The 64484-nt window shown below is 35.7% G+C and overlaps 2 protein-coding genes and 2 pseudogenes across 6 annotated transcripts; 2 read left to right on the top strand and 2 right to left on the bottom strand.

The window, feature by feature from the left end:
• Positions 1–8562: 8562 nt before the first annotated feature.
• On the top strand, positions 8563–10958 carry LOC145565247 (PKS-NRPS hybrid synthetase cheA-like). The gene is made up of 2 exons (XM_081625312.1): positions 8563–10117; positions 10345–10958. The coding sequence occupies exons 1-2, from the start codon at positions 8563–8565 to the stop codon at positions 10956–10958; spliced, it is 2169 nt and encodes a 722-aa protein (XP_081481438.1).
• Positions 10959–15243: 4285 nt separating this feature from the next.
• Positions 15244–32480, top strand: LOC145562465 (uncharacterized). The gene is made up of 15 exons (XM_081622757.1): positions 15244–15499; positions 17506–17600; positions 17705–17818; positions 19971–20075; positions 20369–20440; positions 26963–27075; positions 28328–28495; positions 29659–29727; positions 30070–30151; positions 30241–30312; positions 30537–30637; positions 30842–30959; positions 31100–31159; positions 31255–31365; positions 32044–32480. The coding sequence occupies exons 1-15, from the start codon at positions 15406–15408 to the stop codon at positions 32158–32160; spliced, it is 1491 nt and encodes a 496-aa protein (XP_081478883.1). The 5' UTR covers positions 15244–15405; the 3' UTR covers positions 32161–32480.
• Positions 32481–32543: 63 nt separating this feature from the next.
• Positions 32544–37583, bottom strand: LOC145562463 (LRR receptor-like serine/threonine-protein kinase RPK2 pseudogene; annotated as a pseudogene). 4 transcript variants are annotated; one of them, XR_014094383.1, is made up of 5 exons: positions 34157–37583; positions 33716–33886; positions 33427–33563; positions 33241–33300; positions 32544–32919 (listed from the first exon to the last, which is right to left on the bottom strand). The product of XR_014094383.1 is annotated as an LRR receptor-like serine/threonine-protein kinase RPK2 pseudogene, transcript variant X1 (transcript). The 4 variants fall into 4 exon arrangements; XR_014094384.1 differs by having other exon boundaries at positions 33245–33300; XR_014094385.1 differs by having other exon boundaries at positions 33463–33563.
• A 5676-nt stretch (positions 37584–43259) lies between these two features.
• Positions 43260–58413, bottom strand: LOC145565246 (uncharacterized; annotated as a pseudogene).
• Between the last annotated feature and the right edge of the window lie 6071 nt (positions 58414–64484).

The following is a 64484-nucleotide window of genomic DNA, read 5'->3' as shown; positions in this document are numbered from 1 at the left end:
GATTATTTTAGTAACAAAATTATTTTAATTGGTTTTAAAGTACAATTTTAGATTATTGAAATTATTTAAACTATCAGATTTTGATATGATTTTAAGTTAAGGTTTTAATTTATGATTTTTAGGGTTCTAACATCAATTAATTTGGAGGTTTTATATGTTTCTTGTTTCTAACTATAATTGGGCCTCATAAAAGTGTGTTTGATATAATGGAGTTTTAAAGGGATTTTTGATTAGTTTATAATGCTGAAAATTGGCTCTAAGTATTGGTTTTGATGATAATATAAAAAGGGTGTAATTACCCACTAAAGAGGGGTTTTAAAATAATTTTTAGATTATTATAAGTTGTTTAAAGTAAGTTTAAGTTGTTGAAAATTGTGTATACAAGGGTAATTGATTTAGTTTTATTGTCCCTCTATGTAGGATTCCTTGTTCGGGAAATGTTCCAGTATTTATGGCCACTTAGAGGCGTTTTTGAGGTACGTACATGTACTCGAAATTTATTTAGCATGTAGAATCATGATAGGATTTATTTTAATTGATTTTGAGTTAGTATCATGCCAGGAATTAGTTGGAATCGGTGAATTAAATTGTATTGTGGAATTGAAATCCATTTGGTGAATTATTTATGAAAAATGATTGGTTGGAATGATTTATTTATTGGAATTGTATTGTTGTTGAACCATACTTTTATTATTAGCATGATTAAGAGCATAATTAATTAAACTAAATGTTTAATTGAGTTTGGAATATTGAAAGGGAATTTTATTGTGGTTCATACAATTTTTATTGATGTAATCATGCAGAATTGAGCTCTTAAGTGCCTTAGTACACAGGGATAAATTATATTGCGCTGCCTACATGCACTTAAGGTGTTTATACACCTAGGGATAGGATTTGCGGTGCTTTATATATGCACTTAAGGTTTATATTACACCGAGATAATTTAAAAAGGGTTCAACATTAAATTAAATGAGGTCACTAATTATTCAAGAATTAAATTGGAATGTTTGATTACTTGAATGATTCATGTTAGTTGATTGTGTTGTTGGTTGAGAGTCATCACCAAGTCTAAAATATGTAGCCAACGTAAAGTGAAAGAGGTTATGCACCAAAACTCTTGGAACGTATATACCTTGAGTATGAACATATGGAGGGAGTTATTCGACTAAATATTTGACCATAACTCCTAATGGGGTTACAGGACGTTGTTGTAATACCCCGTATTTTTATGTATTTTTATAAAGTATTTAAGTATTAATAAAATGTATTGTTAAGGGCTCAAGTATTTTAATTAAATATTTTAAAGGGTTAAAGTATTTTAAATATAAGGTTTTATAAAAGTAAAATATATTTTGGGCCAAACGTTTATTAACTATTGGGCAATGTAAATTATTCCTACATACTCTTATTGGAATAACCCATTTCAAAACCCATAACTTAAGCCCACATCTTTATAAACCCAAATTTAACCCTACACTCTCTACTCTATAAATACACTATGAATCCCTAAAAATTTCCCACACAAAAAGGAGGCTTGATTCGGGAATTGTTGTAGTGTAATCGGCTACTTTAAGGGCTTATTTGAGGTACGTTCGCGTATTTAGCATAATTATGTTGATGTAGTAGCATGCTAAATGTGTTTGATTGATTACAAGTAATATCATGCTAGGTTTGGAATGGAAATTTTGATTTGGATGTTATTGGTGATTGGATTATGAAGCATGATTTATTTGTGATGGTTTATTGAATGGAAAATAATAGCTTAGAATATTATTTATGAACCACATATTTATTTATGGCATGATAGAGAGCATGTTTAATTAAACTAAATGTTTAATTTGGTTTGGAATATTGAAAAGGAATTTTATTATGGTTCATATAATTTTTATTGATGCTATAAGCATGAGGAAAGGAGCTATATAAGTGTCTATGTACACGAGGAATAAATTGTATGTTGGTGCCTTAGTGCACTTAAGGTGTTTTAACACCGAGGGATAGGATTTGTGGCGCTTCATGCGTTTAAGGTGTCTTTGACACCGAGATAGAATTAAAAAGGGTTCAACATTTAATATTATATGGTCACTAATTATTCAAGAATTAAATTGGTATATTGCATTGTTTGATTAATTATTGTTGATTGAATGATTATGGTTTGAAAGTCATCACTGAGTTTAATAATCTGTAAATAACGTAAAGTGAAAGAGATTACGCACCAAAACTCTTGGAACGTATATACCTTGAGTATGAACTTATGGGGGAATTTATGGGGTTTTATATTTAACCATAACTTCTACTGGAGTACAGGACGTTGTACATTCCTTTTATTATTGTTATGCACAGGAATTCTGCCACTTACGAGTGGTTTTTGATGCTGGCACGGTTAGCTCCCGTGTCAGTAACCTCAATTTATTGGGGGAGGTTAGTGGGAAACTCGTTCGATGCGTAATCAATGCTAAATAAATTATTTAGTGTCTAGTGAGAACTTTTATTGAATGTTGTATGCTTGAAAAACAGGTGCAACAAGGTAAGTCGTGTGTTGATAGGGAATTGTATGCTAGTGTGTTTATTACGCTTATGTACTCAGCTTTGCTGATTGTGTGTTTTGTATGTTTGTTGGCCTTGTCTTTATCTTGGCCCTTTGATGACCCATTTTTAATGGAGAGTAGTGGAAATAGGTAGAGATAAGTTTTTCAGGTGATGAAGCATTTTCATGAATGGGCATGAGTGAAGAGCGAATCATGCTAGTTTCTATAAGTATATGATGTGTTTATTGCTTTATTTATTTATGACTTGATTATTATGCGTGACTAACGAAAAGAGTTTTGAGTTCAGTTTTGGTTTTAATAAGGGCTTATAATGGTTCCAAGTTGTAGGTTGATTTTATTTTACTTCTTTTGACTTTGGTTTGACTTTACTTTCGTTGCTTGACTTTTCAAGTTGACTTGTTTCGAAAGGTTTTGAAATTAGTATTCCGTTGTGTGTCTTTGATAGTTGCCTTAGCTGTTTTCACGGTGGCGGTAATGTCTTAGATATTCCTATTTAAAGTTTTATACAGGGCAAAATAGGTATTTTAAAATAAAGGAATTTCTAGGGTGTTACAGTTGTACTTTCCTTTTTACTATGTACAGGACGTCCATCACTTTCGTGTGACATTTATGCCTACCCGGTTAGCTCCCAGAGTAGTTTACCCCAATTCTTTGGGGCAGAGATTTAGTTGGAAACTCGTTCGATGCGTAATCAAAGTAAATAAAGTAATAAGTCCATGTAGTGTCTATTGTTTGTAGGTTGAACTCTGGGAAAAGGTAAGCTTTGTTGTTATTGTTAGGATGTTATCATGTTAGTGTGTTTCATTTTACACTTATGTACTCAACATTGCTGGTTGTTGTGTTTTGTGTTTATATTGGCCTTGTCTTTATCTTGGTCCTACGACGACCCATTCATGATGGTGAGTAGTAAGGACAGTTAAAGAGAAGCTTTTCAGTTGATGTGGTATATTCATGCTGGGGTTTGAGTGAAAAGCGAATCTTGTTCTAATGCTATTTCGAATATGTGATTATTATTGTTTATGGGGTTTATTATTATTTATTGATGATACTAATGCATTGATTTTAAATATCTTTGGTTTTGAAAAGAGCCTACAATGGTTCTAAATTGTAGGTTTGACTTTGTTTGACTTTGACTTTGACTTTACTTTTGTTTGGTTGAACTGTTGGACTTTGGCTTTGTTTTGAAAGGTTTTGAAAAAAGTCTTCCACTGTGTCTCTTTGATAAATTTCTTAGCCGTTATCATAGTGGCGGTAATGTCTTAGATTTTTCCTATATCGCATTTTAAAAAGGGCAAAATAGGCATTTTGAAGGAAGAATTTCTTAGGTGTTACATATAAGCTTGCTTGGAAAATAAATATAGGAGATTTAACATCAAACTATACATGATCAAATATAAGTAAGATATTATTTTATGAAAATAGGAAAATATAGGAATCTAATTTATATATTTAAGGTAAGATAATTATTTTATTTAAATAAAATAAAATCATGCTTATAAAATCCATAATTCTATTTATTTCCAAAATACATTATTTATTTTTCTAAAATTCAGATAAATAATTAGGTTTTATATTTTAAAAATCCAAAAATCACTTACTAATATTTAGCTTATTGAAAGTAATTAAATTAGGAAATTTGATAAAATTCGAACAAATATATAATACTAAAAATAAAAATTTTATATTCTTTAAAATATCTGACTATATATATACTTTAAATACATAATATTGGGTTTTTAAATTAATTAAATGGATAATTGTTTTTATCCAAAATCTAAAATAATAATTAAGATTGAAAATCTATTGGGTGCAATCTTTTGGGTTCCAAAATTCAGTAAATAATTAAATTATCAAAATACCCTTTTTACAAAATAATTATTAATTAATTATTTAAAATTATACTTTTAAAAAATACGGGATATTACATCATATGTTAAATTTACATACATTAATTTTCCAAATTAAAAGAAGTACAATGCTGATAAAGGTAAGGATAATTGAAACTATATTTATTTAATATGTATTGGTAGTTTTGCATGAGTTCATATAAATTTCTTTTAGCATATCCATATTCAAAAGGTAAGGAAAAATTAAAATTGTATAAATTAAAGTAGCATATAATGTTAGAGGGGAAAGTTACATACACTTTTTAAAAATCTTATACTCGATTACATTTAACATATGATGGTGTTGTCTAACACCTACAAATAGTGCATATATTTTTGGGGAGGAAATTATTAAAATATTACAAAAAAGGTTAAGTAAAAATAATTAAATCTTAATATACTGAAAAGTGTTCCAAAGACAATAATTCACAACAAAAAGAAGAACGTTGTCAATGTTTTTGTTGTAGTTTTATTTTTTGATCATTGAATGAATATTGTTTAGGGTAAAAATACCCTTGATATGTGGACCAATGTCACAGTGACACGTGTTCCTAAACTCAGCACTCAATAAGTCAATTAGAGCATGACACGTGTCACTCGATGATAGAAGGGTAAAAATAGGCTTTAAGCCCATAACCCTAGAAACCATAAAACGGTGGGAAGCCAATCTACTTAGGTTAAATAACCTAAAAGGCACATGTCCCAATGCACTATAAATACTGATCATTTACATCAGTTTGAATACAATGGATATCCTCTAAGGGCAATGACTCCCAAAATTACTCTCCCTTCTCTGTACTTTCTCTCTCTAAAATACCTTCTTTCGGTCACTAACTTGATCGTCGGAGGCGAACCTCCGGCACACCGGAGGTTCGTTGTTTTTCAGGTGATCAGGCCGTTCGAGTGTTGCATTGCGGATCTATCTCCCGCGGGACGTACACACCCTCTTCTCGACCCCAAAACAAATATATTATTTATAATTATTCAAAAAGACTACAAATAAGATTAATTAAAATGAATGACCTTTGATAATACATTTATCCGTTGATTTGTTTCAAAAATAAAATGATTTCAATGGCACTTAAGGTTACTTAGGAAAATGGCTGAAAAAAATAAGATTAGCAATAGTATGATTACCATTTTAAACAATAATATTGAAATTTGAAATAAATTTAATAGTATGATTACCAATTTAAACGATATTATAGTAATTTTAAACAATAGGAAATAATTAGATTCTAGCCATATATAATAGAAACTTTGTTAGAAAATGGCTAAAATGAAGGTATAAAGAAAAAAAAATAAAGGGAAAAATTTGCACTACGAATTGATACATGTCTATTTTAGTATTATTTTGTCAAAAATAAGCTAATCTTTGTCCGCTTTTCTCAAAATAAGCAAACCTATTGATTAACTCAAAAGAATTGCTTGTTCTGATTTACTGAATTAAGCTGAAAATATTTTATGAGAGAAGGAAATTAGAAATTAAACTGAACTGAAATTAAGCCGAAGGGAAATGGCTTAGCTTTAAGTTAACTTGTTGTGTTGGTTGATAATGCCACTTGTTACAAAATGGTTGGTTCATTTTAAAATTATAATCAATATTATTTATTCAATTAATTAAAAAAAAAAAAACAAAACAAAACCCTAATCCCCCAAGTGCTCCTACGAGGCCGCCACCACCATCTCTCCTTCTCCTTCCCCCAACAACAGCCTATCACCACCATCAACAGTAGCCCACTAATATCAACCTTTGCTCCTCAAATCCATAACTGACTGCCTTTTCACTCCACAACAAACAATAGCCCTTAAATCGCCACCAATGCCCAGCCTACGCTGCAGCAACACCGACAACAACCAAAACTACCCACAACGGTGCCTAATTATATTATAGTCCATCAGTCCACAAATCACACCTTTCCATCGTGCGGTCGTGCCTAACACCGAGCCACCAACCTCCATTGTCAATTGCATAACCAACAACAGCCATTCCTCTAATCGCCACCTCTAAACCGTTGGAATCAATTAAATCACACTCCTACTATCGACAATAACACCGATTAGACAACAATAGAAACAAAACGCCTCAATTTCAACCACAATTTGAAACCCAATTAGGCGTGGGCAAGTGGTTCAGGCAAGTGCGTTGGGGGAAGGGGGCGACGGTGGGGGGGGGGGGGCTTCGGGGTAGTGGACGGTGGCTGGTGTGCAGTGGTCGTGTGGTGGTGTTGTAGCTGGCACACTGGTAGGGCCACCGTAGGGGATGGGGGTAGGAGTGGCGAGGGCACATCTGCGGTGGGGGTAGGGTTTTGTTTATGTTTTTTTAATTAATTGAAATAATAATATTTTTTGAAAATTAAAAGTGACATGCTAAGAAGATTGTAGGTTATGTAACCTATTTAAAGAAAACACCCCTTAAAAGTTAGAATGATTTGTCAAATTAGTGCTAAAAAATAAAGAAATTACTAAAATAGTGTTCACTTTAAAATATTTTTCAAAGTAGTGTTCACGTAATATTGGAAAATTCTAAATCTAATTTTTATCGCTTTGTATTTAAAGTCTAAATAAAAAAAATCATTGGAGTCTCAATATTATTCTCTAAGGGTTTTAATTCTCCATATTTTTTTTACAAACTATAATTCACCATTGTTCTAAACATTGATGTTTCATGTTAAATATTTTTTTTTGAGAATTTATGTCCATAACAAATATGCTACAAATGGATTGCAGCAATCAATTCACTTATTTGAAGCAGGGGAAGCATGAAATGTCTAGCTTTGGTCATATAATTGTTAGAGACATCCTTAATCTAGCTGCTTTGTGCTTCTTTATTGATTACTCACAAGTCAGCAATATGGGAATGTGGCTACCTACAAACTTGCTCAAAATAGTAGAAACTATGAGGATTTGAGAGTTTGGGTGGAAGACTATCCTTTCTTGTATTAGCTCTGCTATTTTGCTAGATATTTCTAGTTTAGCTTAATAAAATTCTTGGTTACTAGCTCTGCTATTTTGCTAGATATTTCTAGCTTAGCTTAATAATATTCTTGGTTACTTGCTGTCAAAGAAAAAGTGAACTGCTAAACAACGCCCACATTTTTATCGAAATCGCCCACATTTTTATGTAAACTTCCAACATTACCCTTTTCTTCCTCTCTCTCCTAACACAACCACCACCGCCCGTCACCACCATTGCACCGTCGCCACCAGCGCCAACATGACGGAAAGTGATAGCGGCAGGCCGTGTACTCCGCCGGATCCACTTCGCGAGGTAATTTATTTTCGCCGGAACTCAAACCGCCCAAAAAAAACGGTCCACCGTGGTCAAACCGGGCGGTTAAACCGTGGTAAAACCGTGCAATCCGGGCGGTTCAACCACGGTCAAACCGCCTGGACTACACGGTTTGACCGTGGTTGAACCACTCGGATTGCACGGTTTTACCACGGTTTAACCGCCCGGTTTGCTCGGTTTGTTTTTTTTTTAATTAATATTGTTTTTATTATTATTATTTAATTGTTATTATTATTATTATTATTGTTATTATTATTCTTGTTGTTATTATTATTACTATAACTATGATTATGATTATTATTGTTGTTATGATTATGATTATTATTATTTTGATTATTATTTAAAAAATATTTTATTGGGATGTTTAATAGGCATCACTACCGGATTATGGTGGCGATGACATCGACTACAGTTCATATTTTATAACGTCAATGATCTTCCCGACTTTTGAAGAAGCATTTGAATGGGCACAAAACATTTCCATACGTTATGGCTTTTTCCTTACAAAGTCTTCGTATAAGAAACAACGAGATGGTCGCCCGGTCAAGTATCTTAAGTGCGATCGTGGCCATAGAAACACAGCCGAAGATAGAGATATGGAGAATGTTGTACGGAAAAACACGAAAGAAAGGGTGTTAAGTGTCCATTTCGTATCAAGGTCACATGTATGGTGGACGATCAAGGGTGGAAAATCATTCCTTCATCAGGTTTGCATGGCTTGCATAACCACCCAATGATGGTATATCGAGAGGGTCATCGGCAAGTGAGTGATCTAAGTCCGGCTGCGAAGCAATTGGTTAGTCAAATGAGTTCAGCATGTGCTAAACCTAGTCACATAATGGCGGCAGTGAAAGATGCGTTTCCCACTGAGAACCCTAACATGAGACACATCTACAATTTCAGAAGTCGTGTTAGGGTTGATGCTAGTGAAGGGAGAGATGTTGTCAACCAGTTCCTTCACTTGGCCAATGAGCGCAAATACGTTAGTTGGGTAGCTGCTGACCCCGACACACGTGTTGTCACCCACGCCTTTATGGCACATCCAGAGATGGCGAATACGTTACGAACATATCCACATGTCATAGGGATGGATTCCACTTACAAGACAAACAGATACAACATGCCGTTTTTCGAGATTGTTGGGATCACACCGACAAATCAAAACTTTTTGATCGCGTATGCTTTAATGAAGACAGAGTCCTATGAGAGTTACAAGTGGGTCTTGGAGAAATTGAAGTTGTATATAGGTTTTGAAGTGACTCCTAAGGTAATACTAACTGATCGAGAGTTGGGACTTATGAAGGCGGTGAAAGAGATATTCCCAAACACAGCTCACTTGCTATGTAGGTGGCACATCAACAAAGATGTGTTGGCCAAGGTATACCATTTGTGTAAGAAAGACATGGTGACTGCCGAGAAATTTAGGAATGGGAGGTGGTCAAAAATCATGAATGCGACAACTGAGGATGAATATGAATTTGAGTTGCAACAAATGAAGGATACTTGGGGAAGGTTAAGGCATACCATTGTGGATTATGTGAAAAAAACTTGGCTTATGCACAAGAACAAGTTTATTCCGGCTTGGACAAATAAGGTGCTGCACTTTGGCAACGTGAACACGTGTAGAGTGGAGAGTCAACATTCTGTGCTTAAACAGTGGCTCGGAAGCTCCAAAGGGTCAATGGATTCTATCTTCAACCGTGTACACCGCGCCACTGAGGGTTTGCTTATTCAAATTCGTCATCATTTGGAGGACTCCAGACGACGAATTGGAGTGGAGTACAGGGGAATGCCCTTGCACAATCTCAGTGGCTATGTTTCCTTCCATGCTCTCAAAATTCTTAAGCAGGAGGTGAACAGGATGAGAGAGTTATCTGATGATGTGTACGAGCATTGTGGTTGTGCGATGTTGATGACACACGGACTCCCATGCGCTTGTACTATACACACCTCGATTCAGGGTGGTACGGGGTTGTATTTGGATCAGGTCCATCCTTTTTGGAAAACCCTAGTCATTGGAGACGGTGTTGACATTCCTATCTTTGAGGATGAGTTGGAACAGGACACGACGCAGTTTAGATCCCTGGTTGATGAGGTACTACTTCGTGATGCCAGTTTTGTGCGAAGTGTGAACCGAGTGTTTTTTGCGGAGCTTTACCCTGAAGATGTAGATTATGAAGAGCCCGAGATAAATGAGACAACCAGGGGTCGACCACAAGGCCAACAGTGGTCCTCATCTACCAGGCGTGATCCAAGTGGCTTCGAGCATATTCCGGGCGGCCGTAGTCGTGGTCGTGGGCGAGGTCGCGGCCGAAGTAGGGGTCGTGCTACTTCTACATCTAGCTCCGGATGTGATCGATCACAATCATCTGTAAACATGGAAACGCCTTCTGGTATATGCTTTATTATTATTATTATTATTGTTATTATTATTATTATTATTATTATTATTATTATTATTATTGTTACTTGCTATTATTATTATTATTATTATTATTGTTGTTGTTGTAGTTGTTGTTGTTAATATGTTTTACATTTAATTAATTCTTTTGGGATTTAATTAGTGCGGATGTTGTCGGGTTTTTATAATGCTAAAATACTTTCCTGGTGATTATTACAGGTAGTCAGATGAACATCGATGATTTTTTATACGTCAATCATTTTCCGATCTTCATGTTGCCGTTTTTGGAAGGTTGGCTTGACCCGATAGGTGACGGAAATTGCGGATTTCGATGTATTGCAGATTTCTTTTTGGATGACCAGGAGCAGTGGATGTTGGCCAGGACTATGGTTGCAAACGAGGTTGCCGCGCATCCTAACATTTACTCTCAAATTTATGCTGATCAACTGGAGAACGAGGTTCGTCGTATTAGATGGACTGGTGGGAGATGCACAAGTGAACATTGGATGGTAGTGTTTCAAGACTTGTTTTCGATCGCTAACCTATTCAACACTGCCATTATGCTTTTCGGTGCTGGCGTAAATGGAATAGGTGTGTATCCATGCATCACTGTGCTACCATGGAGTGCCCCGTCCACTGCCACGGGCCCATATAGGGAGTTTGCACTCCTCACAGTGGCAAACTATCACTATGTTCGATTGGACATGTCACCTAATTTTCCAATCCCTCCTGTAGCAGGTTTTTGGTACGACGTGCGCGATTTTAGTGTGCAAGACTGGGATCAACGATATGTAGGTTGGATAGCAACATGGCATACTTTAGCTACAAATTAGTGATAGAACTTTGCAATGTTTAGTTGTAGAACTTTGCATAGTTGTAGAATTAAGCAATGTATTATGCAAATTTAAATTCAAATAATAAATTTAAAAAATTTTACAACATAACCTAAACAAATGAAGTTAGTTTCTAAATAAGAAAATGAAATCAACTACATCCTCATCATTGCGTCCTACGCCGCAATAAGGTCCTGGGCCTCAACCACTGTCTGGGTAACCTCACCGCCGCTTTCAGCAATGAATCGTCGTATAACATGCATGGAGCGACCCATCCACTGTGAAAAATACAAAAAATAATCAGTACCAATATTAAGTTACACAGTAATCTATGGAAAACAAGTAACAAATACTTACGTAATCAGTGTTCGTCCTCCCTGGAATTGGTGGGGGGGCAAGAACCGCGGTATCACTGATAAGCCGAGGATGGGAGTACGTGTAAAACCAGGCCAAGTAGTCAGGTGTGCATGTGGGCTGTCCATCCAATAGAGGTGGATGGAACGACAGGCCGAAACAGCAGCTCGCAGGACCAAACTTATCCCATAACCCCTGACCTCGAAAAGTAACGCTATACGACCGGACATTAGCAGGTCTGTACGCGCTGTCAGGCCTAAAACCGGGCCGCGGTATCCCCTGCACATGACCAAGTTGCCGTAAAACCCTGTCTGGGTTATACGGCTCGACGATGTCCCGAAACTGTATACATCCCATGTACGTGGTTCTCGGGACGTCCTGTGCGGGGGTAAGTGTATAGGGCCGCCAGTTAACCTGCACACGCAATCATAAGAAGAATGTTACATTAGTTTTGAAGACGTTAAATAATAATTTAATATACGCAAGCTAAGTTCACATACTACCTCAGCATCAGTCATCTGATCAAGTCGGGTACGGAAAGATATAAGTCGCTGGTGATCCGTCGACTCTGAGCGTGGATCCCACATTGAGGCCCCTGCCTCACCTGGCTGTACCACTAAAGCTCCCTGACAAGGCCAAAAACATGGGAAGTACTCGTATATCCACGCCTGCAGCAGCGTGAGACAACCTCCGATAGCCTTACACTCAATACGGGAGGCGATACCCAACTGCCGATACAGGAAAGCAAGTGTAGCTGACCCCCAAGAATATCGGTGAAGATCGTCATAAGACTTCTTCACCTCTAAAATGCAGGAGGGAAGAAGGCGGTGACCACTCTTGTCAACGAACAAGGTGCTACCAAGTAGTGTGACAAAGAAACCCATGAACTCAACGTCTGGGACCCGATCCAACAACTTGCACCGTTCATTGATGCTAGTCACCGCTACAACACCGTTCTCCCAAATAGCTTTCGGCTTCACCAGAAGCTCATCCCTACTCAGCCCCAACAACTCCCGAAAGTCAACCTGGAGAGATGCACTGTCGCTAACCATGTCAACCAAGTCACCCTCGGGGATCCCCAGAATATAAGCGACGTCGTGTAGCATGATCGTCATCTCACCAAAGGGGAGATGAAAAGTGTTCGTATCCGGCTGCCACCGTTCAACGAACGCAGAGATCAGAGGCCAATCAATGTGCAAATGCATGATAGACGGCAAGTGTTGTAGTCCAGTGACACTAAGGCGTGCACGTAAATCCGCACTCAGCTCTGTCTCCCATTCCTGCAACGACCTACACCACTGAATCCTACTATGGCACCTCAACGGATCACGATCATCCCCGACCCAAACACGAGAAGCAACGTGAGCTGCATAGCTAGGGATAAGACTGCCATCAGCTGGACCACCTGGCATCGCCTCGTGAACAAGCCAAGACATATCTGAGTCTCGAGAACCACGAGACCTACGAGTACGGCCGGTGCTCGAAGTCGTAGTCGTAGAACCCACAAACCTCCCTCCTCTACCTTTCCTCACGAAAATCCCAGACGACGACTCCCCGTGCTCGAATCCTCCTCGCCCACTCTCGGAAGTCGTGGCATCCTCTGTGTCATGATGATCAGAATCATAATCATCCATGACCTGATCTAGCTCGTGCTGAGCATCCGAAGGCCAACCCAGGACATCATCCGCCGTGCGAGAAGCTGCCCTCTCCCTCCTAACAGAAGCATCAACACCACAAGATCGAGTATGTCGAGGACCCGATCCTTCGACACGTGTGAACTCGATATTTAGCCTTCTAACGGTCTGTGGCTATTATTTAATAAAAAAATGTAATACAAATAATTAATACTCAATTCTATAAATCTAATTAATATTCACTAATAATAAAAAATTACATTATTTTATTTTCCTAAACATAAATCTAATTTATAATCACTTAAAATAAACAATTACATTATTTTATTTTCCTAAACATAAATCTAACTAATATTCACTACCAATAAACAATTACATTATTTTATTTTCCTAAACATAAATCTAATTAATATTCACTAATAATAAATAATTACGTAATTTTATTTCCTACAAATAAATCTAATTAATATTCACTTAAAATAAACAATTATATTACTTAATTTCTTAAACATATTTCTAATTAACATTCACTTAAAATAAACAATTACATAATTTTATTTCCTAAACATATTTCTAATTAATATGCACTTAAAATAAACAAATATATAATTTTATTAATATGCAAAATAAATATATAATTAAATTAATTTTTTTTTAATTACGTAAACCGCCCAAGTAAGACGGTTTGACCGTGGTCAAACCGCCCAGGCAATACGGTTTTACCGTAGACAAACCGCCCAAAAAATACGGTTTGACCGTGGTCAAACCGCCCAAACTACACGATTGAACCATGGTCAAACCGTATACCCTGGGCGTTTTGACCATGGTCAAATCGTCTAACTTGGGCGGTTGTACCACGGTTGAATCGCACAGACAGGGCGGTTTGAGTACTTTTCCGGCGAAAAAAATATACCCGCTCCGCCTGGGCTGCGTCGTCCTCCCTCGCGCGTGCTGCGTTCCTCGACCGTGGCATTCTCGAAGTTATGGGCGGTGGTGGTGGTGATATTGAAGTGGTGGACCTTGTGGTGGTGGTTGCAATGTACGGTGGTGGTGGTGATTTAAAGTGGTGAATGTTGTTTTGCGGCGGTAGCGGCGGCAATGGTGGTGTTGGTTGGTGGTGGTGGTGATTTAAGTTTTCTTGAGAGGTTTTAAGCGAGGAGAGAGAAAGAGGTGATGTTAGAGAGTGAAAGAGAGAAAGAGTTTAGGATTTTAAGTAGGGGTAAGAACGTAAATTCATCCCTAATTTGTGGGCGATTTTGATAAAAATGTGGGCGTTATTTAACAACCCCCAAGAAAAAAAATACTAGAAAATTTTTAAACATTTATATTACTACATCATATACATACTCCATAGTGCTTATATCCATTTTTACAATTAATAAAATACAAAAGCATTAATGATGAGGCTCAATGCTAAATAAAATTAAGATATCGTAAACATTATTTAAGATAAACAATTTGATGTTTGACTTGATAAAGATATATCTTATATACATAATTGACAGTTTGGCTTGAAGAAATCCTACCTACTGTAATCTATGATGTTCTCCTTGATAGATTTGAGTAACTAATAGAAAAAAAACCCTGTTTTGGTAAAAAAAAAAATTAAAAAAATAATAATAATTTGATGGTATACATATTTATTAGGATTTTATTAGAAAAAAGTTATGTCAATGATTTTTTAACCATAACCTAGGTTCGTAATTTTCAAACCTAAATGAACACTAAATTGAAAAATATTTTTAGGTGAACATTATTCTAGTAATTTCTTTATTTTTCAACACCACATTGGCAAATCACTTATTTTGATTTAATCAAAAGATTTGTTTATTTTTGACAAATTTTCCAAAAAAAATTATAGAAATGAGACAAGTAATAAACTACTGCCGCGAAAGAAAATAGAGAAGTACATAGTATAAAAAGAATTACAATGGGAGTAAATGAGGTATCAAAACCACACCTGATCCAATCTGATCGAAAACCGACTTAAAAAATTCTAATTTAGATTTTGACTCGCGTGAACATAATAATTTAACATAACTCAACTATAAAAATCGACCCAACCCAATCTGACCCGAGCTAATCAGATTTTTTCGTGAAATAAATTACTGAAAGACAATAGTTTTAAAATGTCATTGTAGGAAGACAAACAAATTAAGAAGGTGGGGCCAAAAAAAATGACTTCATTTTCCATGTGCAAAATTCTGGAATATTGTAAGAGACCACAATCGACCGTAACTGCCAAAATTGGTTTCATCGATTTTTTTTTATCTCATCTTTGTTTCATTCCCGATTTCCCATCACTCAATATCACTCCACGTCTCTCACTCTCTTGTATATATATATATTTTATTAAATTTTTTTTCATTTAATTTCTCAACCAATTACAAATTAATAATTGTGGTTTTGGGTTTTGTTTACTGCACAATTTTGGTTCATTGACTTGTGTGTTTGAAGCAATGAAGAAGAAGAAGGAATTTATTCGATTAGACCGTGAGTCTGTAATTCCCATTTTTAAGCCCAAGTTAATTCATTGTTTAACCCAACTCATTGGTAATGTTTTCTTTCTCTCAATTCTTTTGGTTTTTTGCAATTTCTTTTTAGCTCGATTTCATTTTAATATATTTCACTAAAAAGTTGAATTATGTTTTGTGTATTGTTTACTAGCAATTAGTTTTGGGAACTAGTAGCTACTTGTTAGCTGTGTTAGTTGTTTGTAGTGGTTACATTTAAAGTTTCGGCGTTAATTTGCTACAATTAAAACTAACTTACGGAGTCAATTTGGCCATTACTCCCGTGAGACTAAATTGCAGGGCTAATTTAGTTGTAATTATTCTCGAAAATTATTAATAATACCCTTATATTTTGTCTTAAGCCTGTTCACTTCACCTTACAAAAAATACTCCATCTGTTTCATAATGTTAGACCTATATACTATTTTGGGCGTTTCAAAAAGATATACCCATATTGAATATATTTCATTTATAACTTGATTTTTTTTGGAATTAATAAGTTGTGAATTGATGACATGACTCTAAGTATGGAAATTTTTACCTTAAATTATACAATTATGACTTGTGCTTTCTTAATAAAAAATTTAAAAAGTTAAATAAGGTAAACTAATTATGAATTATGTTGTACTTTAATGTTAGATTTCAAATATATTTCTTTTCTTATTTTATGTGATTGATTCCATATGGGACTAACATTTTGAAACGGAGGGAGTAGTATTAAGTAAAAAATTTCAGTTCAATAAAAATAAGTTAGTTCAGTAAAATTAATTTCACTTCAGTAAAAATAAGTTCAATTCAGTAAAATTCAGATAATTTAAAGAAGAATTATAATCGAAAGTCAGTAAAAATAATTTCAGTTTGACAAAAATAATTTCAATTTAGTAAAATTAATTTAATTCAGTAAAATTAATTTAAATTCAGCAAATATAATTTTTTTCAGTAAAAATAATTTCAATTCAGCAAAAATAAGGTGAAGTGAACGGGTCCTTACTTGTCTTAGTGAGCAATACGTTAATACAAGTCACCTTGTTAGAGGTGTCAATTCGGGTCATTAGGTCGGGTTTTGGTCTAATTAGAATTTGAGTATCATTCAGGTTTGAGTCATGTTGAAGTTGAACCATTGTGCCCATGAAGGTTGAATTTTGGATTGGTTCGCTTTCGGGTTAAGTTAGTCTGTTCAAGTTAGTTTTTGACACTTCTGAATACAACAATAAATTTATTTAAATTTATGCAAAACTTCTTTTATCGTTATTTCCATGGCGAATTCAGCTTTCTCTCTATTACTTTTAGAGAAGATTTTCGGATGGATTCATGAATATCATGAGAAAATTAGGAATTGAACCAGCTGTTGAGGTTAGCAAGCGGAGAAGATGAGGAGAGATAAAATATAATTTGAGTTTAATGTAATATCAAGAACGTGTACACTAATTACTCCGTAACACTTGAATACTTGATTAAACAGGTTGATTTTTTTATTTTTTTATTCACGAGATTATTATAACAGTAAAGCCAAAAATTGAGATACTATGCGTAAGTGTGTAACGAATACGAGTAATATAATTGAGAAAAGTCATTAATATTTCGTACAGGCTTGTTAGTTTCTGTTGTATAAATGTAGATAATTAGGATGCAAGAAAATAAAAGGTTATCATGTGATACTGATGGGTTTCTGCTGTATAGATTTAGATAAATATGAAGTATGAAAAGTTTTATTTAGGAAAGTTTTTGCTTCCTTTGGTTTTTATTTTTTTTTTCACATTCGTTTTTAGAATCTCACAGTTATTTTATCATGTGATAGCTATGTGAGGTATTGTTTGATTCATCTTACATAATTAGAGATATTAATGGTAAAATCTGTCACAAATGAACAATGTCAAAATAGGAATGTAAAAAAGAAACAAGGTGGTATTTATTTTTTAGTACAAGTATTTAGGATAGAGTGTCTAGCCATTTAGGATTGCTAAAAGCCTAAGATGGGGTTTTAGAGGCCACAGGAGGTTTGTGAAAAGTTGAAAAAATGATTCATTTTTTTGTTATTTTTGGCAGAAAGTGAGTCAGAGAGGGCAGAATTCTCAACATTTTGTAATAGAGTTGACTACACGATTCGAGCTTGGTATCTTATACAATTTGAAGAACTGATGGTAATTTTTATGGCGTAATTTGCTCAATTAAGGTGTAGATTATGCTTTGTATGATAATTTTGATTAACAGCTGGATGAATCTGTCTTGATTTATGTGATGATAGCAATTATTCAAACTTTTTGAACCGGTTGCTGGAGCTCGCAAATTGGAAGAGTGCAATTTTCCTGAAGATAAAATTGAATTAGTCGAGGAGAAGTTTCTTGCTCTACTATTTAAGGTATTACCTTGCTGATTTCAACTCAATACTTTCTTTACCAAATTAATTAAAATACATGCACTTGTTTTGTGATGATGAGTGATGAGTCTATTAACATGTCAACTGAAACAGGTAATGCAATCATAGAAAGGCAGAAATATTAATGCATAATTTTAAATAAGAATAGGAAAGCTGTGGTATGTAGGTAGAAATGTGAAAGCATGATTTCCAATAGGAATAGGAAACTTAGAATCATAGAACAGTAACCCAATTCTATTGCTTAGAAATATTTAACTCTTGTGTTGTAATGAACAATTTTATAAATGAAATAATATAAGAGTTTGTTTGGGTCTACCTGAAGGTGGTTATTTTTACCAAGGGAAAAAAAAGATGGATTTTAAAAGTTAATCTAACCTTCCCTTGATGTTTTTTTTTTATTTTTTTATTTTGAAGAAATCCAAGATAATAATATTAATTTATGGACAATGATGTGATTCATTTATTTGTTTATATTTGGAGTTTCGTAGTCTCTAACCAAGAAAAAGTGACCTAAGTGACCTTCAATGGACTTGCATGGATTGTAGTGTGTTTGAGATCAAGTTCATGACATAATTTGGAAAAAATAGAAGGGGAAAAGTAAGAGATTTTTTTCCTCTATTCTTTCAAAAAAAAAACATATTTTGACATTAGCAAACTTCATCCCTCCCTCCCTTTCCCTTCGGTCCATAAATTATAACAAAACTTGTTATAGACGTTTCTTTGGTATCACTGGCTGGCCTCTGAAAGGATTAGCCTCTGAATTTCATTATCAGGTCTAGTCAACATTGCCTTTACTTATCTTCTACCATTGGCATTGATCACCTACATTTTCGAAGCCCCTTATAATCTTGTAAACTTGATCTTTTTTATTAAATTTTTATTACTATGTATTATTCTGTAATGGTTATTGAGATGAAGGTGATGGGAAAGTGTTATTATACTCTATGACTGCTTGAGCTCAACTACAAATCTACAATATACCGTCCACAGTCTACTACTTTTATAACCTTTAAAGATCTCCATCCATTGCTCCTATGAAGGGAAATTAATTATAGTATTCTCTGTGTCGTGTATCATTTTGTGCACTAATTTTTTTGGCTGTAAAAAATAAATGTACACTTTCCTTTTCAAGAAGCTTTCTTTCATATTTTTTCTTTATGACTCGGCACTTTCCTTTTTTTGTTATATCGCCATCCAATATTGTTAGTTATAATGTCAAATGTAATATGCAATACAATGTAATACGTAGGGAGTTCTATACAGTTTAACCATGCACATTTGTAAAGTTCTTACGCCCTTTATTTTGTCGGGTTAATTATTGGCTACGACAGTTATTGTTTTAAACAAGCTAATTGGTCATGCTTTAAAAAAAAAAAAATCATTAAATATGACGAGTCTTAAATAACTTTTGTTGTCATTTTGCAACATTATGTTATCTTATTTTGGATAGTTTGACAATAGTTAGAGTAATTTTGGAAAAAAAAAAAAAAAACTATATAACTTTATTGAAACAAACAAAAATGTTTTGTGATGCATGTGCATTTATCTCACTATCTTTGGCAGAATTTCAATTTAAAAGTTCCAAATTGATCAAACTGCCTTTTCCTTATTCACACTAAATATGTTGAATTATTTTTATTGAGCCATAGCTTAAGTGACTACATACAATTCTTAATTTCTCAGTATGACTCTGATGAATTAACTAGTAACTAAAGTGTAATTAATTCAGGCAAAGACATTTCAAGTCATTTTAGATCCTTTTTGCAACAAAGCCCAAATAGATATAGCATATAATTATTATATGTCAACTAGTTCAATGGGTTGTGTTGACAAAGAAATTGATAGTTATTATATGTCAATTTGTTCAATAGTTGTAAAAAATAGAATATAAAATTACCATCATTTGGTAACTTAATAGGTTTAGTTATATATTTTATAATTTTTTTATCTTTTCTAGTAGTTGTTGCAGGAGAAAGGGCCAATAAAAAGTGGTGTGTCCATAGGGACCGGGTTTGTAATTCGATATATTAGGATCGATGTAGCTTATATCACATAAAGACTACTTGTTTTTTCTTGAAGTAAAAAATAAGATTACAATCCTTTCCTGACAAGTATTTCCACTTTGTCTTTCAAGATGTTGGAAAAAAGCAATTTCAAGATGGTAACAAATGAGGAGTTTGAAGTTGCTGCATCTGAGAGTTATTGTCTAAATCTTCCAATCAAAGTTGATGAAGCTAAGGTTTGTTTTAGTCAATGCTCTCATTAATATTCACAAGTGCTTTGTAATAGATTAGGTACCTAGACATTGCATAATATATTAAATCTTCCATGTCATTTTGTGACTAAATTCAAAAGAAATATAGGTGTCTTTCATGTTGTAGTTGCATATGAGCAAAACTATTTAATTGAACTATGATCTTTGGTTGTCAGTTATCTTCTTTTGCTATTCATATATTCTATTTGGTTCGGTTTATCTTATCTTTGTGTTTATTTTTCCTAACCACTGGATCTTTACATTTGTTCATTCTGTAGCTAGACACAACACTTTTGAAGAGGTTTTTTGCGAAGCATCCCCAAGATAACCTTCCCCACTTTGCTAACCAGGTACATAGCAAAAATATCTTTCTTTTTTCACTCCTTCACACATACTATGATACTAATAGAATTAAGCTCTTTAAAAGTTTATGTTGCTGGCTATTGTTTATCAAACAAACAATTCTGTTAGTAAATTGCGTCATTAATTTTGCGGTCATTTGGTGTAGAGGATGGCCGAGCTTATGTGTTGGTTTGTTACAATTAATTAGTTAATTGAAAGGTGAACTCCTTACTTTCCAATTTACGTACAATGCATCAATCAATCAAAGCCTTCATCCCATAAGTGGGGTCGGCTACATGAACCAAAAGTGATTATTCCGTATAGTCATCCACAAATATCTTCGGTCTCCATCCCTTACGATCAAATACCTCATTTTCATGCAAATCCATGTGCTTCATATCCTTCCTAATTCCTTCCAACCAAGTCATCTTCGATCTCCCTCTAGCTCGTTTAACCTATCCATGATCTCACTTCTTCCACTCCACCTCCATCTTACATGCTCGAACCAACGTAGACGATTTTCCCTTAATTTATCTGCAATTATTGCGACACCCACTTTTCTACGAACAACTTCATTTCTGATTCCATCTCTTAGAGTGTTCCCGTACGTCCATCTTAACATCCGCATTTTCAAAACCTCCATCTTTTTAATGTGCTCCTTTTTGGAAGCCCGACATTTTGTACCATAGAGATACACTGGTCTTATGATGGTAGTATAGAATTTCTTCTTCAATTGTAAGGAATGCTTTAGTCACATAACACTTCCATGACCGCTCTCCATTTAAGCCACCCTTACTTAATTTTGTGGGGCACGTCTTGATTAATGTCAGCATTCTTCTGAATGATCGACCCAAGATATTTAAAACACCTCAGTCATTGTAAAATCTTATCCGTCCAAACTCACTACATCATCGCTTGTTCCCCTTTGTGTACTAAAGCGGCATACCAAATATTCAGTCTTACTCCTACTTAGCTTAAACCCTCTAGGTTCTAACCTTTGCCTCCATAGCTCTAATTTGACAATAACCCCATATTTAGTTAAATCCACCAAAATGATATCATCTGCAAACAACATACACCATGGAACCTCATCTTGAATTGACTTGGTTATTTCATCTAGAATCGTTGCAAAAAGAAAAGGGCTTAACGCACACCATTGATGCAATCCAATTGTAATAAGGAAATCTTTTGTCAACCCTCCATATGTCCTCACATTTGTTTACACGTCCTAATATATATCTTTATCTATGTCTACATACCTTCATGGAATACCTTTCTTTAACATCGCCCACCAAATTACCTCTTGTGACACCTTGTCATATGCCTTCTCTAAATCAATAAAAACCATGAGGTCCTTCTTTTTTACCCTATAAAACTCCATCATTTGTTTTATCAAATGGATTTCTTCCATAATAGATCTCCCAAGCATAAAACCAAATTGGTTATCCGAAATGCTTGTGCATGCCCTCAACCTATGTTCAATTTCCCTTTCCCATAACTTCGTAGTGTGAATCATAAGCTTGATCCCTGGATATTTAGAGAACAATCTTGAGCGTCTCCTTTGTTTTTATAGGCCGGGGTACTCTTCCTCCAATCTTGCTGGATCCTTGTAGCCCTCCATATCTTGTTAAACAGGTTTGTTAACCAATCAATACCAATCTTACCTTAGCACCTCTACACCTCTACCAGTATACCATCAAGACTAACCGCTTTCATAGGCTTCATCTTCTTCGGTGCAATCTCCACTTCTTCTCTTCTAATCCTTCGCACATACTCCATGTTGATTTCTTCATCACTCACAAAGGTATCTCCTATCACAACTCCTTGACTTCCATTAAACAATTCATCGAAGACTTTACAATGCATCTCCATCAAAAATTAATTGTCACTTATACTTTTGTAAGAGGTATGAAAAAATATGGTTGTATGTTTGAAATAGCTAACGTATAATGCTTTTAGTTTTGTATATATATTTTTTATGCCCTTGAATGTGATTAAATGAGGGACAAAGGCTTAGGGGGTTTCAGCTTGGTGGGTTGTTAAACATGATGGGTTGGAATGATTCTAAGATAGTTTATCAACATAGGGAGTAAGTTATATTGGACTTAGTTTCATTTATCTCTATACTTCTCACTTCTCATTTACGAGTGATCATATTTTTGGGAAAATGTAACATTGCCTCCTGCAAAACTTGCATACAATGCATCTTCATGGGAACTCATTGACGACTTTGAGAATGATGAAGGGCTTAGAATGGGTCTTTTATGTTAGTTTGAAATTTTGTATGTCTTTGATTAGGAAGTAAGTTGGTTAAATTCCCCTGCCGTATCCAAATACATACACACTTGCATAAAAGAATAGTAGTTTAAAATTTAAGATTCATTGTTTCCATGATGTCTATGTATATGTCTAAAATTGCAAAGAATGGAGAGTTTGTAGTCCTCTTGAGTTTACCTTCATAGAAAATACCCAATAGTTTGGCATCCTACTCTTTATTTAAAAAAAAAAAAATAATAAATAATAAATAAATAAAAGTTCAAGATGTAGATTGATTTATGGTAGTTAGTTTGAAAAAGGTGTATAAAGTAAGAGAGATGGAGTAAAAGGTAGGTGGTGGGTGTAAAAAAAAATGGATAAAGAGAGAGAGAGAGAGAGAGAAAAGGTGCAAGTAGTATAGGGCAAGTTATTAAAAGGGGTTTGCCAAAAATATAATAAAGTACAAGTGAATCAAACATTTTGAAACATTTCCAATTAGAAAGTGAGTCGAACTTTTGAAATAGAGGGAGTACATTGTTTTGCTCCTTTGAAATATTCCAAATCATAGCTAAATCAATAGATTCTTTTGTCACTCTCAATCTTTCAAATTTGTACTAAAGATTGCTATGGAACTTGCAAGTTCCAATAAGTAAAACATATCACGGAAATGACAATGTTCCTAATACGAGTCTTAGCTATCCGAAGATTGGCCTTTTTGGATGATTAAAAAGGCTGCGTGAAAGAAAACATCAAACCATCAATTTTTGCATCTATAATTTGAAAGAATAAAAGAGGTGAAGACAAACTTTTAAATAAATCGGATGTAAAATAAAATATTGTATATCCGTTATAAAATTACCCTAAAATGAGCAAAAGTTACCCTAATATGAATAAAAGTTACGTTGACATAAATAAAAGTTACGAAGTATTTATGCTTTCTTGATAAAAGTTACCCAAAAAATTGTAAAAGTGACCCTGAATTTGATAAAAGTGACCCCCGATGTACAGTAATATACCGGATGTATACAAAAGTTACTCAGAGGTGAAATAGATATTAACATTCAATATTGATTTATCCCACCAAAATTCTGTTAAAGGTATTTATAAAAAAAATAAAAAAAAAATAAAAAAAATAAAAAAAAAGCAACTTTGGAATTGGAATTTCCTGACATTCTTACCATGAAGGTATTGTTATTTAAACAATAGAGTTATGTGGGGAGAAGGGCTACTAACAGAGATAAGTGTGACTTGCTCTAAAGAACTAATGGTCTATTATAGTACAAGATTCTGGGTCACTTACTCAGCATACTATTGTTTATGAGATTCAGTTCTCTCTAACTGTACTACTGAATGTTACCTTATCTTGCACATATTTTAGTGACAAAGTGATTTTGTTGGGGATAGACAAATATTAGAAGCGGCTTTGTTGGCTCTTGTCTTGGTGGATGTTTGTTGTAGGGGTGTGCAATTTAAGCTTGATTTTTGAGTAAGTTGATAAAATTTCTTGAATGCTTTTTGTCCTAGGTGGAGTACATGAGTTTGGGGGTGTCTTTCTTTTGTGTGTTTTAGCTTAGTTAAAAGGGAGGCTTAGGAGGTGGTTCTGGGCTTTCTCATCATTACATCTTTTGTGTTTTTGGTGTAGATGTCTTGTGTAGGATGCTTTAAGGGGAAGTAGGAGCAGCAGCAGTAGTAGCAGCTGAAAAGGTTTCTGTCTAATATTCTACACAGATAAGAGCAATCAATCAATCAATCAATCAATCAAAGCCTTAATCCCAAAAGTGGGGTCGGCTAACATGAACCAAATTTGATTATTCCGTGTAGTCATCAACATAAATCTTTCTCCTCCATCCCTTACGATCCAAAACTTCATCCTCACGTAAATCCATGCACTTCATATCCTTCCTCACTCCTTCCAACCAAGTCATCTTTGGTCTCCCTCTTCCTCGTTTAATCCCTCCATGGTCCCACTCTTCCACTCTTCGCACCGGTGCACCCTCGGGTCTCCGTCTTACATGTCCAAACCAACGCAGACGATTTTCCCTTAATTTATCTACAATGCCCGCCACACCTACTTTCTTGCGAATAACCTCATTTCTGATTCTATCTCTTAAAGTGTTTCCACACATCCACCTTAACATGCGCATTTCCGTAACCTCCATCTTTTTAATATGCTCTTTCTTAGAAGCCCAACATTCTGTACCATAGAGCAACACTGGTCTTATGGCAGTCCTGTAGAATTTTCCCTTCAACTTTAAGGGAATGCTGCGGTCGCATAGCACTCCCGTGGCCGCTCTCCATTTAAGCCACCCTGACTTAATCCTGTGGGTCACGTCTTGATCAATGTCACCATTCTTCTGGATGATCGACCCTAGGTACTTAAAACATTCACTCATGGTCAAATCCTTTCCATCCAAACTCACCACTTCATTGCTTGTCCCCCTCTGAGTGCCAAAACGACATACCAAATATTCAGTCTTACTCCGATTTAGCTTAAACCCTCTAGATTCCAACCTTTGCCTCCATTGCTCCAACTTGACATTAACCCCATCCTTAGTCTCATCCACCAAAACGATATCATCTGCGAACAGCATACACCATGGAACCTCATCTTGAATTGGTCTAGTTAATTCGTCTAGAACCGTTGCAAAAAGAAAAGGGCTTAATGCAGACCCTTGATGCAATCCGATTGTAATAGGGAAATCTTTTGTCAACCCTCCGCATGTCCTCACATTTGTTGACACATCCCGATACATATCCTTAACTAGGTCTACATACCTTCGTGGGATACCTTTCTTCAACATTGCCCACCAAAGTATCTCTCTTGGCACCTTGTCATATGCCTTCTCTAAATCAATAAAGACCATATGAAGATCTTTCTTCTTTACCCTATAAAACTCCATCATTTGTCTTATCAAATGGATTGCCTCCATAGTAGATCTCCCAGGCATAAAACCAAATTGGTTATCTGAAATGCTTGTGCATGCCCTCAACCTTTGTTCAATCACCCTTTCCCACAACTTCATAGTATGGCTCATAAGCTTAATTCCTCGATAGTTAGAACAATCTTGAGCGTCTCCTTTGTTTTTATAAACCGGGACCAAGGTGCTCTTCCTCCAATCTTGTGGGATCCTTGTAGCCGTCCATATCTTGTTGAAAAGGTTTGTTAACCAATCAATACCAATCTTACCCAAACACCTCCACACCTCTATCGGTACCCCATCAGGGCCAACCGCCTTCTTAGGTTTCATCTTCCTCAGTGCAATCTCCACCTCTACTCTCCTAATCCTTCGCACATACTCCATGTTGATTTCTTCATCACTCATAGAGGTATCTCCTATCACAACTCCATTACTTCCATTAAATAATTCATCGAAGTACCCCTTCCACCTTGAGCAGAATGTCAAAAAAGTTCAAAGTTGGAAATCATTTCAGCTCAAGGCAGATTATAATGCTATGCAGCTCTTATCCATGTAGAATTTTTGACCAGAGACCTTCATGAACCTTGAGAATTGTGAAATCTATGGAGAATGCATATATATCTAATGAGAAGATATAGGAGTTTGCCAAAAAAATTTCCATCCCCAACTCTCTTAGTTTGATTCCCTTTCTCAGGCCGTTCTTTTTCTCAAAATATATCACCTTGCTTAAGACATTAACAAAAAGGGTCAGAAAATGATAACGGGTTACCTTGTTTTTGTTAGTTCTATTTCTTTTCAAAAGTGAGATCAGCAATATTTAACCTATTTCTTTTGTTTGAGAAATACCATTGTAAAGATGTCTTTTTAATTGTGTGTGTTATTTCCCAGAATGAGTGTGGAGTTAGTCTGATTGTGTTATAAAATACGAAGTACAAAGTAATACATTTTTTTTTTTTTTTTTAAATTAACAATGTCATTTGACATTTATATTTCATCAGTGATTTGATATAATCCTGCTTCGATTAGAAGGGCAAAAGTTACTCTACACTTTTCAAAATCTTTCATAAAACTATCTTTGATCATTTTACTAACAAATGATGATAGAAACTTTATTTGAAGTAAAAAGTTCAAAGGTCAAATGTGGTATATCATGTTGTAATAGATGAATATATAACTGAAGAGCCATGTTTTGGTATGGTTGATACTTGATAGTATTTTGTTCAATTACGTAAATGTGAGTGGTTCATATGAAGGAAATGTAATACACATTTTTTCCTTTTAAAATGCCTATGGGGTTTATTAAGTGTATTTCTTGTTTCCTTTTAGATATTCATCTAGCTAATTAACTCTTTGCAGTACATAATTTTTCGGCGTGGTTTTGGAATGGATCGAAAGACTGGTTACTTTGTTCAATGGAAAATCGATGCTCTTATTTCACGAATTGCACAAGGCTTCTTGAGATTGACTGGGTAAGTCAAGTAAATAAATAAACTGCAATGTTGTTGATTTTGTTTTCTTCTCTCATTCCAACTTAAGGGTCTAAATTCTATCAAGCGGGTCATTAATGAGCTTACTCTAAAAAAAAAAATATATATATATAATCGAAAATTTCTGATTCAATGTCAGTCACTCAATTCACTTCTCATTGATGTTCTTATCTGAGAATAATATTGTGCTGGTACCTCTTATAATTGAACATCTAATACCAAGCTAATACTGCTACACTTGAATGTCCAAACTGTTGCTGTTAAAAAGAAATTTTTGGCAATTGTAAAAGAACTTTAAAATGTGTCATGAAAGTTGGTTATTAAGAGCTCTAAGTGTATGGATTCATTATTGACTTCTCACACATATGTCAAACTTTATCTGAGGTGGTTACCAATTTAAAAAGCAATTCTTATTTTTATGTTGTTATCTGTGGCTTGGTATGACCCAAGATTGGTGATGGAAGGAATAAAATGAAAAGATTATAGTACAATGTCTTTTTATGTCAGAAGTAGACATGATGTGCACTCATGCTGTATCAGCTAGAGTTCATTTTTCCTACAGCCAACATTTTCCTTTGCCATGTTCTCAATGTGAAAGTGCACCCTATTGGTCGATTTTGCCTTGGGGTTGGCCAAACTTTTCTTCGCCATATTCTCAATGACAATGCTCAGTAATGCACTTTATTGGATGGCTTTGCCCTAAAGTTCAAGTGAAGTTTATTTTTCAACTTTTTCAAGACGTTACTCCAGTAGTTTAATGCTCTTATAATGATTCTGTGGTAATTTTTGAAGGAACCACTTTGAGTGCTGATTTGCTGTGGGATAGGGCTTCTTAGTGAGCTAAGGCAGTGGGGCGAGTTTAGTTACTTATTTGGGGATATTTGGCGTGTAATCTGCTTTTTTAAGTTACAAGGACATCTTGTCCTCTGTTCCTGTACTTTCTACTAGTTGCTGAAATTAGTAAAAAAAGAAAGAAAGAAAGAAAGAGCAGAACGGCTACTATATGGTTATGGTAGATTTGATTGACTTGTAAGTAAACGTTGCAGCTACATGTATCACAATAAGGCAGAATAGTTCTGTTCTCCTTTCTTTTATATATATATATTTTATAATTCCCATTAGGTTCTTCCCCTGCTATTCACTTGGTTTTATTATAATTATTTGGAGCAGATTACTAGTTGAAATAATATCCTTACTTTAAAACCTGTTATTTTTGGATGTGTTATTGGTGCAGTCTGAGTAAGTTATTCTCAAGAAAGAGAAGAAAACAACATGTGAAAAATGAAGAACTGCATGAAGTTTTAGTCACAGAAAATGATGAAATGGATGAGGGTGATGGTGGTGGTGGTGATGAGCACAGCTTATTAATTGAAAGGATTCGTATTCAGAACATGAATCTCAGGTTTGAATGAGACTCGTATTCCTCTTTTGCTGATAGGGCACTAGTGAATACAAGTATTATTTTACTTTTTTCACTAAATCTACTGAAGTTCTCTGGCATTAGAATATATGAAAATCCATGCCTTTTCAATCGTTATTTACATGCTTAGGAGTTTTTCATCCTACATTAAAGTCATTAATGGAAGCAATTTTTACTTGAGAGAAACATCAAAGCTAAACCTGCTTGTTTCCATACTTACCAGATCTCAACTTAAAATTTGAATGAGTTACATTAAAAAACTTGGTAAAACTATTGGTTTATTATCTATATGCATTGTTACTTAAGTTACGTAAGGTCTATAAAACCAAGCACATGTTGCTGGTCACAAAATCAAATGACAGATTAATAGTAAATTTGTAAATGCTGATAGAGAGGCTGAGATGGTGAATTACTCCCTTATGGACTTTTGATACTATTTATAGAAGTATAAAACTCACTTTGACCATGTTTTGTTCTTATACATTGAAAAACATACTTCCTCCGTTTCTTTATAATACCAACATACCATTTTGTACGAGGTTTGGGAAAGGTAAACGGACAAATTAATTAGAATAATTTTAACATCAATACAAAAAATAGTGTTAAGTTGTGATGATTTAAATAATTTAGATTAATATGTTCGTTGATAATCTTCTCTAATCCCTTCCTCAAATAGCATGCCAAGAAGGTGTGTTGCAGCTATAAAGAAACGGATAAAGTATATATTATCATGTAAAATGTTTTCGATTTTGTCTCAATGAATTTTTTCATTTTTTTTAATTTTTTTCTTTTTTACTTTTTCACTTGAGATAATTATAGATATTGGCGGTTAAAGTTGTGTTGGCACACGTGCAAGTCAAACTGGAATGACTTTAGATTAAAACTAGAGAGCATATATATTTTAATAACATAGATTACTGATACTTCTTTAGTCTAGACTTGGTAGAGACCAAGCTTGCATGTTGTGGGATATTTTTGCTGCAGCCTGCAGTTGGTATTGTTGCGATATAAGGTCCTTAAGATAGTGTCTACCTTTGCCTGTTGGCCTAAGGCTAACCTGGTTGCTAAATAGAGTGACAGATAATTGCATCTATTTCACATATCTGTTGCGTTGACTTTTTTTTTGACATTCTGCTTTTACTCAGTCCTGGCAACCTACTCAGTAAAACAACAATCCAAGAGCCAACCTTCGAGAAGATTATTATTATATACAGGTAATTTTTCTTCAGAATCCTGTGTTTGATTTTGCCAACATTTGAGGGGATGCTTTTTTTGGAGGCAATGAATGAGAGGGAGTATGTGTTTGGTTCAGCTATAGTGAAGTGTATTGAGGTCAAATTCTAATAAATCTTTTAATTTGAAGGATGGAATGTGTTTGAAACAGGGTTTGGAATAAAATAAAATGAATTATCATCTGTTGAAGAATCCTCTTTAGCTGTGATTCTTGAGAATATGAAAACACAAGTGATACATATCTTCTTGAAGACTGAAAACCTGCTTTCTTATAACCTGCAGAGAATATTTCTTATAATTTCTAACGTGTAGAAAACCTGCAGATTGAAATCAACTGAAGACGGAAGAGCAATTTATGTAAAGCACTTCAAACACATACCCATGGCTGACATGGAAATTGTTCTTGTATGTTCAAACACTTCTTTTTGTTGTTTTGAGCCATATAAATTATGTTGTATGCCTTCTTACAATATCACTGTTATTTTTTTTTGAAGCCCGAAAAGAAGAGTCCAGGATTAACTTCATATGATTGGTTTAAACTCCTTGTCTCAGCTACCATTGGACTGGTAACTTCTTCCTTTTTATAAGTAATATGCCATATTTGAATTTGATGGTTTAAGTTGTATATTTTAAGTGTTTAATCATTACTTTGTGTCTTTCAAAATGTGGATACATCATTGCCAGATTTTCCTTAAGTAATTTAAAAGATGATTGTTTTAAAATAGTGATCTATCGTGCACTTGTTAGCTTTGTAGATTGCTCAACCAAACAAAATGTGCTGTATTATCAGGTGACGGTTATAACCCAGCTCTGCCAGACTACAGCTAATCTGAAAGTGTTGGCTACTGTCGGCTCCGCGGTGGTTTGTTATTGTGCTAAGATATATTTCACGTTAAGTACTTCCTCTGAATCTCTTAATGTATTTATTCTATTCAATAAGCACCAAGTGCTTGCGATTTTTAACCCTATTAATAAATTAATACTTGTATTATTTTTTTACTCTCGAGGAAATAATCTTCCTTATCTAAAAAATTCTTCAACATGTGGATTTCTTTTACTCTTGTTTAACATTCATTTCTGGTTTAATGCTCTCAGGTTTCAGGCAAATTTGAGTGACTATCATAGTTTAATCATCCAGTCCATGTATGACAAACAACTAGACAGTGGAAGAGGCACTCTACTTCATCTATGTGATAATGTTCTGAAACAAGAAGTAAGTTGTGGACTCGAATTACAGATAGGCTTTCTGTGGTTGATTATATAACTCGTATCGATACAAATTATTGCTTTCTGTTGTCGATTATTTAACTCCATATAGATATTCCCAGATTTTAAAGGTTTCTGTTTGTACAGGTTAAAGAGGTTATTATTGCATTCTTCGTGTTGATGAAGTATGGGAATTTTACCTGTGAAGTAAGAATCATTAATGCTTATAATTTTGTAGAATCATTTGTACAAATTTATGACCTTGTTGGTTAATTCAACTTGAATATGGAATGTTGAAACAGGACCTTGACCGGAAATGTGAGGAGTTGATATTAGAGCAATTTAACGAACAATGTGACTTTGATGTAAATGATGCTATTGACAAGTTAGAGAAACTAGGTATTGTTTATAAGGTAAGAAATCCATTTAATATCCTTTTGTTTTATTTTATATATATATACCAACTAGCCTTAAAAATTAAAATTTGAACAAATTCACAAACTCAAAAACGTTATTAAGAACAAATTTACGATTGTACGATTACAAAGTTATACAAGATAGTTTTCAAATATAACTCTTAATTGTAATTGTTTTTTTGAACATCGAAAAAAACCACAATATAATAGTCTTAATTCTATTAGCAAACAAATATACGGAGTAGATTTTAAAAATTCTAATTTGCTAATATGATGTGATACACTTAAGCCAATATATTTTACGGATTTTCATAATTGCATGTTGGATTAATGAATTAGTATGTGCAACAGAGATCGATAAATCACAGAGATTGTTATATACACCCATGAGTATTTTGTTTTCATTTTAATGACTGTTTTTCATACAATCATCAAATGAAAAGCAAAAACTAACCTTGGGTTAGTTGGGTGTACGGTGCACCCGGGTGTATATAACAAATTCTAATAAATCATATTGAAGGTATATTCTGAGCTAATTTTATGTCGTATCTATGTATAAAATAAACAAAATATAGACACGAGAGAGTGAATGACTAAACCACGTGGCACTGCTTTTCAAAATCGTCTTATTAGATACGAAAACAGTGATTATATATCAATCTATCTTTAACGCAGGATCAATCTGACCGGTACTCATCTGTTGATGTTAAGAAGGCTAATGATGTCATTGGCACCACCACAGAGGAAATTGTTAAAAAAGCAAGTCGGGGTGATGAGTGGGGTGATGACTGAAGGCAATGTTGCAAGCTTGCAGAGAGATAGGCACCAAATGCAGGGATGTTTATTATTGAAGAGACTCAATAAGTACATGCATTGGGGGGAACTGTATTGGTCGGCTTGCAGCTTAATGATATAATCCAAATGAAACATATTTCTGTATGCATTTATATGAGAGTTCTTATCTGATAGTCTTTTGCTTTTCTAATCTTTTGTACATAAGTCAGCTTACAACTTGAGTAAATGCAATTGGCTACAGCATAATGGTCACGCTGGAATTCTCAACTGATTTCTTAGCCTGAAAACACGAAATTAAACAGCATATACACAGATAAGTCTGATAAACCATCACATGTCATTTTAACATTGATGGTCTGATGGCAGAAACACATCTGTGCAAAACTCTGTTCATCAGGCTACAAAAATGATACTTGGTAATTTAGTAGTAGACAAAGCTCTTTGACGGTCACGAGTCAAGTTTTCCTTTACATATAAACCGCAAACAAATTACAACCATACAGGGTGTAACAGGGGAACTAGCTGGAAACCTGTCTACCATACATAAAACTGCAGACTTCAGATTCTCTGCCAGCTAGAGAAAACATAAAAGCTTTAGATTGCAGGCCATTTATTTAAAATTTATACTGCAGGTAACAGGTCCTCTTCAATGTGCTGGTCTTATTATCACCATGCAACACAATGGCTCTCCTGGAAGTTTGGTGGTCGTAGACTCATAGCTTTTATCCAAGGGATTAATCATGGAATCAGTTTCACCTACAGATATCAAAAGAGTCAATTTGACGCAAACAAATACAAGCTCCAACCCCCTCATCAATATACTTCACAGATGGAAAAAAAAGTATTGATGAGGGAAAAAAAAAATACTATGTATCATTTAGATTTTACTTGGTAACATATACTTGAAATGGAAATGCTAAGTTTATTTTAAGACAACCCAGAAAGAAATATGTGAAGCTTTTCAAGGGCACAAAGGGAGTAATTTCTAACAAGTATTAATGTCTAACAGCTGAGGCAAACTAAAATGCTTAGTAGATGTGAAGTTAATGCATCATGACATTGACGAGGAGAGATTACCTACTGTCCATGATCATTTTCATCAAAAGCTGACAGCACATTGCCTCTCATTCTCCTCAACTGAAAAATAGGACAATTTTAGCTGTTAGACAATTTACCAATTAACGGATACAATATACACAAAGAAAGCATTGCTTTCTTATATATTCCACGACTAACAAATTCAATGTACTAGGGGCATCTAACCATATTGCATCCAAGAATTCTCATGCTGTTTCACACCTTTGACTTGCAATTCTCATAAGATTATATATTCGATGACCACGCTCCGCTGCTGTATGTGGGTCGCCATCTCATGCTGAATAGATAAACAGGGATTGTCCCTGAAAAAAGGCATGAGAGAAATTGAACATCAACTCATCTCCATACATGTAAACATCTGCAATAGTATATTGAATGACCCCAGTGAAATCACAAGATCTTAAATTTAACAAAAGCAAAGGTAGCCTGTAGAAAGTTACGAATGGCCAACTACCTGGCAGGGATGAGTACAAAATCCCACACCATTAAGTGACCAAAATTGTCAGATACATCTCAGCATGGTGGAAGAAATAGAGGTCTATTTTAGAGAGCCAAAGTACTCTAACTGAAAAACTTGGTCTCCTGCCTGACTTCTGATATTGCCATTGCCTCCAGCTGAACATGTCTACAATTCAGTGCAGAAAAAAACAACTTAGAGCTAGGACTTGCAGCAGAGTATTAAACTATTGATAAATAATAATAACTAAGCTCCTCCTAGCATAGCATAAAACAAGATTCCTCGTAAAAACATAAAAAAAGGAGAAACAAAAGTGCCCCTACAGGTTTTGTCCCATGCACTATGCATCATAGATGGAGAACCCTTCACATTAAAACAGCGTAGCAACTGGAAAGTAATTTAAGAACATATTTTATTACAAATGAAAAGATGTTATACCTTGACTTCAAGAATATGTTTTTGACAAGTGGATCTATCACAAGGTACACCAAGATGCTTTTGATTGAACATCACATTGTGCCATCAGGAAGTCAGTTGTTTCAATTTCTCAAGAACCTGTTTCATTGATGGCCTAATAGAAAGCGACTCCACAGTACATGACAGCGCAAGCTGCAACATCTTCAACAAGTTCTCTTCAGGCCCTGCTTCCCATAATTCCGAGTAGAAGAACTCAGAACACCGTCCCTCGTCCATCAGTAACATGGCCCATCCAACGATATTGAACCCATTACCATACTCAGAAAATGATGGATCAAGAGTTTTCTTCCCTGACATCAATTCTAAAAGCACAACACCAAAGCTGTAAACATCAGCCTTGTCCGAAACCCTACATGTGGTTGCATACTCTGGTGCCACATAACCAAATGTGCCCGCAACATCAGTTGTGGCATGAGTCTGAGAAACTTCAAGCAGCCGAGCTAACCCAAAGTCAGAGAGATAGGCATTAAGCTCCTCATCTAGCAAAATATTGCTTGGCTTGATATCCCTATGAACTATTCGAGGAACACATGAATAGTGAAGGTAGGCAAGGGCATGAGCTACATCATCTGTTATCTTGTAAATTTCTGGCCATTTGACATTGTTTGCTGATCTGTCATGTATGAACGTCTCGAGGTTTCCCCCCGAAAGATAATTGTAAATCAAAAACATTTCAGTATCTCCTACATAGTATCCAATTAGGGTTACAAGATTCTTATGTCTAACTCTCCCTAACGTCTTAATCTCTGCCTCAAATTGTTGGATCCCTTGGAATCTGCCTATGGACAACCTTTTAACAGCTACAAGATAACCTGGGACAAGTTCAGCCTTGTAAGTTGAACCAAACCCACCAGTACCAATCAAGTTCCGAATGCTGAAATTCCCAGTTGCACTAACCACATTATCATAAGTCAATTCTACTGGGGTATTAGCAAAAGTCACAACTACTTTTCTTCTCAGGCAAGTGAGTCTACCCAGCTTCTTTTTGCCAAAAACAAGCCCAAGCACTATCACTAGGATAACAGCAATTACAACTGAGACAGAAGTCGCTGCTGCAATTATTAAGGATTTCATTTTCCTTCGATGGTGTACTTTCTCAACTTCAAGGGGAACTGGCAGACTAGCTGGTGGTACCGAATAAGGATCAGGACATGAATGCAGAAATCTATTACCCTTGAAGCTTGCACAATCACTTATATTTTGTAGGTGCGGAATATGACCCGTGAGATTGTTAAATGAAACATCCAACTCCACAAGATGGGACAAGGATGAGAATGACCAAGGAATGTCATCTGTAAGCACATTGTGATCCAACAAAAGTACTTTTAGATTGCTTGCATTTGCCAATGCACTAGGAATTGGTCCTTTGAGATTGTTTTCGGACAGATCCATATCCTCAAGGTTAGTCAATTGACCAAGTTGTGGAGGAATCTCCCCAGTGAAGTTATTCCTACCAAGAAGTAGTGATTTCAGAGATTTCAAGTCTCCCAACTGCTTAGGTATAGGCCCAGATAACTGGTTTTCTCTTAAATCAAGATTAGTAAGCATATTCAACTTACTGATATCTGATGAAATTGACCCCCACATCTGATTCTGGGCTACTTCAAAACTTTTTAGCTCCAAACAATCCTGAAGTACCGTTGGATATATCTCCCCAGATATCTTATTAGCAGTCAGATTCACATAAACACCACGAACATTTTGACAACCAGATAACAACTTGACAGGAAGAGACCCATTGAAGCCATTTTCATTCAGCAAAAGCTCATGTGATACATTACCATTGAGAACAAACAATCCAGCAGACAAAGAAAATAAAGGCAATGAACCTGTGAATTTGTTCCTCCCAAAATCATGTTTTATCACCAGAATATCATCTGACATTACACCATATTGGACATTCGATTCAGGATCCCACATGTTAACACGAAAGTAAACATTTTCAATATCTTCTTCATCTAGATAATACAAATCATCCCTCTTCAAGTTCACTCCTCCACCACAATTGTGATTATTGGATGGCAGAAGAAGACCCGAAAGTGAGTTCCAACTAACATTCAAATACACCATGCATGAGACTTGAAGCTGCAAAGGGAAGTTTCCAGAAAGACCATTTGAACTTAAATCCAAAAAAGTCAAATTTCTACACATTGCAATACCCTCCGGTATAATACCATCAATATAATTCTGACCCAAATTCAGAGCTCTTAACGAACAATATTTAGTCCAATTCCAAGGCAAGCGACCGCCAATATTCGCTCTAGGCGCCCATAAAACCTGCAAAGCAGGAATCATAAATACCTCTTCAGGAACACCTCCCACAAATGCATTATACTCGCCCCTAAAAATATCCAAAGATCTATCATCACTATACTCAACCAAATTGGTCAGCACAAGAACAGCCAACTTCCGGCAATCACTAAGCTCCCTCGGAATCGTATCCGTAAGACTATTTCTAGAAACATCCAAGACCCTAAGTTCCGACAAACGGCCAATCTCAGGAGGTATACTACCTTCCAAAATATTCCCATCAAGTAACAATGTCCTCAAATTCACACATTTCCCAATCTCAGCAGGAACATTACCAACAAGAAAATTATTTGAAAGCTTCAAATGAGTAAGATACCAACAATCATGACCCACATTAATCTTACCAGACAACTGATTATCAGACAAATCAAGAACCCTAATTTTCCCAGACCCAATTAAACTACCCGGAACTTTCCCAGTAAGCATATTAAACGACAAATTAAGCAAACGAAGCGAAAACGAAGTAAGATTGCTTATCTCATTCGGGATCCTCCCGGAGAAATTATTCCCCTGAAGTTCAACCACCTCTAAACGCCGTAAAGATCCAATTTCCGCCGGAATCTCGCCGGAAAACCCGTTATTAGCAATCGACAAAACCCTAAGCTCCGTCAAGTTTCCGACGGAAGAAGCTAGGGTTCCGGCGAGAACAGAAGAGCCACCATTTTCACCCAACAACGTAAGATTAACAGAAACCACTCTACCATTAGAAGAATCACAAGAAACACCACGCCACTCACAGTAGTGAGTCTTAGCAGTCCAGTTCGAAAGTACCCCAGAAGGGTCCCTAGAAATAGCGGATTTGACGGAAAGAAGCGCGGATAAATCTCCGTCAATGGCGACAGCAGTGAAGAAGAAGAAAGAGGAGAGAGAAAGAAGGAAGAGAAGAGCTAGACTCGGCATTTTAATGGCGGATTAAGGAGAGAGAAAAAGAGGGTTGTTTCAGAGGTAAGAGAAGAATAATGTAGGCGACGGCAATGGAGTTTCCGACAACGGCGAGAATGTCGCCGGTGAGATAAGCGGCATTCGCCGGAAAGAGGAGAGAGAAAAAAAGGAGAGAGTAAATGAGTGAATGAAAGGATAAAATTGGAAATGTAATGATATGAATGTTTTAATGTGTTAAAAGGGTGGAAATGTTGGACGCATGTTGGACTTGTGAGGAGGGAGCTGACTAATTGACTGGTAAGCGGAATTCGGATTCAAACCCACAAATATATCCAACTTCATACAAATGAATTGGTTTTTAGCTTTCTTTGTTTTTTGAAAAATTTGACATTTGCAACCAGCAAAAGGATCCCGTTTCACATTTACTACCGCTTTAATTTTTTATTTTATTTTACTACCACCTAAATTAGAGTTTGTTAAAAATCACTACCACTTGTCATACACCGTTAGTATTTCCGTTACCACCACCCAACCACCGTCCAGCCACCACTCCTTCCCACCCACTAGCTGCCAATACACCGCCACTATTCATCATCAAACCCACCTCAACCACCACTCACCGTCCAGCCACCAGTCCTTCCCCACCCACCAGCTGCCCAAGCCACCGCCACCGTCGCCCGAGCCTAATCCCCTGCCCGCGACTCCAACCACCCAGTCTGTCAGCGCCGGCGTCGCGTTCCTAGCCCCCTCGAAAACCCGATCCCGCGACCAGCAATCTCAGCCCCTCTCTCCCCTCGAAAACCTCCTCGATCCTAGCCCATCTCCCCTCGAAAACCCCCTCGATCCTAGCCCCTCCTCGTCCCCCGTTCCCTTTTCTGGTCGCGTCGCAATTCATGCCGCGCGAATGAGTTCCCTACCACCCAAAACCACCCTAAGCAAAACCCTAAAACTCGTTTAGGGTGGTTTCGGGCAGGTGGTATAGGGTTAGGATTGTCGGTTTTGGGTGGGGAAGGGGAGGGGTTCGATTCCGACCCAAATTGCCGGCGCCGGCCGCAGCTTTGGGCGCCGGCCGTCGGCAGGGGGAGGGGGGAGGGTGGCTGACGGGGAGAGGCTAGGGTTTTTTGTTTTTTTTTTTTTTTTTAATTTTTAGTTTTTTAATTTTTTTTTTAATAAACTAACGGATTCCATTAAGTGGTAGTGATTTTTAACAAACTCTGATTTAGGTGGTAGCAAAGTAAAATAAAAAATTAAAGCGGTAGTAAATGTGAAGCAGGGTCCTTTTCCTGGTAGCAAATGTCAAATTTTCCTTGTTTTTTTGAATTGGTTTTTTCTAAGTTTCAAATGTTCGAGATGTTTAAAGGGGTGGATTTGTCTTTTTGGTTAACTAAGGGTTCAATCGCTCTGGTTTTTTGTTTTTTAAAATCATATGATTTATGACATGTAATGAATAAAAAATTAGTAAACCTTATAAATATCCTGATAATTTTGAAAACTGACAACAGAAAAGTGGAAACACCTCTTTCTTATTTTCTGTTTTTGGTTTTTTGTTTTAAAAAAAACAAAAATCTAAACAATAAACGATGTCAAACAAGCCCTAATTTTTCAAGTTTTGGTTTTTACAAAATCCTACATTTGTTTCCTTTGTAGGAAAAAAGATACGATTTTTTCACTGAATACCCATGTTTTATCACATTATTCACCATATACTCTTTAACATTTTGAAATTCGCAATTAGATTCTTTACATAGTTGCTACATCTTAATAGGGATGAAAGTAATTTGGATTAAAACTGAACCGAACCGAAAATCAAACTGAATTAAATTTTCATTAGAACGGATTTGATCGGTTTGGAAAAAAAAATTTAAAAAATATGGATTGCGGTTTGGATTCGGTTTGGTGTTTAAAAAAACCAAAAATCGAATTACAAACTGAAATTTTGACCCATTATATTAACCCCATTTTCTTTTATGAAGTATCCGAACCCCTTTCCCCTTTCATATATAAACCAAAATAATTTCTCAAAATCTCACTCTATCACAAAGAACATATTTAACAAGAAAAGGTTGAATAATTGCATGAATTTTTTGGGTGAAGTTTAGGTTTTCGGGTCTGAATGTTGCGAAAGAAGGGGACAAATTAAGGTTTGGATTGGGTTCTAATTAGAAAAACCGAACGAATTCGGTTTGGTTTGGATTAGACCGAATCTTAATTCGGTTTGAATTCAGTTTTGGCTATAATCCAAAATCGAATTGATTTGGCTATAATCCGAATCTTAATTCGGTTTGGATTTAGTTTTGGCTATAATCCAATCTGCAAACTGAACTGGATTCAGTTTTGGATTGGATTCAGTTTTGGTTGTAATCCAAAATCTAATTGATTTGAATTGGATTCAATTTTGGCTATAATCCAATATGCAACCGAACTTTCACCCCTACATCTTAGTAATCCAACATGTAAAGTTTCGTTCGGTATTACTGTAATTTTCAGTTTTTTAGTTTTGTTATATTCTATAGGTCGTATAAAGAATAAAATTGACACAATAATAGAGTGAAAGCTACTTTTTTCTAGTCTCCCATGTTTTGGTTTTTTAAAAAAAAATTAGAAAACTAGAAACAAAAAACAATAATTCTAAGCCGTTTGTTTTGAATCTTACCTAGAGCATTATTTCTTTTAAGGAATTTTTTGTATAAGGGTGTTTAGAATATTTAGAATCTCCTAGACTAAATAGTAAACACCATACATAGAGGTATTACTATACAATCAATCAGTAATCTATACACTAAAAGACACACCAACAAGGCAACAATGACACATGTCATTTTCTGGTGTGTCACTTAGATTTTTTTTTTTTTTTAAAAAAAAATAATCTATAGCAAACAAATCTTATACATAAATAAAAAGATAGCAAAATAATACATAAATAAAAGATTTGATATTTTTTCCATAATATATACGTTAACAACTATATAAACGTTGTTTGAGTTTGATGTAGCTGGAGACATTCTTAATTCAGTAACGTATATTGTAGTCTTATCTGGAGGTTTTTTGAGTTTGATGTAGCTAGAGACATTCTTAGTACTCCCATCCAGCAGGAACAGGGAAATGATGAAGAGGTTTGGGCTAATGGAATGACAGGGGAATACTCTACCAAGTCTGGCTATGAATGGCTGATGAAGAACAGTGAGCTGCATGTACCATGGCCAAGTAACTAATGGACAAAGCTTTGGAAAGCTAATGTACCAGAAAGGTGGAAGATACTGGTTTGGAAAATTCTACATCATTGTACGAGCTCCAAAGCAAATCTAAAGAAAAGAGGGATCAATGTGGATACCATGTGTGTTGTATGCAAAGCAAATCTGAAGAAAAGAGGGATCAATGTGGATACCCTGTGTGCTGTATGCAATATGACTGAAGAAACGGATGATCATCTATTCAGAGACTGTCCTATCATCCAAAGAGTTTGGGCATGTGGCCAATTAGGAATCCAAGTGGGGGAGACAGCTCCACCTCTACATGCTTGGACATATAATATACTGAGATATGTACTCAGACAAAGCAGTGAGCAGGAAAGTGTACTCTTGGAAACAATATGGGCAATTTAGTTGCACAGAAATGAAGTGACATTTGGGGAGGCTGCCCCGAACCCTCGGAGGGTCATAGCACTGCTAGAAGAGTCTATTTCCAGACTCAAGGACACAAAGGACTGCACAAGTAGACAGGATGCTAACCACAGAGATGGTTCCCTATCATGGTGTGCAAGGAACCCTGTACTTGTGCCATCCATCACTGTTCTCACAGATGGAGCGTGGAAGAAGGATAAAAAGGGAAGAGTGATGGTAGGAATTGGTTGGGCGATATCTTCAGCTGATAGAGAACTTATTAAGGGAGGAAGCAATACTAACGCACAATCACCACTACATGTAGAACTGCTAGCCATCAGGGAGGGACTTTTACAAGCACAGAAAATTGATAATTCGATCCAGATTTTTACAGACAGTTTGGAGGCGGTAAGGCTTATCCAACATCCGAATAAAGCACCTTGGGAGGTTCAAATATTAGCACAAGATATCCTTTGTATAAGTAGAACTTTTTCTTATATTTATTGCAATAAAGTACCGAGGAATGTAGTTGCCAAAGCACACCAACTAGCACAACGTGCTAGGAAGGAAAGGTGGGCTTAGGCACACACACTTGGTTGTCTTGTTTGCTCTTTGTCAAAAAAAAAAAAAAAAAAAAAAGAAGCTATATAAACTTACGTTAAAAGAATAAATAGTAAATCAAATTTTTAACAAAAATTGTGCCAGAATGTTATGTACTACTTATTACGGAGTACAATAATAATTTTTTTTATTTATATGTTAAAAAGCTCCAAGAAAGTAATTTGAATTTCAAAATTTAAGAAATAGTTAAAATAAAATATTTGATGTATCCTTCTATAAATAAATATTAACAATTATAAATTTAAGGGGAAAAAATAACAGGTTCTTAACATGATTTGTGACATACATACGGACTACAGAGTGTGATGTACAACATGAACTTCATTTAGTTAGCACCAAGAAAGTTGTACCAATTTGTTAATGAAATAAAATATATAAAAATATACATATTGTGAAATGCGTTTTTAAAATAGCTATTTGGCTAATAGACTCTTTTATAATAACTAAATGCATTACGGGCTCTTTTATAATAAATTCATTACTCTGCATAATATTTTAGGAAAAATTCATTGTTAATTTAAAAATAGTTATTTAAAATGGTTCAAGGCCTTACCTAGTACTAAATTATTCAAAACTACATTCCTTAATATTTGTATTGACACAAAATAGTATTCTACTCTATGTTCCTCAATATTACTATTGACTATTATAGATTTATAGCTTATTTGCATGTATATGATGACTTGATACTTTATTTATAATTGTAAATAAATTTACTACATTCCTTAACATTTGTAACAGTGGCATAAAATATTTCCAAAACCACATTTATTAGTGTTTGTATCGACTATTATTGCAATATTGCGCATAGATGATGACTTAATACTTTATTTGTAATGTAAAAAAAAATTACTATTTTTAAGTGAAAATAAAGCTATACTAGGCCATAATCTCTCATAGGCCAATTCAACTTGTGTTAGCTGCTGAACTATCGAGAGGGGGAGGGGACTGTAAAGGAATCTCTAGTACAAAGTGCCTCAGTTGGGGTTTAATCTCACAACCTCTTAGTTGTGAGATGCTTATTCACTATAACAATTAAGCATTGCTTGCAGTAAAGATACTCAATTTTATTACTCCATTATATATTGGAGCAAAAAGATTCTAGAAAGCTTTTTTTTTTTTTTTTTTTTTTTTTTTGACGAGAATAGAAAGCTTCTTCATTAAAGCTTATTAAATAATGTTTTTTTTTTATTTTATATATATATATATAATATATATATACACTTATTATTAAATGTAATCAAGCTTTATTAATAGAATTCCCTATGATTGCAAGTTACAAGTTGGAAAATACCTACAATTAGGCCAAATATAATTATCATTTTGTAATCTTAGTCATCAATTTTTCCAGAATTGCCTACCTAGATTGTATATATAATTCAAGAGGTCAGTTATCACTTTACTTTGTGAGCATATAAGTATATACATGGCTTCCTAACTAACAAAGGAGAAAATATGCCGCAAGTTGAATAAATTTACTAAAGAATGACATGCTTCAGGCATAGGTTGAATAATCCACAAACAAAATCAACTAGGCATGACAATCATACTATAAATGACAAAGTTAAGAGCCATCTTCCATTCCCTAAGTCCCTGTATAAAATTAACTCATATATCAACCGACCTAAAGAAACTCTTATAAAGAACAAAAATTATACGGTATCTGAGGATGTGTTGGCCTTGCGAGATCTCTTCCTCTTTCGAGGCCTGCTTCTCTTCGTATCACTATCAGTCTTGTCAGCCTGCATTACATTCATGTATCAGTGAGAGATAATAGCTTCAATAGCCATGTTAGCAGATAAGTTTGGTCCATGGGTAGCACAAAGGCCAATGGAGGAATTTGAACCTATGACCTTAGTCTTTATCATTAAGCCAAAACCTCATTGGCAGGCGTGCTATACAAATTATTGTGCACTGGCGTTTAATGCTCTATAGAACATGTATGAGCCTGATTGAATGACTAACACATCCTACTGCTTTAATAAGAAGCTAAACCATAATAAACGAAGCCTGCTTCCACATGCCAACTGATGCAAAGAGCATAGAACAATATTGTGGAAAAAAAAAACCCTGAAATTTCTTCATTAGATTAAGCATCTAATGCACATTTCATGGCTTGAGGTAGCAAGGAGTCTAATAAATATGGTATAAACAACTTAATAATGAAAGAAAGTTGGGGAAGAGAACCGCAAGTCAACACCAGTAATCCTAGAAGACTGCTTACGAGTACGGTAATCAATCTGTCACTATTTTTACCTTAAAATCTAGTCAATACCCAGAAAGGTCATACTTTACAGACACATATTTGCCAGACTTGTACCTAATATGACTGAAACATGACACCCCATTGGCAAGATAGGTAATGTTAGATCTTGAGAAATAGGACTATGAAACATATATATAAACAAGATCCTTAAAGCACTTGCTAACTGTTTCATTTTTGTTCTAATAACAGAGCAAGCAAAACAGTTAACATCTTTTCTTCAAGACTTAACTTAGCTTAAACCAATAGCTTTATAAATGTTTGACAAAATGTGAAACATTAATTAAAACTTCAAAAGAACTCAACAACCCCCAACCCATCCAAAGTCCTCTTGACCCTTCTTCCCTCCACAATCCACACCCCTAAAAACAGGAAAAAGAGAAAATAACATAGCCATCTCCATAACTATACCATTACCAGAATTTCATAGCATTCATTAGTAATTTATCAATAGCAAATGCAAAATCTGAACTGCATTGCTGCACCAAGATGTTTGCAAATTCATCAACGTAATAGATAAAAGATAGCTTGAAAGGCTTACCTTCCCAGCACTAGGACCCAAACTGCTAATAGTTTTCTTCTTTTTACATGACAGCGGGTTTGGACCCTGTAAGGTTGGGCGGAACAATGAAAGCCTATGAGTTAGATGACCACATAAAACAAAATGATAAAAATATAAATGATGAAACATGAAGAAATACATCATTATTAAGTGTATTAGCACCTTTAAAATAGCCTTAATCACGAGGGCAAAAAATAATAGATATTAGGTATATTCCATTACTCATAAGTCCAACATCAGTGATGGATACAGGTACATTCAGATTATGTCCTTGATTGAACAGAGCAAGAGCTCTTGTAATTCAAACCCTAGATCTGAAATAATTTCACTAAAGCACCTTCATGGCTTCATGACCACTAAATACGGGTAAAAGGCCAGGCTGAAGGTATGTGTTAGTAAGTTTCCTCCTCTCCTTCCTTTCTCTACTCTATCAATCTCCATCCTGAAAAGTCATATTTATCTAAAAAAATGCATCCTAGGAATGTCCTGCATCATGCCATATTGCACCAACAGCCAATATCTAGGAACAAAGTACGAGTCAGAGCAATTAAACTCTCAACTCGGAAAGGCTACAAAAAAACATGATTCCATATACCATAGTCTTTAATGGTTGATGTAACTGTCAAAGTAATATAGCTGCCATTAGGTTCCTAGGTTCTATAGTTCCAGTATATAATAAGGAAGAATAAATCTTTGGTAACCTATACCATAGGACTAATAGAATAATCTTCTATTTGATTTTGGAAACAGGTTCCAGTCGTGCAGATATACTACTCAAAGCATCGGAACTACATTAAATAGTGTCTACAAACCTTTTCGTACATCAATAATACTTAAATGTCAATGTTCCTAAAGTAGATCAAAGCTAATGAGAAATGGCTCCTTTTTCCCAACATGTTAGACCCGCTAAAGAGGCTAGGAGGAGGCAGGGAGAATGGCACACACACATGCAGTGAGATTATACAAAAATAAATAAATAAAAAGTACACGAATGTGATTTCATCAGGTGTAACGGATCATAAAATTTGCTCTTTTCTTTTTAAATTGAGCCTTGTCTTTTGCATGAATTCATCTGTCTTACTAGGCACTCGACTTACTACAGGCTGACCCGGCAAATCCTCATCGTCAGTTCTTTCCTCTGCCGGGTCCTTTAATTCCTTAGTATTCAATATACCCTTTACTCTATTTTGTAACAACTTATATTCTGAATCAGTCATATGTAGCCTTTCTTCTTCAGCAGCCTTCACAAAGTCACGCTGATATGATGAAAGTTGCTCAAGAAATACAGCATTTCGCAAACCAAACATCACTAGGACTCCCGGTACCTGTGAAGAATTTAGAACAATGAATTAGTGATATGAATCCAGTCAGGAACATCTTCATAAACTCAAGATTGTGTTTGGATAACAGTCACAGAAGCAAAAAGGAAGAGAGGAAAAGGTAAGCTTACCCTCTACACCTATTCAGCATTATAGAGCTTTGAATAATTATTGTACTAGTTAAGGACTTAAGGCTATAATGCTACATTCTATCATTGATCAGTTCGTAACAATAAATTTCTTTTGAATAAATATTGAATTCTTAAGTACCATCATAGAAGATTAAATAATAGAGAACAAAGGCAATAACTAAAGTTACGTTTCGGCACTTCTTTCGTAACTCAATGTCTTGTGTAGCAACAAAGAAGTGTTCAGGATTATTTTTTCCAATAACTTCTATTATGCAATTTAAGGCACTTTCATGTTCTCCATGCTCACATCTGCCACAAAGTCAAGTGTTAAAATATATCAAGGAAACTCATTGTTTTGATCAAAGAAAATCTGCAAACAAAATTCTTAATGGTAGTATCATATAAAAAATCCCAAGCAACCATTGAAAACTTTAATAGCCAAACGACTCCAGGAAAATTTTTAAATTTACCAAGTATAAGCCTCTTCAAGCACACAGTGACACAGACTGATGATATTAAGCATATTCAGATGCCATACCCAATCCATCAAAGTGCCTTTTCAAAATAAATCAATGTGTCTCTGATTGCCTATTCAGACAGAAACTGCAATAATGTATCATGAAACATCTTACAAGAAGTCAGTATACAAAGAATATGGATGCTCTTAGTCTACAATCTATCTCTAATTGCCTAAGTCAGACAGATTCTGCTACTAAGGGCAACAATAAATCATGAAACAACTTACAAGAAAAATCAGTCTAAAATGGGAGTGTTTGGTTCAAATAATTTAGGTATAAGGTATGGGTATAATATAGGTAAAACAAAATATCAATTTCCAAACACATACTTCCTCCGTTCTTTTTTACTTGACCCACTTTGACTTTTACACTATTCACCACCCCTCCTTTAACTATCTTTTGTGGATTATATGTAAGGAAAAACATATTTATGTGGGATCTTGTTAGAACCATCTTAATATATACCATAATAATATATAACTTTTATAATTTTTACGTATGGAGGATTAAAGTTATTAAAGTTAAATTCTACATTGGGCAAACGTGATAAATAAAACAAGTCAAGGAAACACAAGGAGGGAAGAGGTGGGTATGACTCAATCCATATCTTCAGGAATCAAATAAAAAAAATGTTTAATGCTGAACAAAGCCAAGCACATGCCCTGAATATGGATGCTCTAACTGCCTAGTCAGACACACACTGCTACTAAGAGTAACCTTATATCATAAAACATCTTACAACAAAAATAAGTCTAAAATGAACATAGGAGGCTTGATCAGCTTATGGGGGTGTTTGGTTTAGAACTTTTTGGAGAAAAAAGTGTTGTAGGACCATTTCAAAAGCTATTGGGGTGTTTGGTAAAGAGTTGTTTGAAATAGCATTTTAAATCCAAAAAACACTTTTTCAAAAAGCTCATATGAGGAGCTATTTAAAATAGCTTTTAGCTTTTTGGTTGTTAATACATTAAAACAACGAATAACTAACAGCTATTTACCAAACACTTATACACAAACAATTAATTACAATTAGCTAGTTGAAACACCTAATGCAAACAACTATACCTCTTTGCCTCACTCTTTCTTATTTCGATAATTGTTTAGGTAAGTTCAAAACAAGTTCAAATTTCCAATTTCCCATCAAAGTTAGGACAAAACGAGGTGCAAAAAAGAACTAAAAAAGGGTTTTTAAATTAGAGTGAATTCACCTAAGCAACGAAGCCAAGATGAAGCCCTGATATATTTTAATAAAGTATATCAAAAGGCATAGGTCAATATTTTAAAGGAAAAAAATACAATATTGCAGACACCCAAATGTGTCTCCCCAAAACCAAACCCGGTGATGAATACCTTTCGCGTCGAATCATAATCGAATAAAGTGAAAATGTGGAAAGTCTAATGTTGTGGTTAGTTTTTATTAAAAATCTTTCTTTTTGTTTTCAAAAACCTGCTCTATTTTATGAAAATAGCCAATCCAGTTTAGTTTGGCCAATGACAAGGGTCCGATAATGGTGTAGTTAGATTGGGCTCAAAAAGAGCATTCCAATGATATATTATAAGCCCAATTCCGATGAATAATGAGGAAGTTATGGCCAAAATACTAAACTGGGCCCGCTTTGGTTCTTATATGCGGCCCAATGATCTAGAGGAGGGCCTATTATGAATTAGCATTTCTAATGCAATTAGGATTGAATTATAGTCTTCTAGAAGGTTCTTTTGAATCCTAAAGGAATTATGATTGATAATTATGTTTTATGAGTTCTATTTGGAATAAAAGAAGTGTTTTAAATGAAATTAAGATTTTACCCTTCGTACGGATTTTACGACTTGATTTTATCGAAAAATAGATTCCGTGTTGAAAACGCGTGGAAAACCTTCTGCATCGCCAAACGACAGTTTCGTCGCCTGGTGACGAGCTCTGTCGCTGGCGACAGAAGAGTGTTTTATTCCTTTTCGAACTCTGATTCTTTTCTTTCGATTCCGGACTATTTTCTTATAAATAGGGTCCCTAGACCTCCGTTTTTCAATAACCAGAATTCTCTAATTCCTCTCTCTCTCTAAGCTAAAGCTTATTCTCTCTCTCTCTCTCTCTTTCTAGCCTAGTCTTTTACAAACACAATTCCTCATACATTAGTTCTAGACACACCTATCCAAGTTCGAAGTTGCCTTTGCCCTAGACGTGAAAGGTTTGATATTTCTGAGGGTTTGGCCCCAAATCTCTATTTCAATTATTTAATTTAATTGTTTTAATTATTGTATTTTCCATGAAGTTACTAACGTGTGTATTTTGTTATTAGAAAGAGATACGAGGCGTCCAAGTAAGTACTTTAATTGTTTCATTGATATTATGATATAGAAATCATGTTTATGATGTTTTATTGCTCCCTAGTATCATGTTTAGGGTATGAATAAGTTTCTTATATCAATTATGATTTCTATGATGCTTCCTATTTTCTTTTCTAAATATCATGTTAGTATCATGTTAGGGCTAAAGCTTTGATTTTTATTGTTTAGTGACATGATAGGGTTTGTTATTAATCTTGTTAGTATCATGTCTAGGATCTTGCTATTATTATTATGCTTTAACATGATTATTTTAATTATTATTATTATTATTATTATTATTATTATTATAATGTTGCTTGATATATATTTGTTGTTATTGCTTGATCACGTCTTTTATGCATGTTTAAAGGGAATTTGTACTAGTAATCACGCTTAATAAGATAATTAATAATCTTGTTTAGGACTGATATGATTGTAATTCAAGTGATCGCCAATAATAGTTTTATTTGTGCATTAATATTCAACCAACATAGATTAAACAGGTTTAGGGTTAACCTAATAGTTGTATGTTAGTCAGAAAGCGCACATGAATACGAGAAGAATAAAGTAGAGGCCTATTATTAGGGCAGGTTCAGTCTCTTTTAGGTTCATCTCCTGGATCGTTAAGGGGTGTAACCTTCACCCTGTGACCGGTTTACAAGTTCCTAAAACTTGTTGGCAACTCTTTTGCTCTAGCTTCTTTCATTTTGGACACCACCATACTTAAGTGTATGATCATAGTGGGGTTCAAGTTTGGGGTAATGCTTGAAATATTCCCTACAGTTTTTGGCGACTCCACTGAGGAGGATTTCTATTTTAATTCCTGAAATTTATTTTGGCAATGATTTAGAATGAGTGGATGAGACTCGAAAAGTTCTAAGTATTTCATGTGCGTAATTTTGATTAACATTATTGGCATAATCATAAAAAAGGTTCTCATTGGAAAGACCATCTGTAATGAGTAAAAAACATAGGATTTTTACACGTGGGAAATTTGAGAAATATCTTTCACAGCTAGAATCGAAATAATACTGCGAAAACTGAAAAATTCTAAGAACACAGAAAGCTGCTGAGGCATGTAGGAACTAGTGTCTAGAAAGCAGAGTGCGTCGCCTGAAAAATGGCCTCGTCGCCTGGCGACAATTTTGTCGTCTAGCGACGGAGCTATTTTCTGGCGACAGATTCTGTTGTCTGGCGCCAAGTTCTTCCAATACCGAGCCAGAGTGCCTTCTTGTTTTGACTAGTTCTAGCACTGTTGGCTCGATTCTACTTCCTGATTGAGTTTTTCTCTCTTTTCTTGAAACCCATATGTGTTCTACATATGGACATAACCCTATAGGAATTCATGCTACATCTACCCAATCGAACGCTCTGAGCAACGAAGGGTACATCCGAGAATGTTGAATTCACCAAACCGTGGAAGCGAGTTTAACTCGCGGGGTCCCATCCACACGCGCCAACCCTTCCAAAGGTAAGGCTTCCGCGCGGTGCATTCGGACTCATAACCATAGACCCTCTTTGACTAACCCATATCCTGAACTTTAGAGAACTAGAGCCATGGTTAGGTTGCAAACTCATTGCATCATATCGTGCCTACTTGACTACTTGTGCATTATTTGCTGTGCATACTCTATGTGTTTTTCCTAACTGTTTGTTTGACTTGTGATTAAGTCTAAATAAACTAATTAATGACTAAAAGGACTTTTTCTAATTAATTAATTAATTAATTTGAGTAATTAAAGGCTAATAAATTGATCAAACTGACTTAGTACGTCTTTAGGTCTGTCCCTTTAGAGTAAAAATACTGAAAACAGTCCCAGATCGATGTTCCAGTAATGGCGCAAAAATCTGGGCTGTGGCGCCAAACGCTGCTGTGCAACGCCGGGCGACAACTTTGTCGCCTGGCGCTACACTGCAGAGTGTGGCGACAGTTCTGTTGCTTTGGCAACAGTTCAGTTTCTTGCTTGAGTCACCACGACGGGTCTAATTAAACAGTTTATTAATCAGTTTGGTCATTTTGTTAATGGCAGTAGTCATATTTAGTCCTTAATTGAGTATAAGCACTTAGTCTCATGGTCATACACAAGAGTCAAAGCATGTCACTCACAAAAAAAAAAAAAGCACACACTAATATGTATGTACACTTTGACCATGTCTAGAGAGTCTTGTACGCGCATGTTTTCCGTCATTTTTTAGGGGGGTAAGTCGGATATTAATCCTCCAAGTAAACCACACTTGTTTGAACCCATATACTTGATTCCCAAAAATATGCACCCTATTTTTGCTTCTTTTTTTTCCCTTTCATAAACCAGTAAAGTCAAAGTCAATTTGAGTCAAGTCATTAAAACAAATAAAATGGTTTAATTTACAACTCGTGGTCAAGAAAGGAAGGGCGTTTAATCAAGGACAACCTCTTCGTTCAAGTTCATCTTTTTGATAAACCAGTGAGTCGGAAAAGGAAGAAGATAATGGCGAGTCAAGAAGAAGTCAATGAGCTTAAGAATCAAATGGCTAGCGTTACTGAGGTGTTGAAGGCTTTAACCCTCCAAATCAATGACCCTGTGAAACAACAACAAATGGAGCTCATGCAAGAGAGCTTGAGAAAAATATCCAATGACTACAGATTCCAGGGCATTAGCTCGCAAGGGGTCTCGGTGGACAAGGAGCTTCTTCCGCAGAAGTTCAATGCCAACGACATCCTAAAGTTCAAGGCAACAGACAACCCTTATTTCCACTTAAGAGCTTTCGGAGACAATAATGAATATTAAGGGGATTGATAGGAAGGTCTTTCATTCTTTGTTTTCTTTATCTCTTGAAACCGTTTGTCAACAATGGTTCTTTTCCCTTGACAAAGAGAAAACCTCTACTTGAAAATCTATTGTAAACGCTTTCATTGATAGGTATAAATGTAATATTCAAGTTGAAACTGATCATAGAGAACTTGAAATACTTAAGCAAAAAGAAAATGAAGGATTCACTTCTTTCTTTAACAAGTGGAGGGAAACTTCTGCCAACATGGTCGAGGTCCCTACTGAAAAGGAGTCTGTAAGGATGTTCATCAAGAACCTTCAAGACAAGTATTCGAAGCATTTGAAATATCAACATAACTTGAATACTTTCAAAGCCGTCTATGACATAGGTACTGAAATCGAAGATGACCTTGCAAAGCAAAAAGCTACTAACAATAGCAACAACAGTGGCTGGAAAGGAAAGAAGAACGACAATCCTTTTTCTTCCAGAAACGCCCACTCTAGTAACAATGTTAGTACCTGTGATCTCAATGAAGTCTTAGCCATGGAAAATCAAGGGTCTAAAAAGCAACTAAGGAAAGATTTCACTCCTATTGGGATGAGCTATGATACTGCCTTCGATCGACTCCATGCCAAGGGACTTATTACTCCCATTGGATCTATTTAAGATCCCGCGCCTAAAAAAAGATTGCCTAGTTGGAACCCAGATTCACATTGCAAGTACCATCAAGGTAGGGGTCATACTATTGAGAGCTGTTGGAAGCTAAAAGAGGCCATCTAATATTTGATCGATAATAACAAGCTTCCCATACCTCCAGCTGGCAAGAAGACCGAGTGATAATAAGAGCTCAAGACAAGAGGAGAGCTTTAACGACAAGATTTCGTGACCTCTTTTTCTATTTTATTTAGCCTTTCCGCAATAAGTCTAGCATAAGCACCTTTTTATTTTCCTTAGATCTTATTTTGTAGGTTTTTTCCTTTTTACATTTTAATAAAAATGAGCATTTCTTTTCTTGCATATGATTATTTCATTACATTGCAAAAAAAAAAAAAAAAAAAAAAAAAAAACACCATGTCGAGCTAAGCACAAGGAATACCAATGATTTGAGGCACCCCTTGTAGCCACGTCATATCACCTTTCACCCTTTAAATACATAATCCTTTCTTGAAAAACCACTTTGAGCCTCATCTAACGATAGAACTTTCCTTCTTCGACCCACATCTACCTAACCTTGGGATGGGATGGTGTGCAACTTATGCAATTTTCAAAGAATAGAAGCTTGAGTAATTTCAAAAAAATTAAAATAAGCAAAAATGATAAAATTGTACAAAAGGGCAAGTGTTCCAATGTCATTGATATGAACATGTCTTTGATATGAACAAGTCTCAAATTGCGTCTCTTATCGAGTGCTCGGTACCGTGCCTGAGATACATGAATGCCAAGTGAGTGATAGACCGCATGATCAGGATTGCCCACACTTATCAAAAAGTTTCAAAATAAAAAAAGCAAAAAAAAAAAAAAAAAAAAAGAGCAAAAATAAAAAAGAAAGAGCTCAAAAGTGAGAAACCTCAAGCATAATAATACAAAGATTCAAAATCAAGGTTGCACACCTTGGGGGCTTATCTAGGGTCTTGAGCCTTCTATCCCCTTCTTCTTCAACCTTTAGCCTAACCACATTACAACCCTTAAAAGACCTCTTTGAGGTACACACATACTTGTGCGAGGTTCGACTAGAGCTACATTCGGCCTGATTCCTAACGGATACGTAGGCAACCTCACAAAGGGGCGCGACCGTAATAAAAATGCACTCATATTCACATTCACACACTTATACCATGATCATATCAAGGGATCTCCTATGCTCATCCCTATCTATTTAGAGTTAGACTTAGGGGCTTAATCCCTACATTATTATCCTACCCAGCCTAAGAGTCACTATCATTTGACTCTTTTCAATATATTTTTCCACACACTTAGCCTTTGCAGCCTAGCTTTAGTGTCACTTTCACACACATCACAGATACATGACCAACTAGTCTTTCCCTTAGGAACCTTTTGTCATGAAATCTTAACACAACGTTGAATCATACTTTGTCATAACGAAATCACTCATCACTCATCATTGCATCACAAAGTATGAAGTGTTTAGCCTTCGTGCCTAAGTTACCCAAATACTTTCATCATTGAGTCAACAATTGAGATAGCCTAGGATGAATCTTGAAAGATAGTATCAAACAACATTTGACTAAGCTCATTCAACATGCACCATAAAAAAAAACTTCTTCCTTTTTGTGTCTTTCTTTTTCGGGAGAAAGTCGGTACCCTCCACAAAAAAAATGACGGAAATTTTTTGCTTTTTTCATTTTTCGAGTTGCACGATCACACTATAATGCACACACGAGTCATGAACATTGAGTCATGTGAACAAGCACTTTGAGTCGAGTCATGACAAGTCATATGTGTTAAAGACACATTAAGTCTTAATTGAGCCTTAGGACAATCCTAAGATAATTAAAGAGATGAGCAAAGTCCTACAGTCAAAAATATAAATGCAGGTACATCCCAGCAAGAAAGAACATTCCCGAATTTTTTTGAAAAACCGCGAATATGACACATGAGATTCTTCCAAGATAAGAGGAGTTTGAGCAAAACTTCCATGGATCAATAAATTAGAGATGAAGAGCTTTAATTTACAAAAGATTTGAGCAGGATTTGGTTGAAAGAAAACGACCGATTTCAAAGTTCGGAGCGAAACCGAGCAACGAACAACAGCAGCAAGGGCAAAATAGGGAAGACCCGACTCCAGCGCCAGACGATGATACCTGTCGCCTGGCGACAGAAGTAAAGTGCGGCGACACATTTTCCAGCGGGCGCTGGTGCGGCGACACAATGCGTGGTCCCCATATTAGATTATGCGGACCTAGTGCAGCAATTTCTGGGTTCCTTGGTACGCCGGTTAGCCCCTATAAGAAATTTAACATGATTAAGTAGTCGGCTTGATTACAATCGCAATAAGTGATCGACCTGACAAAAGATCGTCTCACTTAGCTTAAAGCGCATAAGCATTGGCTCATCGCAAGCACCGAAGTATTGGTTCACAAAGAATTCCTGGGATGAGAGATTTCCACAAATCAATTTGAAGCCTTTAAGAATCTTAGATATGGTTCTTGAGAAGGATTTTCCAAAGATGGAAGGGTTGATTTGAAGATTCAAGATGAAGAAGTCTTCAACAGGGGGATTTTAAGATTAAAGGGTCTCTCGCTAAGATTTGATAAGATAGCACGAGATGGGCGGTCTTCGACAGCATTCGCTAAGATTATGGAGGTTGTCACCAAGAGTTGAGAAGATAGCACGAGATGAGCGGTCTTCGACAGCATTCGCTAAGATTGTGGAGGTTGTCACCAAGATTTGAGAAGATAGCACGAGATGGGCGGTCTTCGACGGCATTTGCTAAGATTGTGGAGGTTGTCACCAAGATTTGAGAAGAGCGGTTCATGATAAGGCGGTCTTCGACGGCTTTTGCTATGATTGGGAAGGTTGTCACTATGATTCAAGAAAAAAGCTCGAGATGTAGCAGCAATGATAGACGACGTTCCCTAGGATGTGGAGAGTTGTCACAAAACTGAAGATGGCTACAAGCAGAGTTATCTTCAACGGCGTTCCCTAGGATGTGGAAGGTTGTCAAAAGCAGGAGGTGGCTTCAAGCGAAGTTATCTTCGATCATATTCCCTAGGATGTGGAAGATGGTCATAAAACAGCGGAAATTGAAGGCAGCTGCAAGTGTGGTAGTCTTCAGGCGGTATCCCCTAGCTTGAGGAAGATTGTCAAACAAAAAATTGGTTACTACAGAGACGTGTGCTCGACGGTGCAAGATACGCGTTTCTTAACTCTCTTATCTGTTTTAACTAACGCTAGTTTGCAGGTATCGGCGTTACAAGAGTGATTTAGGATCGCAGAACGTTCTGAATCATTCTCTGCCCCTATCGCTACTTTGACTTTTGTTTTCGAAACTTGCGTTTCTCAAAACTCAGTCAAAGTGGAGGCTTCTATAGACACCCAAATGTGTCTCCCAAAAACCAAACCCGGTGATGAATACCTTTCGCGTCGAATCATAATCGAATGAAGTGAAAGTGTGGAAAGTCTAATGTTGTGGTTAGTTTTTATTAAAAATCTTTCTTTTTGTTTTCAAAAACCTGCTCTATTTTATGAAAATAGCTAATCCAGTTTAGTTTGGTCCATGACAAGGGTTCGATAATGGCGTAGTTGGATTGGGCTCGAAAAGAGCTTTCCAACGATATATTATAAGCCCAATTCCGATGAATAATGAGGAAGTTATGGCCAAAATACTAAACTGGGCCCGGTTTGGTTCTTATATGCGGCCCAATGATCTAGAGGAGGGCCTATTATGAATTATCATTTCTAATGCAATTAGGATTGAATTATAGTCTTCTAGAAAGTTCTTTTGAATCCTAAAGGGATTAGGATTGATAATTATGTTTTATGAGTTCTATTTGGAATAAAAGAAGTGTTTTAAATGAAATTACGTTTTTACCCTTCGTACGGATTTTACGACTTGATTTTATCGAAAAATAGATTCCGTGTTGAAAACGCGTGGAAAACCTTCTGCATCGCCAAACGATAGTTTCGTCTCCTGGCGACGATTTCGTAGCATGGCGACGAGCTCTGTCGCTTGCGACAGAAGAGTGTTTTATTCCTTTTCGAACTCTGATTCTTTTTTATCGATTCCGGACTATTTTCTTGTAAATAGGGTCCCTGGACCTCCGTTTTTCAATAACCAGAATTCTCTAATTCCTCTCTCTCTCTCTAAGCTAAATCTTATTCTCTCTCTCTCTCTTTCTAGCCTAGTCTTTTACAAACACAATTCCTCATACATTAGTTCTAGACACACCTATCCAAGTTCGAAGTTGCCTTCGCCCTAGACGTGAAAGGTTTGATATTTCTGAGGGTTTGGCCCCAAATTTCTATTTCGATTATTTAATTTAATTGTTTTGATTATTGTATTTTCCATGAAGTTACTAACGTGTGTATTTTGTTATTAGAAAGAGATACGAGGCGTCCAAGTAAGTACTTTAATTGTTTCATTGATATTATGATATAGAAATCATGTTTATGATGTTTTATTGCTCCCTAGTATCATGTTTAGGGTAATGAATAAGTTTCTTATATCAATTATGATTTCTATGATGCTTCCTATTTTCTTTTCTAAATATCATGTTAGTATCATGTTAGGGCTAAAGCTTTGATTTTTATTGTTTAGTGACATGCTAGGGTTTGTTATTAATCTTGTTAGTATCATGCTTAGGATCTTGCTATTATTATTATGCTTTAACATGATTATTTTAATTATTATTATTATTATTATTATTATTATTATTATTATTATTATTATTATTATTATTATTATGCTTGATATATATTTGTTGTTATTGCTTGATCACGTCTTTTATGCATGTTTAAAGGGAATTTGTACTAGTAATCATGCTTAATAAGATAATTAATAATCTTGTTTAGGACTGATATGATTGTAATTCAAGTGATCGCCAATAATAGTTTTATTTGTGCATTAATATTCAACCAACATAGATTAAACAGGTTTAGGGTTAACCTAATGGTTGTATGTTAGTCAGAAAGCGCACATGAATACGAGAAGAATAAAGTAGAGGCCTATTATTAGGGCAGGTTCAGTCTCTTTTAGGTTGGATTTGTACCTTCATCCCCGAACTTCCAGTCATGGCTCCAGACCTATTGGAGTTGACGATCTCCTGGATCGTTAAGGGGTGTAACCTTCACCCTGTGAACGATTTACAAGTTCCTAAAACTTGTTGGCGACTCTTTTGCTATAGCTTCTTTCCCTTTGGACACCACCCATACTTAAGTGTATGATCACAGTGGGGTTCAAGTTTGGGGTAATGCTTGAAATATCCCCTACAAATACTGAGCAATTTAAATAGATGATGCTTGACGTCAAAGAAGGAAATCACAAAACAGGATGACCATGACAATAAAATCACTTGGAATTTGGAGATAGAAGATTTCAACGGAATTTCAGGTGCATCTCCACTCTCACCTTCCTTCCAAATCCGCCAAACCTCCTTTTTTTTGGTTTGCATATTGTTTTTGTAAAAAAAGGATGTCATGCACCAGAGAAAGGAAGCACCTCGGTAGAAACCCGGGAAATTCAAATTGAACATTACCGGAAACTAACAAGAGGCATTCCAGTTGAATTACATATCCTAGCAGTATAACTACACTACAAATTACACACTTAATATATGATTTCAAAATTACATTACAAAGTAAACCAACACATTTCACACAATGGAACATTAGTTCAAAATTTTTATACAAAACCCATCAAAATAGCATAGTTATGCAAACATTAAAACAAATTCCAATCCAAATTAAATTAAAAACTGCTAAAAAGAAGGGAAAATGAAAAGCAAACCTAGCAAGCTTGTAATCTCTCCGAGCAACACGATATGATTCAGCATATGATTTTCCAAGAGACTTCAACTCTTCAATAACACATGTAATCAAAAAACAAAAAACATACCCATTAAAAATTAATATAAGAAATTTACCAAAAACACAGAAAAAAATTGAATAGTACTAAATACAATCAAAAGTAGAAATTACTTGGTACTGAAGAGCTTAACAGAAGCACCAAGAGTGTTAGAGACAGTAGTTTCAAGAGAAAGATGATTAGAAACAAGGTGATGAACAAAGGTGCCGTTGCATAGAACTTTGAATGGTTCTCGAAAACTAAAGCAAGCAATGTAGAATCTGACGGTTTTTCTGTGACGCTTTTGCTTTTTGAATCTCATTGTTCAGGAGTTACAATTGAATGAGGAAGAGTTTATCAGGTGGATGAAGAGAGGGTGGTGGCTAGTCGGGAGGAGGAGGATGAGACGAGTTGAGGTTTTTTTCACTAAGGTCTTTCGACAATTGTAAAACCTTTCTTTTTTTTTTCCAAGTAATAGAAAGGAAAAGTTGACTTTTAGTACCTCAAAAATAGGACTAGTTGACTTTTTTTTTTTTGTACTTATTAAATTTTAAAGGGAAATTCTACATGGTAGACTCATGGTTTTAATTTTGCTACATGAAAGACGAAATTTTTTTCAACTCTCTTTAGTGGCACTCAAGATTCACTAATTTGATTTAAGTGGCCTAATTATCATTAAATGGCCTAACCAACTACTTAATGGCTCACTTTCTAACTAAATTACACAAAAAGACTAACCAATCCCTGAATTAATTGATTCCCTCCTCTTTTTCCACCCCTATCATGACATCCCTCTTTATATATTCAGCTCCTCTTCCAATTCTTGCGTTAGGGTTTCATATCAGTTATCAATCTCCAAAAATGTTCTTACCATGAATTTTCGTGGAGTTTCTTCAAGGAAAAGGGGCGCAACAGAAGGAAGTTTCATTTGGGTAAGGATGAAGCACTACAATTGCAACCCTCCCAAAAACGCTGAGGTTAGGTTTTCTGATTCCATGAGGAATGCAATGAAGCCATACTTCAAATGTAGGGAAAAAGTCAGAGGTTCCGGATTTTTTGACTGGGTGACTGAAGATGATGTGAGTTTTTATGATGCTTCATCACATTATGAGATTGATGTAATACATAACATGGTGGTAGACCTTTTTGTTTGCTGCTAGAGTCTTATGAAGATTGCTATTATCATATTAGTAATTTTTTTTTCTTTTTTTTTACCTAAAATGATGTAATCAGGGTAATGAAGGAAAAGGGAGTAGCAAGTAGTTCAATTCTAATTAAGTTATGTAATCAGGGTAATGATGCAATTTGTATGGGTTTTACGAATGAAGTTATGTAATTCAACTAAGTATAAATAAAACTCAATTATGGTATTTGCTTTGTCTATTATATTTACATGCGTTAATGAAATAAAGTTGAGGTTCATGATACTTTAGTACCTAATTTAGTCAAACGGATTAAAAAGTTGCTCAGAGTTCAAATAATTCCAACATTCTAGAAAGCAATTAAGAGCTAAATGAGATTGCATTATAGCATGAAATCAAAAGCCTGTGGCAATGTCTAAAAACAGGACATATGATCAAGTCAAAGTACATATCATATATAAACCTTAGTTCAAAATCGAAACAAAGCCAAGTAATTGCACTGTCATTTATATATAAAAAAAAAAAAAAAAAAAAAAAAAAAAAAAAAAAAAACCAACTTGGTCTTAGTTCAGCAAGCTACAGGACAGGTTAGACTTTGTTCTTTCCTTTCCCATACTTCTTTGACCTAGTAACAGGTTAGCTTCTTGGACCTTCAAATGCTTGATATGAATGATGAGTTGTGTAGATGGAGGTTGGTGGTTGGTGGTTGAGACGCATACTGCAATGAGCTTCTTGTGAATCTTTAGGTGGGTTTGGTGGCTTTGATGTGAAGGTATTCTTTGGTGCATTGTGTTTAGTGGATTCGGAAGCTTTCTTTGCTGCATTTTTAGCTTTTGCTTTTGCTGTCTTTTGCCCATCCCTAGCACTTTGCTCTGCTATTGTGAGTCCACCCTTGCATTTCAGTTTTTTATGTCCATAACACATACAATTCTGACATTGGACCGTTGTAGACCTTTTTCCTTTGTCTGGTTCATCAGGTGCCCATCTTCTTTGTCTAGATGGCCTACCAATTGCTCTTTTCATATGTGGTGGTAGTATTGTAGACATATCAATCACTAGCCATTGCTCAAAATCTGGTATAGAGTGTATTGAGTTGACATAAGCTTGCTTATGAGTTTGGACTGAGACAAAATTTGTATGGGTTCAATCCAGCAGCCAAGATTACTCTAATTGCATGTTTGCATGGCAAACCTGAAATTTGCCATGCCCCACAGAGACATGTTGTAATACCCCTATCTATTTATATATTTTACTAAAAAGTTTGGTTTAGTTTTATTTCTCTCTCAAATTTACAAGTAAGTTATTTTTGTACTTTAAGTTTCAGGACGAAACTTGTTTTAAGGAGGGTAGATTGTAATACCCGAATATTTTATGATTTTATACAATATATTTTATTAAAAAAAATAGTTTATTTTTATTTATTAAATAACTTTCCTAATCTCATATTTTTATTTTAGGGTTTGGAAAGTTTTAAAACCCTATTTTAATTTAAATAGGACTCTATATTCGTAAGGGTATATAAACTATTTTAGCCCAAGTTTTTGATAAATAAACTTGTATAGCCGTTTTGATATAAAATTCCTAGCTTTCTCTTAACTCCATTCTGTTCTTGGGGTTTATAGTAGCAGCCATATGTGCTATTAATCTTTAAATTCATGATCATCAATTTGAAAGGAATAGTGTCCTTCGAACAAGTGTATTATTCCGATAAGGGGTTCGGAATTATTAGAAAGCTAATTTTTCAGTGAGGTCAAGTGATCGGAATGCCTGGGTAGAGGCCGCTTTCGATCAGTAATATTAATGCATAATTAATATTACAGCTTAATCTTGACTGAACCCTTCGGGTCACACCCAAGCAACTAACGAGCCGAAGCGACAATTAATTAGGAATTAATTAATAAATCGACCGAGTAATTAATATTTAGACGTCGGAAATTCGAGCTTGGAGCGTCGGAAGTCGAGTCGAAAATAGTAAAAGACGAGACGTGAAAGTAATAATAAATCAACAAAGACCAAAATACCCCTAGCATTGGAATGCCCCAGCAAACCGAGTGCTAGGGGCATATGGCCTAGCATGCGCACCAAGCCGAGCCTAGGCTGGCTGGTGCGTGCTAGCGCACCAATGCTAGCATCGCATTGCTGGGCGCTGCCTTGTGCGTGCATTGGCTAGCAGCCATGCCGCAGCAGCTAGCATGCTAGGCGCGCCAGCCCGCAGCAGCATGGCTGGGCCATTGCGTGCTGCCTAGCAAGCTGGGCCTCGGCGTAGCAGCCCACAAGCAATGCGTGGCTTGCTGGCCGAAGCACGGACAGCAGCGCAAGGCAGCCCACCTTGGGTGCCTTGATGCCCAAGTGTGGGTGCCATGTGGCGCAAGGTGAGAGGGTGGTGAGGTGTTGTGTTGGCCGGTTTTGGGAGAGGGAGTGGGGAGCAAGTTTGGTCCCCCCTTCTTCCAAATGGTCCGCACCTAACCTCTCATATGAGCTTGCCACTTGTTGATTTATTAATTTTATTTTAGCTTTAAAATAAAATGGGAAAATCAAATTATCCCACATTGACAGGATAGCTTTTCACACTCATGATTTTCCCTATAAATACCCAAGTTGGGGTATTGGAAAAATCACTTGAGTAAGAGTTGGAAAAGGCATCACTAGTAGTGAAAACCTTTGAACTTAAGAGTTGAAAAAGGCATCACCATTGTGAAAACCTTTGAACTCAATTACTCGGGTTTTGGTCGGGCCTTGCTAACTCCAAGGCATTGGACCTAGTCGGTGTTTGAGTTGTGGGTGGACTTCTGTTGGAGGTCATCGTATTTTCGAGGCTAGCTTTCGAAGTAAGAGCCCCTCGAGGTCGGGCGAAGCACGTGTCAAAGGTATAATTATTATCTTAATCTTATGGTTTTATTTATTGCGAGTGCGCTCTTGGTTTTAGGTTTGTTTCCGCGGTGAGTCGGACTCACCAAACCCCAACAACGGTATCGGAGCCTCGCTCGTTTATTTTTAAAATCATATTATTTTTCAAGGTGTTTTATGGCTTAATTTTTCTGGTTTTAAGTTGCTAATTAGATTAGTAGCTCGTGTTATTAATTTTAATCCCGTATTAGAGCTGACTTCAGCTCCCGAACCCAGATTTCGACCCAAAAATAGTGAATTTTGGGTGGAAAAGGCGTTCTGGAAATGGTTTTACCCTTATAGGACTCTGTTTTTGGCCAAAAAACGACCAGAAATGCACTTTTCAAGGGATTTTTAGTTTTGACGAAAAATTTTAAATCTTTCTAACCTTGAAAATTAATTGCATATTTATGGTGGTTATGTAATTGGTTCAATACATATTTTATATGCAATTTTAAACCTCTTTAGGCATGATTACTTGATAGTAATTTGTGTTTGAAAGCTTGGTTTTATTTTTCACATAATTGCAATTAATTGCATTAAGTGTGAAATTGTTGTTCTTTGAGGCTTCTAAGTACTAAAGATTCAATCTTTAATTATGTTAAGTGATTGAAACTTTAAAGTTACTAAATTCCATGAATTTTTTGATGAACTTTGTTGATTTAATCATTTTTAAGTTGATTGGAATCATAAAGTTTGAATCTTGTGATAGAAATTTGTTTATCTTCATATTGGAAGATATAATTTTTAAAGGATTCACAAGTATTAAAGTTGGAATCTTTATTGAACTTATGTTCATTTTTTTCCAAACTCCCTTTTACTTTGTCAAAATCTCAAGATTAATTTAAATTGATTAAATTAATAGTGAGAAATTGCCTTATTTTGTTGCACCAAGTTAAACCAATTTTATTAAAGAATGGTTCTTGGAAATAATATTGGTTAAATGCACTCTGATGAATTTTATTTGAGTTAGACTTGTTTAACTTTCAATTTTTTGCTCATTAAAATTAGTTCTAAAATTAATTTAGAATTAATAAATTGTCACGCAAAATTTAGGATTGAAATCCCGAGTCTATGGCATGCGAATCGAGGCAAAGCCTCCCTTGGCTAGCCGGGCTGCATAGCAGCCCGCATGTGGCTGCCAAAGGGGCTGCTCGATGGTTGCATGCAGCCTTGTGCGTGGCATGCACGCCCAGCCACAGCAGCAACGCAGCAGCACCAGCATGTTGGGGCTGTGCTACGTGCGTGCGTGCGTGCTGATGCCATAGCGCAGCACATGGCTGTTGTGGTGCGGTGGGGTGTGCGAGCATTTTGAGTGCGTGGCTTAGTGCGGCAGGGGTGTGCGTGTGGGATGTGCTGCGAGCTTGCGGCATGGTGCGCATAGCTAGCAAGCTTGTGCGGCCTCGTGGCTTGTGTTCTTGCACGCCCCGTAGAAGAGTCGACGCGTATGCGGTATTCTAAGCTATGGGTGTGACGCTTAGCATGGCTCACGGCGATGCGCACCTCCCCTTAATTAGCACATATACCCCGAATGTTATTATGTATTTTAGCCGTTTATTTATTTTAATTAATCTTATGTATTTTAATTAAAATTTTGGAGGCTAGGCCTCGGTTTTGAGCGGCGTTGGCAAAATTTAATTTTGGCAAATTTTGGGCTTAATTAATTGGATTAATTAAGTTGGATGCGGAATTTAGTGGGAGCTTCAAATATTAATTGCGCTTATTTACATAATCGGTTAAAACAACTTTGACTAGTTTTAATTAGGCGAGTTGATTGGATTAACCACCTAGATTAGTTACTAGTTATCGCATGTTTATGCATTGTTACTTGTTTTATCGTTGTAAAATGCATGGGCCATTCACAAATAGTGAATAGATGAATGGAATATATGTTCTCTCACAGGTCTAATAAAATGGCAACTAGTGGGGCCCGATTAAGATAGAAAATACGGACTGTGATCCGTGATGTATTTTTGTAAATCTAAATACGGTCTGCGTAACGTTGAGTATTTTTGTACCTTAATATTTAGATTAGTCCTAATCGTAGATACTAGTAGTTGCATAATTTTGGTCAAGTCTTGAAGATGGAGGTTATTGGAAGACAAAACCATGAAGTTGCAAAAGAAAACCTTTTGAAGACTTGAAGAATTCAAGGGGTCGTGCTAGTTGCCAAATATGCATCAAATGCTTATGCTTTACATATTTATGATCATCTATATGAATTATATGTTAGATGCATGTTTAGGATTTCGAATGTTGTGATGATTAATTAAGTTCACTTAAATCAACCAACATAGAAACCCTAGGTCCCTAAAATATTGAGTTAAATTTCCATTCCAAAACAACACTTATTGACCTATTGAGAGTAGTGATGGGCTACGCCAAAGCGAGGCATCACTACTACTCCCTAGACTCATAAGGCATACCGGGTATGCAAGTTGGTTTTGGTTGTGCTCAACG

Source organism: Chenopodium album, chromosome 10 (genome assembly GCF_948465745.1).
Source record: "Chenopodium album chromosome 10, dcCheAlbu1.1, whole genome shotgun sequence".
In the NCBI taxonomy this organism is placed as follows: Eukaryota; Viridiplantae; Streptophyta; class Magnoliopsida; order Caryophyllales; family Amaranthaceae; genus Chenopodium; species Chenopodium album.
Note: the sequence above shows the minus strand (reverse complement) of the source record. Positions and strands in the feature narration are given on the sequence as shown.

Excerpts from the sequence above, each read along its gene's own strand:
- LOC145565247 (XM_081625312.1), top strand. The coding sequence starts at position 8,563 with ATGGCGGCAGTGAAAGATGCGTTTCCCACTGAGAACCCTAACATGAGA. Across the intron at positions 10,118-10,344 it reads AAACATGGAAACGCCTTCTG|GTAGTCAGATGAACATCGAT; the intron begins GTATATGCTTTA and ends TGATTATTACAG.
- LOC145562465 (XM_081622757.1), top strand. The coding sequence starts at position 15,406 with ATGAAGAAGAAGAAGGAATTTATTCGATTAGACCGTGAGTCTGTAATT. Across the intron at positions 15,500-17,505 it reads TTGTTTAACCCAACTCATTG|AAAGTGAGTCAGAGAGGGCA; the intron begins GTAATGTTTTCT and ends TATTTTTGGCAG. Across the intron at positions 30,960-31,099 it reads ATAATGTTCTGAAACAAGAA|GTTAAAGAGGTTATTATTGC; the intron begins GTAAGTTGTGGA and ends CTGTTTGTACAG.